Genomic DNA, 64608 nt, shown 5'->3' on the forward strand with positions numbered 1-64608 from the left:
TGCTTGGCCACTTATCTTAGGATAAAGATAGGATAAAGGTTTATCTTTTGCACCTACCTGCCCCCCAGGGAAGGCCAATGCTTTCTAAATTGATGGTTCCCTACAGTATACTGTACCTTATCTTCAAAGGTAATGTATATTGACCGAAATCAGTTTTGGAATCCAATCTACTGACGAGATGGAGCACATCCTTTTTTCAGGATTTTAGCATCATACGTTTAGTATATTTAGTCCCTAATGCCAAGGACTCCAGCAGTCTTGCAACCACTGCCCTGTTTGCCTCGCCAGACACGATCTCTATTCTGTTGTAATCCACGATGTTCTTCAGGTGATTTATCATGTCCTTCCTCGCCTGTTGAGAGGCCATCCTGATCTCTTCTGCCGTGGCGTGCTTCATACACGCCCTCTTCAAGTGAGCAGGAAGCTGATCAAAAGTATTCAGGCACATCTTGCACACCAGGGGAATCCTCGTGGGTTTCCTTTGAAAATAAATAATACCATCTGTGTATAGAAACAAGCTAAGACTGATTTCTTAAATTATCCTTAATTTTCTCTCTAATTTTCTCTCTCATAGTTTGAGCATAATGATTTTATTGTATTTATATAAGAATTGCTCATTGCTCCAAAATAAATAATGGTTTCATAAAAAAGTGAACACTTACTTGGTCTCAGTCACAGACTTTCCAATAGAAGCCATTGTGGAGTTCAGCAACTGCAGGTCCTAGAAGTGGGGAAGGAATTTTAAAAGAGAAATTGAATTACAATACAGAAGGAATGGCTGAGGGATCACTGAAATATATATATATACAAATTCCAAAGACTGAGTCCATATCTCCTTTAGGTGAGGACAGACTGGATCAAACAAAAACAACATTTGAAGTGAATTGCAAATGTATTGAGTTGTGATGCAACTGTAACTTGAACCTAACATGACTGGGGCGTGCATTTTTTAAATTGCATTTTCAGAGCTGAAATACAAAATGAAGCTGATCGCAGTCCAAACTCAAGGTATTATTGTAAAACTAAATATTCAACATGTTTCTACCTGTCCCTTTTCAGCTCACGCAGAAGTCCATAGCCTACAGCCTGGTGCCTCTCTGTCTCTCTCCCTCCACACTGCTGGTCCAGTGGAGGTGCTGTTTGATCCTGCAGGATCTGTCCAGTCTCGTATAGTCTTACTGAGCAGAGCAGGGCTCCCTGGCCCCAGGTACGAACAGTGAGTGTCAGTGCAGAACAGCTCTCTGACACTCCGCTCCCTCACTCCAGCTGATCAGGGCAACTACACAGTGAGGGACCTAAGGGAAGCAGTATCAGCACTGTGATCGTCACTGTGAGCGGTGAGCAGGTCTACAGTAGGGTCACTAGAGGGCTCTATATTCTTGACAGAGTGTGTTCTTCTATCATCCTCTGTCCTGATTGTCTTTCAGCTCACAGAGACACTGTCACCCTGCAGCCTGAAGCCTCTCTGTCTGTCCCTCTGTTCACTGGAGAGCCAGTGGGGGTGCTGTTTGATCCTGCAGGAGGTGGAAACTGGACCTCAGTGTGTTCTGTCCAGAACAGCACAGCCAGCTGTGTCCCCCAGTACAGTTTTTTTATTTTTGATGATTAGCCATATGTTGATTATAATATTGTACATAATGTATAATTTGAACTCGATATTTTTCAGGAGTGAATGATTGTATATTTTCAGAATAAATTTCGAAACCAAATTATTGTCCCTCGATCTGTCTCTCTCTCGTCCTGCTGTCTGTCTGTCCCTGCCTCTCTGTCTCTCTCTTTCAGCCCTGTCTGTCAGTCTGTCTGTCCCTAGATCTCTGTCTCTCTCTCTCCTTCCTCTCTCTCTCTCGGTTTGTTTGTCCCTCAATCTCAATCTTTCTCTTTGCCTGCTGTCTTTCTGTGCCTTCATCTTTGTCTCTCTCTCTCCTTCCTTTCTGTCTGTCTCTCTGTCTGTCCTGCGTTGTCCCAGCTGGGCCTGTCTCCCCGGCTCTCTGCCTTCAGCTCTGTTCGCCGATGTCCCACCAGCCCGTCTCTCTCTCAGCCTGTCTCTTGACTTGCAGGAGGAAGAGGAGGTGGAGACAGCTCCTTCGGCAGGAGAGAGGAAGGAGGTCAGTGCTGGTCCCACCCTGCCTCCTGTCCTGTCTGTGGTGGAGTTTCGCCGTCTTGTCTGTCCCTGGGTCTCAGTGTTTCTCTCTCTTTCAGCCCTGTCTGTCAGTGTCTCTCTCCTCGTCCTCTCTGTCCTCAGTGTGTCTCTCTCCTCCTCCTCTCTGTCCTGTGGTGTCCAGGCAGTGTGTCTCTCTCCTCCTCCTCTCTGTCCTGTGGTGTCCAGTGGGTCAGTATTAGTGGGCTACACCCAGGCTCACTCACTGCGAGTGTGATCTCAGCAGAGTCTCTGTGCTCTTGGGACACTTGACTCACCTGTCTCTCTCTTTCTCTCCCTGTGCTGTCCCTCTCCTGCCCCCTCTCTCCCTCCAAGGACTCCAGCTGGAGGAGGTCCAATCACCACCTCCTGTGAGACAGAAGAAAAAGAAGGTGGGTAATGCTCTGATCCTCTCTTTACTCCTGTCCAGTGTCCAGTCAGTGTGTCTATATGAACCCCTCTCTCTCTCAGTGCAGTGTTCATGTACTGGAGTGTCCAGTCAGTGTGCCTGTATGAACCCCTCTCTCTCTCAGTGCAGTGTTCATGTACTGGAGTGTCCAGTCATGTGTCTGTATGAACCCCTCTCTCTCTCAGTGCAGTGTTCATGTCCTGGAGTGTCCAGTCCGACTCTTAACGTGACTCTCCTGTCTCTGCTTCAGAAGCGCTGGTGCATCTTTTTGAAGTCCCTGAGCTGCATGTCGGTGGAGACAGAAGATCAGGACGAGCCAATGGAAGTGGCGGAGACCGTATCTCAGGAGAGGAAGAGCGAGGGAGAGGAGGAGGAGGCTGCCGGGAAGGACAAGAAGAAGAAGAGGAGGTGCAGGTGAGCAGACAGGGGGGCGCCGCCCGGTCGTGTCTGTGATTCAAGGAGGAGTCTCCTCTTGCTGTTTGATGTCATGGTGACATCTGTGTCTGTGTCCCTCACACCTGCAATAACAATATTCTTTCCAGGTTCCTTTCCTGGTTCTGTGCCTGCTAAGATCTGGACTGGACTGTGCTGGACCGGAGCTGAGGGGCCCCAGACTGTGCTGGACCGAAGCTGAGGGGCCCTAGACTGGACTGGACCTAAGCTGAGGGTCCCCAGACTGGACTTAATCTGTATTGTAATTTTTGTTCTTTTGTTAAGCATCATTAAAATGGTTTTAAAAAAAATCTGTTTAGCTTTTGGTTTTTTCCCTCCCCCCCCACCGAAACGAACGAACAGAGTCTGTCCTTCTCTTTCATCCCGGAGAGTTTGTGGTTGACGGATTGAGGCCGAGAGCCCTCGTCGTCGACGTGCCACCAGTTGGCGGGGATATAGCAGGGGGGGGCACCGTGTCCAATACTCCTTGAAACGAGACAGATTTCAAGCCACCTCCTTCTGAAGAGCAGGAAGTCGACCACGAAGTCCAGGGTGTCCTAGGAAGCTCTTTAGCCCTCGTTTGCCCAGCAGCCATCTCACCCTGCAGCTCCCAGCTGGCAGCCCCCTCCCCACTGGAGCCCAGCAGGTGGGAGCCTGGTCAGTACCTGGAGGGGAGACTCCTGGGAAAAACTGAGGTTGCTGCTGGGAGAGGTGTTAGTAGGGTCAGCAGGGGGCGCTCACCCTGCGGTCTGTGTGGGTCCTGATGCCCCAGTATAGTGACGGGGGACACTGGACTGTAAACAGGCGCCGTCCTTCGGATGAGACGTCAAACCGAGGTCCTGACTCTCTGTGCTCGTTAACAATCCCGGGGTGTTTCTGGAGAAGAGTAGGGGTGTTACCCCAGTGTCCTGGCCTGATTCCCCCCCTGGTCTTGACCCATCATGGCCTCCTAATCACCCCTGTCTCTGAACTGGCTCCATCCCTCTGCTCTCCTCCCCACTGAGAGCTGCTGTGTGCTGAGCGGACTGGAGCATCATCCAGGTGGGGGCTGCACACTGGGGGGACTGGAGGGGATCCCCCTGACCTGGGAAGAGCTCTGAGGGGAGGGTCCAGACTTATTAATTATTATTATTATTCGTGCTGCACTGGGCTTCAGTCCTGGCAGTGAGAGGGGGACTCTGTGATCAGGACAGATACTTATGACTGTATAATAATACACGATAGAAATGGAAACAGGGTAGCGCTGTAGTCTCTTCGAAACGTATTGAACTGCCAGAAGAAGTTTTCACAACCCGGACTCATGAAGGTACAGGTCTTCTCCCTTCGGCCGGAGCAAGGTGTATCGTGTCCTGGTGATTGCTCCCGTTTTGAACGGAGTTTAATGTTGCGTTTCTACTTTATTAGAGAGAGGCACTGAACATCCTGTGATGGACTGGTGTCCTGTCCAGGGTGTGTGAGTGTGTGTGTGTCCTGTGATGGACTGCTGTCCTGTCCAGGGTGTATGAGTCTGTGTGTGTCCTGTGATGGGCTGGTGTCCTGTCCAGGGTGTGTGTGTGTACTGTAATGGACTGGTATCCTGTGAAGGACTGGTGTCCTGTCCAGGGTGTGTGTGTGTCCTGTGATGGACTGGTGGATCACAATATTAATTCTCCTCCTTGATTCCCTCCTTCATCGCCAGAGTGAAAGCGGGACACGGCAGTAAAAGCTCAGCCCTGCGGGTGGTGGTCCTCTCGGCCACACGGGGGCGCTGTGGCTCCACGGGGGGGGTTATGTTCAAGTCCCGCTGGGAATCGCACCGACGCGGCGGAGTTCGTGAACGTCCCCGACAACAAAAAAACGAGAGAGAGAAAAAAGGTCGTTTTCGGGGTTCAAGAAGCAACCCCGAGATTCAGGGAGTTTCCCCGCTGAGCTTACTCTGCCGAAAACACGCAGGTTTTATTTTTTTCCCGTGCCCCCCCCCCCCACACACACAGGCCGTTTCTGTAGCGTGAAGTTGTGTTTTTTTGCGCGGCGGTCGGTGAGGGGCGACATTTTATTTATTTTTATTTTTTCCCACGGTCTGAAACAGAAACAGCCGGGTGGTGTTGTAGAGAGGTCGACGTGCCTGGGTTTCCTCGTCTGCGAAGCCCGTTTTTTTTGGGGGGGGGGGGTCGTGAGGTCCCACGCAGCGCTCGGAAAAGAAAATGGCGTCTCTTTTCCCCGCAGGACGGGGGGGACCCGTGTTTTTTGGACGTGGCGTGGCCCGAAATGTCCGCCCTTGGGCGCTAAAGAGGGGTGGAGGTTGGTCTTTCTTTGACTTGGGGGTCGGGGGGGGTGCTACTTTCACTGAACCCCACCCCACGGAAACCCGTGTTGGACGTGGGGGTGCTGAATGCGCCCTCGACGTGATTTTGTCTTTAAATTCAAGTGCAGCTTTTGTCACCCTTGGGCCGGAAACAGCTGGACCCGTTTCCCCTGCCTGTCCGAGGTGGCGACTACCGGGGTCGTACAGGGACACCCGGCTGGCCGCTGAGAGTTGGAAAAATAAAATGTCCGCCCCCCCAAAAAAAACAACCGCGAAAAATGGCGGCCATTTTTGTTTCGCGGCCGAGCCGTGAGCGCGTCGGGGGCGACGTCACGGGGGCGTCACAATGAGCCGCCTGACGTCACAGAGCGGCGGATTCTAGCGGGGGGCGGCGCCGGAGCCCCGTGAGCTCAGAGGAGTGAAGAGAGAGGAGGAGGAAAGACCTATATAGCGCTTAATAAACAGAATCGCTCTTCAGTATCCCCGTGAAATCGGTAAGTCAGTCAAAAGCGCCGCTGGCAAGAAATAACAAAATAAGTGGAGAAATAAGTTGTTTTTTTTTTACCGTTACTCCACTCTTATGGGTGTGATCGTGCTGTAAAAAGATATTGAGAGGAGCTGCACCTCTACACAGAGGGTGGTGGGGGTGGGGAACAGGCCGCCCAGTCCGTGTGGTTGAAGCCGATACCCTGGCTTCTCTCCAGACACAGCTGGGTGAGCTCCTCCAGTCAGGACAGGGGGCTCTTCTGTACACAGAGGGGGGCGGGGGTGGGGAACAAGCCGCCCAGCGGTGTGGCTCCGCCCCCTCCCCTCCCCTCTGTGACTCTGCTTGTCTCGGCAGGACGATGGACCGACAGAGATGCCGCACGGCCGTGCGCGGTCGCAGCAGGACCCGGGCCCGGCGAGGCGTCGTAAGTCCTCCCCTCCAGCGTCCAGCGTCCAGCGTCCAGCCCTCCTCCGACTGGCCTCTCCGCCCCCAGCAGCGCTCGCTGTATTATAATAATAATAATAATAATAAACTTCACTGATAGAGCACCTTTCACACACATAGCAGCGCAAAGCGCTTGACAGACCAGGTCTCACGGTAGCACCTCCAGACGAGGAGAGACACTTCCAGTGGTGATCTTGACTGAGGACACGCCTCGGCTCAAGAGACAGGGTCGCGGGTCCGAGGAACACCAAGCTGCAGGTCCATTATGGCCTTCTGAGAGCACAGATTGCCTCTGGACGTCCCAGACTCTTCCTGGACACACTGGACACACTCACCTGTCCAGACTCTTCCTGGACACACTGTAGAGACTCACCTGTCCAGACTTTCACTGGACACACTGTACACACTCACCTGTCATGACTCTCACTGGACACACTGTACACACTCACCTGTCCAGACTCTCACTGGACACACTGGACACACTCGCCTGTCCAGACTCTTACTGGACACACTGTACACACTCACCTGTCCAGACTCTCACTGGACACACTGGACACACTCACCTGTCCAGACTCTCACTGGACACACTGGACACACTCGCCTGTCCAGACTCTTACTGGACACACTGTACACACTCACCTGTCCAGACTCTCACTGGACACACTGTAGAGACTCACCTGTCCAGACTCTTACTGGACACACTGGACACACTCGCCTGTCCAGACTTTTACTGGACACACTGGACACACTCGCCTGTCCAGACTCTCACTGGACACACTGGACACACTCACCTGTCCAGACTCTCACTGGACACACTGTAGAGACTCACCTGTCCAGACTCTCACTGGACACACTGTACACACTCACCTGTCCAGACTCTTACTGGACACACTGTAGAGACACACTCATCTGTCCAGACTCTCACTGGACACACTGTACACACTCACCTGTCCACACTCTCACTGGACACACTGTACACACTCACCTGTCCACACTCTCACTGGACACACTGTAGAGACTGCCCAAGGCCCCTAGTCTCGACACGACTGGGCTGGGCTGTGTGGTTAGAGCTGTCTCAGAGATGGGCTGTCTGGCGTCTTCACAGGTCACACCGGTCAGGCCGAACCCGGACTGGCAGCGGGAGAGGTCCCGGCCCAAGTCCCGGTGCTTTTCCGTAAGTCTGACCCGGTCGCCTTCCGCGAGACTGGACCGGCCGCCCTGTGGTGGGCCCGGTGCCCCACATCTACCCTACAGCTCCCCACACTGACCCCTAAACTCCCGATACCCCACAGCTCCCCACACTGACCCCTAAACTCCCAATACCCTACAGCTCCCCACACTGACCCCTAAACTCCCGATACCCTACAGCTCCCCACACTGACCCCTAAACTCCCGATACCCTACAGCTCCCCACTCTGACCCCTAAACTCCCGATACCCTACAGCTCCCCACACTGACCCCTAAACTCCCGATACCCTACAGCTCCCCACTCTGACCCCTAAACTCCCGATACCCTACAGCTCCCCACACTGACCCCTAAACTCCCGATACCCTACAGCTCCACACTGACCCCTAAACTCCCGATACCCTACAGCTCCCCACACTGACCCCCACAGTCCTGATGGCCGAGAGGTCTCTGCTTGCTGTAGTGATTGAGTGAGCTCTGTGGACCTGACCTCTGTCTTGTGTCCTCGTTTCCAGCGTCTCCTAGTGGTCCGGCATTTCAGCAGGCCTGAAGGTGAGATCTGGGGAGGAGACAGAGCACCCCCTAACACCCCTGAGCTGGGTTACAGGGTAAGACAGCTTCTTACTGTTGGACACACCTGTCCACACTCTTACTGGACACACTGGACACACTCGCCTGTCCAGACTCTTAATGGACACACTGTAGAGACACACCCACCTGTCCAGACTCTTACTGGACACACTGTACACACTCACCTGTCCAGACTCTCACTGGACACACTGGACACACTCACCTGTCCAGACTCTCACTGGACACACTGTCCACACTCACCTGTCCACACTCTCACTGTCCACACTCACCTGTCCAGGCGTAGTCTCATCCCCCCTGCGTTGTGTCTCCCCCTCTCCCCGCTGGACAGAATCCCGAGGTGTCTTCGTGTCTCCCTGAGCTCGTCCAGAAGCTGGAGAGGGCGGCCGAGCTGCATCTGGAGCTCCCAGAGTCGCCCGGCTCGTCCCGCTCGGGCTCGCCCGGCTCGTTCCGCTCGGTGTCCCCCCCGTCCTCGCCCGAGAGCCCCCTCCGCCCCCCGCCCCCGGCCCCCCCCTCCGGCCCCCTCCGGCCCCTGACCGCCCCGCCCCGCCGCCACCCCTTCCTCGCCGCCATGCCCCTCGAGCCCCCCCTGCTGCCCGGGGCGGTGCCCCTGCCCCTGCCCCCACCCGTCCTGCCCCCCATCGCCCGCCCGGCCCCGCCAGGCCCCGCCTGGGGCTCCCCGGTGCGGAGGGCAAGGAGAGAGGCGGAGATGTCTGACGAGGCAAGTGGGGCAGAGTCTGTCCGTCTGTCCGTCTGTCTGTCCGTCCATCTGTCCGTCCATCTGTCTGTCTGTCCATCCGTCTGTCTGTCTGTCTGTCTGTCCTTCTGTCCATCTGTCCTGCTGTCCTTTTCTCTGTCCATCTTTCCTTCTGTCCATCTGTCCCTTTCACTGTCCTTCTGTCTTTCTGTTCTTTTCTCTGTCCATCTGTCCTTCTGACTTTCTGTTCTTTTCTCTGTCCATCTGTCCGTCTGTCTTTCTGTCTGTCTGTCCTTCTATCCTTCTATCTTTCTATCCATCTGTCCTTCTGTCCTTTTCTCTGTCCATCTTTCCTTCTGTCCATCTGTCCCTTTCACTGTCCTTCTGTCTTTCTGTTCTTTTCTCTTTCCATCTGTCCTTCTGACTTTCTGTTCTTTTCTCTGTCCATCTGTCTGTCCGTCCATCTGTCTGTCTGTCCATCTGTCCCTCTGTCCTTCTGTCCTTTTCTCTGTCCATCTTTCCTTCTGTCCATCTGTCCCTTTCACTGTCCTTCTGTCTTTCTGTTCTTTTCTCTGTCCATCTGTCCTTCTGACTTTCTGTTCTTTTCTCTGTCCATCTGTCCTTCAGTCCATCTGTCTTTCTGTCCTTTTCTCTCTTTCTGTCCATCAGTCCATCTGTCCTTTTCTCTGTCTTTTTGTCCGTCTGTACTTCTCTCTTTCTGTCTTTCTGTCCTTCTATCTGAGTCTCTGTGTTTGTCCCTCTCTCCCTGTCTCTCTCCCTGTGTCTCTCCGTGTGTCTCCCTGCTCTCTGTCTGTCCTGCGTTGTCCCAGCTGGGTCTCCCTCCCTGTGTCTCCCTGCTCTCTGTCTGTCCTGCGTTGTCCCAGCTGGGCCTGTCTCCACGGCTCTCTGCCTTCAGCTCTGTTCGCCGATGTCCCGCCAGCCCGTCTCTCTCTCAGCCTGTCTCTTGACTTGCAGGAGGAAGAGGAGGTGGAGACAGCTCCTCCGGCAGGAGAGAGGAAGGAGGTCAGTGCTGGTCCCACCCTGCCCCCTGTCCTGTCTGTGGTGGAGTTTCGCCGTCTTGTCTGTCCCTGGGTCTCAGTGTCTCTCTCTCTTTCAGCCCTGTCTGTCAGTGTCTCTCTCTCGGCCTGCTGTCTGTCTGTCCCTGCCTCTCTGTCTCTCTCTCTTTCAGCCCTGTCTGTCAGTGTCTCTCTCGGCCTGCTGTCTGCCTGTCCCTGCCTCTCTGTCTCTCTCTCTTTCAGCCCTGTCTGTCAGTGTCTCTCTCGGCCTGCTGTCTGCCTGTCCCTGCCTCTCTGTCTCTCTCTCTTTCAGCCCTGTCTGTCAGTGTCTCTCTCCTCCTCCTCTCTGTCCTCAGTGTGTCTCTCTCCTCCTCCTCTCTGTCCTGTGGTGTCCAGGCAGTGTGTCTCTCTCCTCCTCCTCCTCTCTGTCCTGTGGTGTCCAGGCAGTGTGTCTCTCTCCTCCTCCTCCTTTCTGTCCTGTGGTGTCCAGTGGGTCGGTATTAGTGGGCTACACCCAGGCTCACTCCCTGCGAGTGTGATCTCAGCAGAGTCTCTGTACTCTTGGGACACTTGACTCACCCGTCTCTGTCTTTCTCTCCCTGTGCTGTCCCTCTCCTGCCCCCTCTCTCCCTCCTCGGACTCCAGCTGGAGGAGGTCCAATCACCACCTCCTGTGAGACAGAAGAAAAAGAAGGTGGGTGATGCTCTGATCCTCTCTTTACTCCTGTCCAGTGTCCAGTGTCTGTATGAACCCTTCTCTCTCTCTCAGTGCAGTGTTCATGTCCTGGAGTGTCCAGTCGGTGTGTCTGTATGAACCCCTCTCTCTCTCAGTGCAGTGTTCATGTCCTGGAGTGTCCAGTCAGTGTGTCTGTATGAACCCCTCTCTCTCTCAGTGCAGTGTTCATGTCCTGGAGTGTCCAGTCAGTGTGTCTGTATGAACCCCTCTCTCTCTCTCTCAGTGCAGTGTTCATGTACTGGAGTGTCCAGTCAGTGTGTCTGTATGAACCCCTCTCTCTCTCTCAGTGCAGTGTTCATGTCCTGGAGTGTCCAGTCAGTGTGTGTGTATGAACCCCTCTTTCTCTCAGTGCAGTGTTCATGTACTGGAGTGTCCAGTCAGTGTGTCTGTGTGAACCCCTCTCTCTCTCTCTCAGTGCAGTGTTCATGTACTGGAGTGTCCAGTCAGTGTGTCTGTGTGAACCCCTCTCTCTCTCAGTGCAGTGTTCATGTCCTGGAGTGTCCAGTCAGTGTGTCTGTGTGAACCCCTCTCTCTCTCTCTCTCTCAGTGCAGTGTTCATGTACTGGAGTGTCCAGTCAGTGTGTGTGTATGAACCCCTCTCTCTCTCAGTGCAGTGTTCATGTACTGGAGTGTCCAGTCAGTGTGTCTGTATGAACCCCTCTCTCTCAGTGCACTGTTCATGTACTGGAGTGTCCAGTCAGTCAGTGTGTCTGTGTGAACCCCTCTCTCTCAGTGCAGTGTTCATGTACTGGAGTGTCCAGTCAGTGTGTCTGTATGAACCCCTCTCTCTCTCAGTGCAGTGTTCATGTACTGGAGTGTCCAGTCAGTGTGTCTGTATGAACCCCTCTCTCTCTCTCTCAGTGCAGTGTTCATGTCCTGGAGTGTCCAGTCAGTGTGTCTGTATGAACCCCTCTCTCTCTCTCAGTGCAGTGTTCATGTCCTGGAGTGTCCAGTCAGTGTGTCTGTATGAACCCCTCTCTCTCTCTCAGTGCAGTGTTCATGTACTGGAGTGTCCAGTCAGTGTGTCTGTATGAACCCCTCTCTCTCTCAGTGCAGTGTTCATGTACTGGAGTGTCCAGTCAGTGTGTCTGTGTGAACCCCTCTCTCTCTCTCTGTGCAGTGTTAATGTACTGGAGTGTCCAGTCAGTGTGTCTGTATGAACCCCTCTCTCTCTCAGTGCAGTGTTCATGTCCTGGAGTGTCCAGTTAGTGTGTCTGTATGAACCCCTCTCTCTCTCAGTGCAGTGTTCATGTACTGGAGTGTCCAGTCCGACTCTTAACGTGACTCTCCTGTCTCTGCTTCAGAAGCGCTGGTGCGCCCTTCTTAACTCCCTGAGCTGCGTGTCGGTGGAGACAGAAGACCAGGACGAGCCGATGGAGGTGGCGACCGTAGCTCAGGAGAGGAAGAGCGAGGGAGAGGAGGAGCTGGCTGCCGGGAAGGACAAGAGGAGGAAGAGGAGGTGCAGGTGAGCAGACAGGGGGGCGCCGCCTGGTCGTGTCTGTGATTCAAGGAGGAGTCTCCTCTTGCTGTTTGATGTCATGGTGACGTCTGTGTCTGTGTCCCTCACACCTGCAATAACAATATTCTTTCCAGGTTCCTTTCCTGGTTCTGTGCCGGCTAAGATCTGGACTGGACTGGACTGGACTGGACTGGACTGGAGCTGAGGGACACCAGACGGGACTGGACAGGAGCCTAGGGACACCAGACTGGACTGGACCGGAGCTGAGAGACACCAGACTGGACTGGACTGGAGCTGAGGGACCCCAGACTGTGCTGGACCGAAGCTGAGGGACCCCAGTCTGGACTGAAGCTGAGGGACACCAGACTGTGCTGGACCGAAGCTGAGGGACCCCAGTCTGTGCTGGACCGAAGCTGAGGGACCCCAGACTGTGCTGGACCGAAGCTGAGGGACCCCAGTCTGGACCGAAGCTGAGGGACACCAGACTGCACTGGACTGGAGCTGAGGGACCCCAGACTGTGCTGGACCGAAGCTGAGGGACCCCAGTCTGGACTGAAGCTGAGGGACACCAGACTGTGCTGGACCGAAGCTGAGGGACCCCAGTCTGTGCTGGACCGAAGCTGAGGGACCCCAGACTGTGCTGGACCGAAGCTGAGGGACCCCAGTCTGGACCGGAGCTGAGAGACACCAGACTGTGCTGGACCGAAGCTGAGGGACCCCAGTCTGTGCTGGACCGAAGCTGAGGGACCCCAGACTGGACTGGACTGAAGCTAAGGGACACCAGACTGGACTGGACTGGAGCTGAGGGGCCCCAGACTGGACTGGACTGGAGCTGAGGGACCCCAGACTGTGCTGGACCGAAGCTGAGGGACCCCAGTCTGGACTGGAGCTGAGAGACACCAGACTGGACTGGACTGAAGCTTGTAATTTTTATTCTTTTGTTAAGGATCAATAAAAAAAAAATTAAAAAAAATCTGTTTAGCTTTTGGTTTTTTCCCTCCCCCCTCCCCCAAGGCTGCTGCTGGGAGAGGTGTGAGTGGGGCCAGCAGGGGGCGCTCTCACCCTGCGGTCTGTGGGGGTCCTGATGCCCCAGTATAGTGACGGGGGACACTGGACTGTAAACAGGCGCCGTCCTTCGGATGAGACGTCAAACCGAGGTCCTGACTCTCTGTGCTCGTTAACAATCCCGGGGTGTCTCTGGAGAAGAGTAGGGGTGTTACCCCAGTGTCCTGGCCTGATTCCCCCCCTGGTCTTGACCCATCATGACCTCCTAATCACCCCCCCCTCTCTGAACTGGCTCCATCCCTCTGCTCTCCTCCCCACTGAGAGCTGCTGTGTGCTGAGCGGACTGGAGCATCATCCAGGTGGGGGCTGCACACTGGGGGGCTGGAGGGGATCCCCCTGACCTGGGAAGAGCTCTGAGTGGAGGGTCCAGACTTATTAATTATTATCATTATTCGTGCTGCACTGGGCTCCTGTCCTGGCAGTGAGAGGGGGACTCTGTGATCAGTACAGATACTTATGACTGTATAATAATACACGATAGAAATGGAACACAGGGTAGCGCTGTAGTCTCTTCGAAACGTTTTGAACTGCCAGAAGAAGTTTTCACAACCCGGACTCGTGAAGGTACAGGTCTTCTCCCATCGTCCGGAGCAAGGTGTATCGTGTCCTGGTGATTTCTCCCGTTTCGAACGGAGTTTAATGTCGCATTTCTACTTTATTAGAGAGAGGCACTGAACTTTGGGGAACATGACATCCACCCAGTATTACTAGTAGGTTGATAAATATAAATGTTCTTTTTCCCCCCGTATTATACCTCGCGAAATATAACGATGGCCAACTCCTTAAGTCGAAATTTAAACCCTTCTCACGCTACAAGACAGTCCGTCAACATCGCCGCGGCCCGAAGCGCGACCTTCGGTATGACGTTGGCCGAAGGGGGTAGGGTAAGTACGTCACAGCCGGGGGAAGCCCCTATCACGTGAGAGGGGTGCGGCGGGCGACGACCCCCCGGGGGCGAAGAGAAGCTGATTTGCGTGGGGTGTGGAAACACTACACGACCAGGCAAGCGAGCCGTTTTTTTTTTGTTTTGTTTTTTCCAAAACATCAGAACAACCGCAGAGATGACCATCGATCCACCTCCGGACGTTTCCTTTTTTGTCCTCTTTGGCCTCCAAAACATAAAAAAAACTGGGATCCATCGTGGCGTTGCCAAATTAAAACGTCAACCACTTTTCGGGCTTTCGTGCTGTCCATGATGAAACCGTCATGGTTGTGTTAGGATACGTTACGTCACAGACCGGCGGCGCTCGGACGTGAGGAGTGTCGTTACGTTTTTGAAACGGGCACGTCAGACAAGATCTCTGACAAGATCTCCGAAAAACCCAAACCTGTAAGATTCAATTTCAATTTAGTTTTTTTATATAGCGCCTTTCACAACAAGAATGCCCCAAGGCACCGAACAAAGGAGTTGTTCCACACCCCTGCCACCCTCTGTGTACAGTAGAGCCCCCTGTCCTGACTGGAGGAGCTCACCCAGCTGTGTCTGGAGAGAAGCCGGGGTATCGGCTTCAACCACAGGGCTGGGCAGCTTGTTCCCCACCCCCACCCCCTTCTGTGTACAGAAGAGCCTCCTGTCCTGACTGGAGTGCCAGTAGAGACGGGGTTCAGGGGTTATCTGGGTCGGGCCGCAGGCCTCACCTGGAGGCAACACACCGGCTTCTTTTAACAGATCACCTCGGGAATCGGGAACAACGGAGCTGTGTGCGGCCGTCTGTACGGAGGGGTTCAGCGCGGGGGGGCTCCGGGCTCGGGTCTGGACCCGGGGGGGGGGGGACGGGACTGTCTGTGTGGAGTCTGCATGGTCTCCCTGTGTTCTCCGGGTCCAAAGACAGGCTTTTGGGCTAATTGGCTTCTGGGAAAACTGGACCTGGTGTGTGTGTCCTGTGATGGACTGCTGTCCTGTCCAGGGTGTGTGAGTGAGTGTGTGTGTGTCCTGTGATGGACTGCTGTCCTGTCCAGGGTGTGTGAGTGAGTGTTTGTGTGTCATGTGATGGACTGGTGTCCTGTCCAGGGTGTGTGAGTGTGTGTGTCTGTGTGTCCTGTGATGGACTGGTGTCCTGTCCAGGGTGTGTGAGTGTGTGTGTCTGTGTGTCCTGTGATGGACTGGTGTCCTATCCAGGGTGTGTGTGTGTCCTGTGATGGACTGGTGTCCTGTCCAGGGTGTGTGAGTGAGTGTGTGTGTGTCCTGTGATGGACAGATGGTACCCAGCCTGGACACCCATGAGACACTGGCTTCCTCAGAAGACTCTCACGGAGGGCACACTGTCCCTAACCCGGGTCCAGAAGAAACTACAGTGATCTATAATTCCTGCGCCTCGGAAGGGGTTATGACGTCTATGTCCGGCGCCCGCGCCCGCGGACCGGCGGTTCGGCGTCGCGCTCCGCAGCTCGAGCTTCGGTGCGAGGCAGGGCGGGAGGGAGTCGATGTGGCCTCGGCGCCATCTTTGCTGGTGAGTCAATTGTGACCGTTGCGGTACAATAAACCATCAATAAACCTTTTCCCACCCCGACCAGTATTTCTGTCGCGGCCCACGTCCCTTACAATTGACAAACTATAAAAAAACAGTAGCCCTTCGCAACATTACACGCCATTTTTTTTTATTTTAAACGTCCGTTAGATACGCAGGTGGCTCGATACCTGTCTTAACCTCGCCGGCGTCTTTATACCGGCAAGTGAATTTTATTTGGGGTCCCTCAGAATTGTGACAGAAATGTCAGTGAACCAAAATAAAAAACGAAACTTTTTTTTTAAAAGGCGGTGAATGGATTTTATGAGTAAGCGTGTAGCAACTAACGTAAGGAAAAAAAAGTTGTCTTTCCCTACGAAGACGTTTTGGTACAGGACTTTCTTTAAATATCAGTTGGGCATAGCGTTTTACAAAAAGTTGAGGATGATCTTGGAGATAATTGCAAAGGAAAATTGAGATAACTACCAAAACATTACGTGTGAAACGACAGGACAGAACTTTGAACCCACAAAGAAACAAAGGTATGAAATATTGCCTCGTCATGGGGGGTTGATAATTGTAATAAGTGTTCCTAATTTTCGGAAAGAAATGTATATTATGGGAGTCACACGTGAGATTTAGTGTATATACGTTTCATATTGTGCATATATACGGGGTTAAAAAGTGGAATGAGTATGATTATAAACTCGTGTGTCCTATGATCAGATAATTTTTGAACAAGCTTTGATTAGACAGGTGAAAAACAACACCAGATCCTTTTTTTAAATATATTCTCACGTCTGAATATCAGCTTCTCCCCTCTGACCAACATTTCAGGGCTCCCAGATGTAGATCCCAAATTGAAACAAATATTCATTTGTTACCCTTATTAAAACAGTTAATAGAAATGTGTGACCAGGGTAAATAAAGGTGGGTCAGTGTAAACTGTTTATTCTGGACCAGACTTTGTCATGTGTGATATGTCATGACTTCATATATTAAGTTTTATCTTTATATTTAGTCATACATGTGTAATAGATGCGATGTGTGTCCATAAAAAGGTTTCTCCAGGGGAAAATCAAGTTGGTTTTAAAACCGTGTTTCCTTTTTAGGGTACGTTTGCATTCCAAGTGTGGGGATTTTGCCTTTATGTCATATTTCGGATGTGAATCCGTGGTATTTTTGCCGAGACAAGTTGCCTTTCTTATACGCGGAGGGATCTGCTCGTGAGATAATAATAATAATAATAATAATAATAATAATAATAATAATAATAAACTTTATTTTATATAGCGCCTTTAAAGGTGGCTTCTCAAAGCGCTTTACAGGATGACAATAACAATAAATAAGAAGACTACAACAATAGATAAGAAAATTTCACAAGACAGGACACATTTATAATTACAACAATACAACAATAACAATAGAGGAGACCGTGGAAGATGGTATTAAGAAGAGCAGAGGTGTGAAGAATGGAACCAGTTAAGTAAAGGCTTTTCTGAAAAGGAGGGTTTTGAGTCTGGATTTGAAGGAGTTTAGAGAAGGTGACTCTCTAATATCCTTGGGCAAGGAGTTCCAGAGCTTGGGGGCATAGCAGGAGAAGGCCCTGTCGCCCATACAATGTAGACGGGCTTGGGGGACAGTAAGGAGGGCAGAATTTGAAGAGCGGAGGTTGCGAGGTGGGGAGTAGGGCGATAAAAGTTCAGATAGGTATTGAGGTGCCAAGCCATGTAAAGCCTTGTAGGTGAGCATGAGGATTTTAAAGTCTACGCGGAATTTGACCAGAAGCCAGTGCAAGGACTCCAGGATAGGAGTAATGTGAACACTTGCACTAGATCTGGTCAGGATTCTGGCTGCTGAATTTTGGACATACTGCAGCTTGTTCAGAGTAGATTTAGATACCCCAGGGAGCAGAGCATTGCAGTAGTCAATTCGAGAGAATACAAATATGTTGATCAGCTTTTCAGCCACAGTTAATGATAGCATAGGGCGTAGTCTTGCGATATTTCTAAGGTGAAAAAAAGATGTTTTGACAGTATGCTGTACATGTGGGTCGAATGTTAAGCCAGAATCGAATATAACCCCAAGGTTTTTCAATTTTGATTGGAGCTCAAGTACAGAGCCATCTACAGACAGGGTTACAGGACTGGCTTTACGGAGTTGATGGGGGGTACCAATAAGCATGACTTCAGTCTTGTCACAGTTAAGATGAAGGAAGTTTTGAGTCATCCAAATTTTTATGTCAGAGATGCAATTAGATAGAATAGAGACAGCCACATCAGTGTCGGGTTTGGTATGGATGTATATTTGAGTATCGTCAGCGTAAAAATGAAAGCTGAGGCCATGTGATCTTAAAAGCTGACCAAGTGGGAACATGTAAATGCTGAAGAGCAAGGGGCCCAGTATTGAGCCCTGAGGGACACCAGACTTGACAAGACCAATTTCAGACCTGTACCCACTGAGAGAGACAAAGTGACAGCGATCAGTGAGGTAAGACTTAAACCATTTGAGGGCAGTGTCAGAGACTCCAAACACAGTCTCGAGACGAGAAAGCAAGATGTTATGGTCAACAGTGTCAAAGGCAGCACTGAGATCAAGAAGGATGAGTATGGAAAGAGAACCAGAATCAGAAGCTATTAGGAGGTCGTTGGTGACTTTGACTAGGGCGGTTTCTGTGCTGTGAAGTTGACGGAAGCCAGATTGGAGGCGTTCGAAAAGGTTGTTTGTCATGAGGTGGTTATGTAACTGAAGTGTGACAGCACGTTCTAGAATTTTAGACAGAAAGGGTAAGTTCGAGATGGGGCGAAAGTTGTTAAGATTGTCGAGAGCCATGTTAGGCTTCTTTGGCACTGGGGTAATAGCAGCAGTTTTGAGGACCGTTGGTACAATGCCGGTGCTCAAGGATTCATGTATTATATTGAGGACAATGGGACAGAGAGAAGAGAAACAGTACTGGAATAAAGTGGTGGGAATGGAATCTAAAATAGATGTGGTGGGTAGATGTGAGATCTAACCACCACATCTATCAATAGATGTGAGATGTCCGCTCGGTCCATTTCTGAGCTCAGTATAAGGTGTAGAAAGCATGACTGTCATCATAACCCGCCTCTCACCCTGGCCCGAGCCTGAAGCACGCCCCTTAGTGCAGGGTTAGAGGTGTGGAATAATGTTGTGACTATTGCTTCATCAATAACATGCTGATTGCATGTTTCTAGATGGGTATAACAGAGATCTCAACTACTGAGGGGCCTTATTAATAATTGCTTACACTTATATAGCGCTTTTCTGGACACTCCACTCAAAGCGCTGCACTTTATTACAGAGAGGCACTGAACTTTGGGGAACGTGACATCCACCCAGTATTACTAGTAGGTTGATACATATAAATGTTCTTTTTCCCCCCGTATTATACCTCGCGAAATATAACGATGGCCAACTCCTTAAGTCGAAATTTAAACCCTTATCAGCTACAAGACAGTCCGTCAACATCGCCGCGGCCCGAAGCGCGACCTTCGGTATGACGAATCCCACTACCACCACCAATGTACAGCCCCCACCTGGTTGATGTGACGGCAGCCATAGTGTGCCAGAACGCTCCCCACACACCAGCTCTCAGTGGGGAGGAGAGCAGAGGGATGAAGCCAGTTCAGAGAGGGGGGTTATTAGGAGGCCATGATTGGTAAGGGCCAATGGGAAATTTGTCCAGGACGCCTGGGTTACACCCCTACTCTTTTCGAGAAACACCCTGGGATTGTTAATGACCACAGAGAGTTAGGACCTCGGTTTTACGTCTCATCCGAAGGACGGCGCCTGTTTACAGTATAGTGTCCCCCGTCACTATACTGGGGTATCAGACCACAGGGTGAGCGCCCCCCTTCTGTCCCACTAACACCTCTTCCACCTCTTATTAGCCAATGAAAAATGGTAGCTTCCTCAGAGACACCGCAGGAAGACAGGAGTTTGTGATGAAAGTTCGAGAGGGATGGCCACACCCTAGTTCGGTCAGACTCGGCTCTCGATATTTTAGCAATCACTCCTGACTCCTCTCCTGAAACACTGTCAATACTGCACGTGATCCCCCTCTCTCCCTCGCGTCCCTCTCCCACCCCGTCTCCACCTGTGTAGCTGCCCCCCCTGGTCACTCCTCCTCGCTGTGCAGGGGGGGACCCAGCCTCCTCGTCCTCTGGCCAGGAGCCCTCAGCCAAGCGGGTTCAGCCAGATCATCACTCCATGATCCTTTCAGTATGCTAAATTCCTGGTGTTGTTTTTTTTCTCCCCAGAAAACTGACTGTCCGCCCCACCTCTGCGCTAAGTGGACGATGAAGTCAGGTTCCAGTGTGCCTGGTGTTTACAGGTAATACTTCAGACTGGTCGGCCTCACCTCAGGGTGTCTGGGCGTTTGATATTATACAGTTGCAATGCTGAGGCCTGTGACTGTGATGCTGTAAGGCTACAGGAGTCTCTCTGGAGATCCTGAGTGATTTCCGGCGTTCGTGTGGAAACACAGCCCCACCCTCCCGCAGTGTCCAGTCCGCAGAATTTCCTGGAGACGTGGCCTAGCCGATGGGCGACCCCGCCAGCGAGAGACTAGCTGAGGCAGGACGTTCTGTACGGTTCAGTTAATTAGACGCGCACAGATGTTGAGCTCATCGTCCTTTTAATTGTGCCATCTATGCTAACTGTAGCAGAGATCGAACTATCAAGGTGACAGATCAATAATTTTAAATTAAATAGATGCATGATATTGCTAGCGCTGATGCAAGAGGCAAGTCAGAGGAACTGAACACAGAATGGATAGGAGTCGCAGTGAGTGAGAGAGGAATGAGCTAAATTATTTAAGAGGATTAAAACACTGAAGAACAGGAGACACAGTGAGAGAGAGGAAATCACAGGAAATACCTCAGTAACAAACATACTTACACACAGGACAGGAGACACAGCGAGAGAGAGGAGATCACAGAGAATCCCTCAGTAACAAACACACAGGACAGGAGACACAGCGAGAGAGAGGAGATCACAGGAAATACCTCAGTTTTAAGTGCAGACAACCGGACAGGAGACAGAGTGAGGAAGAGTAAATGAAACACAGTAGGATTGATAGGAGAGGGGTTATGAAGAGATGGGACACACAGAGATGGAGAGAAGGGAGGCAACAGTTGAACTCGCTGGCTGAGTTAATTGACGCTGCTGTTTCTTTGGCAGATGAAGTCGGGGTCCAGAGTTTCGCTGACGTGGCAGAACCGTCCCAGCTCGGTCTCCTCCCATTCCTGCAGGTCAGTGCCCCTTCAGTCAGACCCTGTGTTCGGGGAGACACACAGGGAAGTCGCACACTGTGACAAGAGGCTCCAGAGACATCGCTGAACCACAGAATAGCTCCGGAGCATTTGTGCACCTTTTGGAATTCTTCACGTATAGTGAAAGGTGAAAATAAAACCAAGAATGGGTGACGCGTCTTTACACAGAGGCGGGTGGGGAACAAGCTGCCCAGCCTTGTTGTTGATGCCGATACCCTGGCTTCCCTCCAGATACAGGTGGATTAAATCATGGGTCCAATTAATCACTAACTACCAGACAGGCTTGAAAAACCGAATGGCGTTCTCTCGTTTTTAACCTCTCTTCAGTTCTTAGAAAACCTGCATGCAGAAAAAAAAAAATTGCATTTTTTTACAACTTCCAACGGTCAGGTCTGTGGGTATTTAAATCTGACTAGAATGTGTATTGTTCAAAATCTCTTGTTCACTATCAGTGTTGTTGTTTTTAGTGTCCTTCTCATTACTCCTGTGGGTTTTATACTGTGGTAAAGAGTTAAAAAAGTCCTCACTTTGTGCTGCTCTCAGTTTGTTGACGGTGGCGTACTCCACATCCCTGTTGGGTAGTGTGATGTCTGTAGAGAACAGGATACAGGTCAATACTTATGTTTACTTATACTATACAGGATAAGACTTACATTAACACCATACTAAACAACAGGGCTCACTGTTCACACTCGTATTGACACTGTACAGACAACAGGACTCACTGTTCACACGCGTATTGACACTGTACTGAACAACAGGACTCACTGTTCACACACGTATTGACACTGTACAGACGACAGGACTCACTGTTCACGCTTGTATTCACGCTGTACACAACAGCAGGACTCACTATTATTACAAATGTTCACACTTGTGTTAAAACTGGACAGAGCAGCAAGAAGTTATCATGATGTTTTATTTCTGCTAGTTTAATAGATAGAAGTAAAAGATCCTCACTTTGTGCGGCTCGGGGTTTGTTGACTGTGGAGTATTCAACAGCAGTATCTGTCTGTGTTAATTCTGCAAAGAATAAAACACGTGTTCTCACCCGTTAACACTGTGCAGAGCAAGAAGGAATTCAATGAGTTAACACTGTACAGAACCGGACTCACTGTTCACACTCGCATTGACACTGTACTGACCAACAGGACTCGTGTCGACACCGTTCACACTCGAATCGACGCTGCTCACACTCGTGTTGACACTTGACACTCGTATCCAGTAATGATTGCCCAACCCACCACTTAGCAGAGCTCCCGGTGGTGGGGCTGTGGTCCAGGGGCTCTGCCCCGACTTCACCTCGCACTGACCTAGCAAGCCCACGCACCACAGGCGTCTCGCCCCCCCCCCGCCGCTGCCGTTTGAGCCCTGCGAGCCCTTACACGCGAGAAGGCAAAACCTACTTCCGCCCGCGGGCCCGGGATCCTGGATCACGGAGTAGTGGAATTCCTGCGTTGCCGCGGTTCCTGAAAGAGAGATAACGGTCAGGGAAGCGTCGCTGAAGACGCGCGGCAGGTAGGGATAACGGTCAGGGAGGGGGCCGTGTCGGCCACCCGCAGGCCGCAGAGGCAGCAGGTTCGGGATCGTTCCACGCGGCCGAGAGAGAGGGGAAAGAGACGCGACATTTCGACTGTGGTCTTTTCCGGCTTCACGCGCCCGAAGGAGGCTCCGCGGCCGAAACGCCGCGTCTCTTTTCCTGTCCTTCCAGCGCAGGGATAAACCTTGACCTGCTCCGCTGCGGGTGAAGACAAAGTCGGTGTCGCTGGGTTTTTAAAAAAAACCCGCAGAGCCACTTCATACTTCTGACGACGATGGAAGGGGAATATTTACAAGTCCTGTTCTAAAAGGTCTTCGGATCTCACCGTTACCAGCTGGGAGTGGGGTTTGCGCCAGACAGTTGTCGGAGTCCGTTTTCTCCAGCCGTTCTGAAACAACCCAAAACACAGGGTGTGAGACCGCAGTTGTGAAATGAGTTGAAAGCCGATCGTGGGCCGCCCGTTTGCTAACTGAACCAGGCTTGCTCAGGCCGGATCCATTAAAACCCACAAACTTCATGAATTGATACTTGAGCTTGCGTTGTCCTGTTCTGGGAGCGACCAGCTTTGACTTTGCTGGACCTTTTATTGACCATCATATCGGACTGCTCCAGTGAGAACTTAGCATTACAGATCTCTCAAGGTCAAACTCACAGAAGAGCCACAGAGACAGAGACAGGATCAGAGACACAGCGGAGAGTCAGGACAGTGAAGGAGTCCTCATGGAGGAGATCAGATACACTGAGAGAAGAGCCACAGACAGAGACAGGATCAGAGACACAGGAGAGAGTCAGGACAGTGAAGGCTTCCTCATCGAGGAGATCAGATACACAGAGAGAAGAGCCACAGACAGAGATAGGATCAGAGACACAGTGGAGAGTCAGGACAGTGAAGGAGTCCTCATGGAGGAGATCAGATACACTGAGAGAAGAGCCACAGACAGAGACAGGATCAGAGACACAGTGGAGAGTCAGGACAGTGAAGGCGTCCTCATGGAGGAGATCAGATACACTGAGAGAAGAGCCACAGACAGAGACAGGATCAGAGACACAGGGGAGAGTCAGGACAGTGAAGGAGTCCTCATGGAGGAGATCAGATACACAGAGAGAAGAGCCACAGACAGAGACAGGATCAGAGACACAGCGGAGAGTCAGGACAGTGAAGGTGTCCTCTACTTAAATTATTACATTTTACACAATTTGAGTTCATTTTAAAAAGTAAAAGGTAATGAAAGGAATGCATTTTCATAAGAAAGATAATACCGATATGCATGTGATAATCTTCCTTATATCATGTAGTGTGTCATTTGGACACTTTGTGGGCTTGAAATACAAAGAAAATCATGTTCTATGGTACAAGATAAATACAAAACTTAAGCTTTTATTTTAATTAGATTTGTTTATTAAGCATAAGCAATGATTTATTACATTAATATATGTGAAAATAATATTTAAGCATCATACGTTTAGTATATTTAGTCCCTAATGCTGAAAGAAATGATCATTTGTTTAACATGCACGGGTCTGTCTCAAAGGATGCAGTGCTCCTGAAAGGGCTCTCAAACCCTGCATTTCAGATGCCTAGCTGTATCCCTCACATGTGGCACCTCAGAATGACTTCTAACCTTACCTGTGGTGTCTTCAGTCCCTATTGCTCAATGCATGGTGTACGTACTACATACATGTGTCTTGAGAATGAGGAATGGGCCCCTGAGACAGTCATTTGCCTGTTTCACAAATGATCGTATTTTACTAGAGATTCTGTTTGCGATTCAGATGTGCATTCGGATTTATTGGTACATGCCCAGGGCAGTAAGCAGTCTGAGGATTTATTTCCAGACAGCATAGAGCAGTGAAGCAGTGAAGTAGTGCATAAAGCATAAGCAATCATTTATTACATTAATATATGTGAAAATAACATTTTAGCATCATGCGTTTGGTATATTTAGTCCCTAATGCCAAGGACTCCAGCAGTCTTACAACCACTGCCCTTTTTGCCTCGCCAGACACGATCTCTATTCTGTTGTAATCCACGATGTTCTTCAGGTGATTTATCATGTCCTTCCTCGCCTGTTGAGAGGCCATCCTGATCTCTTCTGCCGTGGCGTGCTTCATACATGCCCTCTTCAAGTGAGCAGGAAGCTGATCAAAAGTATTCAGGCACGTCTTGCACACCAGGGGAATCCTCGTGGGTTTCCTTTGAAAATAAATAATACCATCTGTGTATAGAAACAAGCTAAGACTGATTTCTTAAATTATCCTTAATTTTCTCTCTCATAGTTTGAGCATAATGATTTTATTGTATTTATATAAGAATTGCTCATTGCTCCAAAATAAATAATGGTTTCATAAAAAAGTGAACACTTACTTGGTCTCAGTCACAGACTTTCCAATAGAAGCCATTGTGGAGTTCAGCAACTGCAGGTCCTAGAAGTGGGGAAGGAATTTTAAAAGAGAAATTGAATTACAAAACAGAAGGAATGGCTGAGGGATCACTGAAATATATATATATACAAATTCCAAAGACTGAGTCCATATCTCCTTTAGGTGAGGACAGACTGGATCAAACAAAAACAACATTTGAAGTGAATTGCAAATGTATTGAGTTGTGATGCAACTGTAACTTGAACCTAACATGACTGGGGCGTGCATTTTTGAAATTGCATTTTCACAGCTGAAATACAAAATGAAGCTGATCACAGTCCAAACTCAAGGTATTGTTGTAAAACTAAATATTCAACATGTTTCTACCTGTCCCTTTTCAGCTCACTCAGAAGTCCACAGCCTGCAGCCTGGTGCCTCTCTGTCTCCCCCCTCCACACTGCTGGTCCAGTGGAGGTGCTGTTTGATCCTGCAGGATCTGTCCAGTATCGTATAGTCTTACTGAGCAGCGCAGGGCTCCCTGGCCCCAGGTACGAACAGTGAGTGTCAGTGCAGAACAGCTCTCTGACACTTCGCTCCCTCACTCCAGCTGATCAGGGCAACGATACAGTGAGGGACCTTAAGGGAAGCAGTATCAGCACTGTGATCGTCACTGTGGGTGGTAAGCAGGTCTACAGTAGGGTCACTAGAGGGCTCTATATTCTTGACAGAGTGTGTTCTTCTATCATCCTCTGTCCTGATTGTCTTTCAGCTCACAGAGACACTGTCACCCTGCAGCCTGAAGCCTCTCTGTCTGTCCCTCTGTTCACTGGAGAGCCAGTGGAGGTGCTGTTTGATCCTGCAGGAGGTGGAAACTGGACCTCAGTGTGTTCTGTCCAGAACAGCACAGCCAGCTGTGTCCCCCAGTACAGTTTTTATTTTTATTTTTGATGATTAGCCATATGTTGATTACAATATTGTACATAATGTATAATTTGAACTCAATATTTTTCAGGAGTGAATGATTGTATATTTTCAGAATAAATTTCGAAACCAAAATATTGTCCCTCGATCTCTGTCTCTCTCTCCTCCTGCTGTCTGTCTGTCCCTGCCTCTCTGTCTCTCTCTCTCTCGGTTTGTTTGTCCCTCAATCTCAATCTTTCTCTTTGCCCGCTGTCTTTCTGTGCCTTCATCTCTGTCTCTCTCTCCTTCCTTTCTGTCTGTCTCTCTGTCTGTCCTGCGTTGTCCCAGCTGGGTCTGTCTCCCCGACTCTCTGCCTTCAGCTCTGTTCGCCGATGTCCCACCAGCCCGTCTCTCTCACAGCCTGTCTCTTGACTTGCAGGAGGAAGAGGAGGTGGAGACAGCTCCTCCGGCAGGAGAGAGGAAGAAGGTCAGTGCTGGTCCCACCCTGCCTCCTGTCCTGTCTGTGGTGGAGTTTCGCCGTCTTGTCTGTCCCTGGGTCTCAGTGTCTCTCTCTCGTTCAGCCCTGTCTGTCAGTGTCTCTCTCCTCTTCCTCTCTGTCCTGTGGTGTCCAGGCAGTGTGTCTCTCTCCTCCTCCTCCTCTCTGTCCTGTGGTGTCCAGTGGGTCAGTATTAGTGGGCTACACCCAGGCTCACTCACTGTGAGTGTGATCTCAGCAGTCTCTGCTCTTGGGACACTTGACTCACCTGTCTCTCTCTTTCTCTCCCTGTGCTGTCCCTCTCCTGCCCCCTCTCTCCCTCCTCGGACTCCAGCTGGAGGAGGTCCAATCACCACTTCCTGTGGGACAGAAGAAAAAGAAGGTGGGTAATGCTCTGATCCTCTCTTTACTCCTGTCTAGTGTCCAGTCAGTGTGTCTGTATGAACCCCTCTCTCTCTCAGTGCAGTGTTCATGTACTGGAGTGTCCAGTCAGTGTGTCTGTATGAACCCCTCTCTCTCTCAGTGCAGTGTTCATGTACTGGAGTGTCCAGTCAGTGTGTCTGTATGAACCCCTCTCTCTCTCAGTGCAGTGTTCATGTCCTGGAGTGTCCAGTCAGTGTGTGTGTATGAACCCCTCTCTCTCTTAGTGCAGTGTTCATGTCCTGGAGTGTCCAGTCAGTGTGTCTATATGAACCCCTCTCTCTCTCAGTGCAGTGTTCATGTCCTGGAGTGTCCAGTCAGTGTGTCTGTATGAACCCCTCTCTCTCTCTCTCAGTGCAGTGTTCATGTACTGGAGTGTCCAGTCCGACTCTTAACGTGACTCTCCTGTCTCTGCTTCAGAAGCGCCGATGAGCCTTTTTAAAGTCCCTGAGCTGCGTGTCGGTGGAGACAGATGATCAGGACGAGCCGATGGAGGCGGCGGAGACCGTCAGTCAGGAGAGGTTGAGCGAGTGAGAGGAGGAGCAGGCTGCCGGGAAGGACAAGAAGAAGAAGAGGAGATGCAGGTGAGCAGACGGGGGGGCGCCGCCCGGTCATGTCTGTGACTCAAGGAGGAGTCTCCTCTTGCTGTTTGATGTCATGGTGACGTCTGTGTCTGTGTCCCTCACACCTGCAATAACAATATTCTTTCCAGGTTCCTTTCCTGGTTCTGTGCCTGCTAAGATCTAGACTGGACTGGACCGGACCGGACCGGAGCCGAGGGACCCCAGACTGGGCTTGACCGAAGCAGAGGGACCCCAGACTGGGCTGTACTGGAGCTGAGGGACCCCAGACTGGGCTGTACTGGAGCTGAGGGACACCAGACTGGACTGGACTGGAGCTAAGGGGCCCCAGTCTGTGCTGGACCGAAGCTGAGGGACCCCAGACTGTGCTGGACCGAAGCTGAGGGACCCCAGACTGTGCTGGACCGAAGCTGAGGGGCCCCAGACTGCGCTGGACTGAGGCTGAAGGGCCCCAGACTGGACTGAAGCTGTAGGGCCCCAGACTCATCTGGACTGAAGCTGAAGGACCCCAGACTGGACTGGACTGGAGCTGAGGGGCCCCAGTCTGGACTGGACCGAACCTGAGGGACCCCAGACTGTGCTGGACCGAAGCTGAGGGGCCCCAGCCTGGACTGGACCGAAGCTGAGGGGCCCCAGCCTGGACTGGACTGGAGCTGAGGGGCCCCAGCCTGGACTGGACCAAAGCTGAGGGACACCAGACTGGACTGGACCGAAGCTGAGGGCCCCAGTCTGGACTGGACCGAACCTGAGGGACCCCAGACTGTGCTGGACCGAACCTGCGGGACCCCAGCCTGGACTAAACTGGAGCTGAGGGGCCCCAGCCTGGACTGGACTGGAGCTGAGGGGCCCCAAACTGGACTGGACTGGAGCTGAGGGGCCCCAGACTGGACTGGACTTTTGTTAAGCATCAATAAAAATTTTTTTTTAAAAATCTGTTTAGCTTTTGGTTTTTTCCCTCCCCCCCCCCCAAGGTTTCTGCTGGGAGAGGTGTGAGTGGGGCCAGCAGGGGGCGCTCTCACCCTGCGGTCTGTGTGAGTCCTGATGCCCCAGTATAGTGACGGGGACACTGGACTGTAAACAGGCGCCGTCCTTCAGATGAGACGTCAAACCGAGGTCCTGACTCTCTGTGCTCATTAACAATCCCGGGGTGTCTCTGGAGAAGAGTAGGGGTGTTACCCCAGTGTCCTGGCCTGATTCCCCCCCTGGTCTTGACCCATCATGGCCTCCTAATCACCCCCCCTCTCTGAACTGGCTCCATCCCTCTGCTCTCCTCCCAACTGGGAGCTGCTGTGTGCTGAGCGGACTGGAGCATCATCCAGGTGGGGGCTGCACACTGGGGGGACTGGAGGGGATCACCCTGACCTGGGAAGAGCTCTGAGGGGAGAGTCCAGACTTATTAATTATTATTATTATTCGTGCTGCACTGGGCTTCAGTCCTGGCAGTGAGAGGGGGACTCTGTGATCAGTACAGATACTTATGACTGTCTAATAATACACGATAGAAATGGAAAACAGGGTAGCGCTGTAGTCTCTTCTAAACGCTTTGAACTGCCAGAAGAAGTTTTCACAACCCGGACTCATGAAGGTACAGGTCTTCTCCCATCGTCCGGAGCAAGGTGTATCGTGTCCTGGTGATTTCTCCCGTTTCGAATGGAGTTTAATGTCGCGTTTCTACTTTATTAGAGAGAGGCACTGAACTTTGGGGAACGTGACATCCACCCAGTATTACTAGTAGGTTGATAAATATAAATGTTCTTTTTCCCCCCGTATTATACCTCGCGAAATATAATATGTGTGTGTGTCCTGTGATGGACTGGTGTCCTGTCCAGGGTGTGTGTGTCTTTGTGTCCTGTGATGGACAGATGGTGCCCAGCCTGGACACCCATGAGACACTGGCTGTGATGGACTGGTATCCTGTGAAGGACTGGTGTCCTGTCCAGGGTGTGTGTGTGTCCTGTGATGGACTGGTGGATCACAATATTAATTCTCCTCCTTGATTCCCTCCTTCATCGCCAGAGTGAAAGCGGGACACGGCAGTAAAAGCTCAGCCCTGCGGGTGGTGGTCCTCTCGGCCACACGGGGGCGCTGTGGCCCCACGGGGGGGGGTTATGTTCAAGTCCCGCTGGGAATCGCACCGACGCGGCGGAGCTCGTGAACGTCCCAGACACCAAGAAAACGAGAGAGAGAAAAAAGGTCGTTTTCGGGGTTCAAGAAGCAACCCCGAGATTCAGGGAGTTTCCCCGCTGAGCTTACTCTGCCGAAAACACGCAGGTTTTATTTTTTTCCCGTGCCCCCCCCCCCACACACACAGGCCGTTTCTGTAGCGTGAAGTTGTGTTTTTTTGCGCGGCGGTCGGTGAAGGGCGAAATTTAATTTATTTTTTTCCCACGGTTTGAAACAGAAACAGCCGGGTGGTGTTGTAGAGAGGTCGACGTGCCTGGTCTTCCTCGTCTGCGAAGCCCGTTTTTTTGGGGGGGGTCGTGAGGTCCCACGCAGGGCTCGGAAAAGAAAATGGCGTCTCTTTTCCCCGCAGGACGGGGGGGACCCGTGTTTTTTGGACGTGGCGTGGCCCGAAATTTCCGCCCTTGGCCGCTAGAGGGGGGTGGAGGTTGGTCTTTCTTTGACTTGGGGGTCGGCGGGGGGGGTCTAATTTCACTGAACCAAACCCCACGGAAACCCGTGTTGGACGTGGGGGTGCTGAATGCGCCCTCGACGTGATTTTGTCTTTAAATTCAAGTGCAGCTTTTGTAACCCTTGGGCCGGAAACAGCTGGACCCGTTTCCCCTGCCTGTCCGAGGTGGCGACTACCGGGGTCGTACAGGGACACCCGGCTGGCCGCTGAGAGTTGGAAAAATAAAATGTCCACCCAAAAAAAACAACCGTGAAAAATGTCGGCCATTTTTGTTTCGCGGCCGAGCCGTGATCGCGTCGGGGGCGACGTCACGGGGGCGTCACAATGAGCCGCCTGACGTCACAGAACGGCGGATTCTAGCGGGGGGGCGGCACCGGAGCCCCGTGAGCTCAGAGGAGTGAAGAGAGAGGAGGAGGAAAGGACTATATAGCGCTTTCTAAACACGTGGTTCTTCCAAAAAAGATTCAAGGGTTACTTCGACTTCAATCAAATAATAGTTTCAGCTTCAGATTCACTCTGAAGTATCCCCGTGAAATCGGTAAGTCAGTTAAAAATGCCGCTGTCAAGAAATAACAAAATAAGTTGAGAAATAAGTTGTTTTTTTTTTTCCGTTACTCCACTCTTATGGGTGTGATCGTGCTGTAAAAAGATATTGAGAGGAGGTGCACCTCTACACAGAGAGTGGTGGGGGTGGGAAACAAGCTGCCCAGCCCTGTGGTTGAAGCCGATACCCTGGCTTCTCTCCAGACAGAGCTGGGTGAGCTCCTCCAGTCAGGACAGGAGGCTCTTCTGTACACAGAGGGGGGTGGGGGTGGGGAACAAGCCGCCCAGCTGTTTGGCTCCGCCCCCTCCCCTCCCCTCTGTGACTCTGCTTGTCTCGGCAGGACGATGGACCGACAGAGATGCCGCACGGCCGTGCGCGGTCGCAGCAGGACCCGGGCCCGGCGAGGCGTCGTAAGTCCACCCCTCCCGCCCGCCGTCCAGTGTCCAGTGTCCAGCCCTCCTCCGACTGGCCTCTCCGCCCCCAGCAGCGCTCGCTGTATTATAATAATAATAATAAACTTCACTGATAGAGCACCTTTCACACACATAGCAGCGCAAAGCGCTTGACAGACCAGGTCTCAAGGTAACACCTCCAGACGAGGAGAGACACTTCCAGTGGTGATCTTGACTGAGGACACGCCTCGGCTCAAGAGACAGGGTCGCGGGTCTGAGGAAAACCAAGCTGCAGGTCCATTATGGCCTTCAGAGAGCACAGATTTCCTCTGAACGTCCCACACTCTTCCTGGACACACTGTAGAGACTCACCTGTCCAGACTCTTACTGGACACACTGTACACACTCACCTGTCCAGACTCTTACTGGACACACTGGTCAGACTCACCTGTCCAGACTCTCACTGGGCACATTGTAGAGACTCACCTGTCCAGACTCTTACTGGACACACTGGTCAGACTCACCTGTCCAGACTCTCACTGGACACACTGTACACACTCACCTGTCCAGACTCTCACTGGACACACTGGTCAGACTCACCTGTCCAGACTCTCACTGGACACACTGGTCAGACTCACCTGTCCAGACTCTTACTGGACACACTGTACACACTCACCTGTCCAGACTTTCACTGGACACACTGTCCACACTCTCACTGGACACACTGTACACACTCACCTGTCCACACTCTCACTGGACACACTGTACACACTCACCTGTCCACACTCTCACTGGACACACTGTAGAGACTGCCCAAGGCCCCTAGTCTCGACACGACTGGGCTGGGCTGTGTGGTCAGAGCTGTCTCGGAGATGAGCAGTTTGGCGTCTTCACAGGTCACACCGGTCAGGCCGAACCCGGACTGGCAGCGGGAGAGGTCCCGGCCCAAGTCCCGGTGCTTTTCCGTAAGTCTGACCCGGTCGCCTTCCGCGAGACTGGACTGGCCGCCCTGTGGTGGGCCCGGTGCCCCACATCTACCCTACAGCTCCCCCCACTGACCCCTAAACTCCCGATACCCTACAGCTCCCCACTCTGACCCCTAAACTCCCGATACCCTACAGCTCCCCACACTGACCCCTAAACTCCCGATAACCTACAGCTCCCCCCACTGACCCCAAAACTCCCGATACCCTACAGCTCCCCACACTGACCCCTAAACTCCCGATACCCTACAGCTCCACACTCTGACCCCTAAACTCCCGATACCCTATAGCTCCCCACACTGACCCCTAAACTCCCGATACCCTACAGCTCCCCACACTGACCCCTAAACTCCCGATACCCTACAGCTCCCCACTCTGTCCCCCACAGTCCTGATGGCCGAGAGGTCTCTGCTTGCTGTAGTGATTGAGTGAGCTCTGTGGACCTGACCTCTGTCTTGTGTCCTCGTTTCCAGCGTCTCCTAGTGGTCCGGCATTTCACCAGAGCTGAAGGTGAGATCTGGGGAGGAGACAGAGCACCCCCTAACACCCCTGAGCTGGGTTACAGGGTAAGACAGCTTCTTACTGTTGGACATAGCTGTCCACACTCTTACTGGACACACTGGACGCACTCGCCTGTCCAGACTCTTACTGGCAACTGGACACACTCACCTGTCCAGACTCTTACTGTCCACACTCGCCTGTCCAGACTCTTACTGGACGCACTGGACACACTCACCTGTCCAGACTCGTACTGTCCACACTCACCTGTCCAGACTCTCACTGGACACACTGTCCACACTCACCTGTCCACACTCACTGGACACACTGTCCACTCTCACCTGTCCACACTCTTACTGGACACACTGTACACACTCACCTGTCCACACTCACTGGACACACTGTCCACTCTCACCTGTCCACACTCTTAGTGGACACACTGTACACACTCACCTGTCCAGACTCTTACTGGACACACTGTACACACTCACCTGTCCGGACTCTTACTGGACACACTGTACACACTCAGCTGTCCACACTCTCTGTGGACACACTGGACATACTCACTTGTCCACACTCACTGGACACACTGTCCACTCTCACCTGTCCACACTCTCAGTGGACACACTGTACACACTCACCTGTCCAGACTCTTACTGGACACACTGTACACACTCACCTGTCCGGACTCTTACTGGACACACTGTACACACTCACCTGTCCAGACTCTCACTGGACACACTGTCCACACTCACCTGTCCAGACGTAGTCTCTGCTCCTCATCCCCCCTGCGTTGTGTCTCCCCCTCTCCCCGCTGGACAGAATCCTGTGGTGTCTTCGTGTCTCCCCGAGCTCGTCCAGAAGCTGGAGAGGGCGGCCGAGCTGCAGCTGGAGCTCCCGGGGTCACCCGGCTCGTCCCGCTCGAGCTCGCCCAACTCGTTCCGCTCGGTGTCCCCTCCCTCCTCGCCCGAGAGCCCCCTCCGCTCACCGCCCCCGGCCCCCCCCCTCCGGTCCCCTCAGGCCCCTGCCCGCCCCGCCCCGCCGCCCCCCCTTCCTCGCCGCCATGCCCCTCGAGCCCCCCCTGCTGCCCGGGGCGGTGCCCCTGCCCCTGCCCCCGCCCGTCCTGCCCCCCATCGCCCGCCCGGCCCCGCCAGGCCCCTCCTGGGGCTCCCCGGTGGGGAGGGCAAGGAGAGAGGCTGAGATGTCTGACGAGGCAAGTGGGGCAGAGTCTGTCCGTCTATCCGTCCATCTGTCTGTGTGTCCTTCTGTCCTTCTGTCCGTCTATCCTTCAGTCCATCTGTCCATCTGTCCTTCTGTCCATCTGTCTTTCTGTCCTTTTCTGTCTTTCTGTCCATCAGTCCATATGTCCTTTTCTCTGTCTCTGTCATCTGTCCATCTGCACTTCTCTCTTTCTGTCTTTCTGTCCTTCTGTCTGAGTCTCTGTGTCTGTCCCTCTCTCCCTGTCTCTCTCCCTCTCTCTTTCCATGTCTCCCTGCTCTCTGTCTGTCCTGCATTGTCCCAGCTGGGCCTGTCTCCCTGTGTCTCTCCGTGTGTCTCCCTGCTCTCTGTCTGTCCTGCATTGTCCCAGCTGGGCCTGTCTCCCTGTGTCTCTCCGTGTGTCTCCCTGCTCTCTGTCTGTCCTGCGTTGTCCCAGCTGGGCCTGTCTCCCTGTGTCTCTCCGTGTGTCTCCCTGCTCTCTGTCTGTCCTGCGTTGTCCCAGCTGGGTCTCCCTCCCTGTGTCTCTCCGTGTGTCTCCCTGCCTGTCTCTCTGTCTGTCCTGCGTTGTCCCAGCTGGGCCTGTCTCCCTGTGTCTCTCCGTGTGTCTCCCTGCTCTCTGTCTGTCCTGCGTTGTCACAGCTGGGTCTCTCTCCCTGTGTCTCTCCGTGTGTCTCCCTGCTCTCTGTCTGTCCTGCGTTGTCCCAGCTGGGCCTGTCTCCCTGTGTCTCTCCGTGTGTCTCCCTGCTCTCTGTCTGTCCTGCATTGTCCCAGCTGGGTCTCTCTCCCTGTGTCTCCCTGTCTGTCCTCTCTGTCTTTCCTGCGTTGTCCCAGCTGGGCCTGTCTCCCCGGCTCTCTGCCTTCAGCTCTGTTCGCCGATTTCCCGCCAGCCCTTCTCTCTCTCAGCCTGTCTCTTGACTTGCAGGAGGAAGAGGAGGTGGAGACAGCTCCTTCGGCAGGAGAGAGGAAGGAGGTCAGTGCTGGTCCCACCCTGCCTCCTGTCCTGTCTGTGGTGGAGTTTCGCCGTCTTGTCTGTCCCTGGGTCTCAGTGTCTCTCTCTCTTTCAGCCCTGTCTGTCAGTGTCTCTCTCGGCCTGCTGTCTGTCTGTCCCTGCCTCTCTGTCTCTCTCTCTTTCAGCCCTGTCTGTCAGTGTCTCTCTCCTCCTCCTCTCTGTCCTCAGTGTGTCTCTCTCCTCCTCCACTCTGTCCTGTGGTGTCCAGGCAGTTTGTCTCTCTCCTCCTCCTCCTCTCTGTCCTATGGTGTCCAGTGGGTCAGTATTAGTGGGCTACACCCAGGCTCACTCACTGCGAGTGTGATCTCAGCAGAGTCTCTGTACTCTTGGGACACGTGACTCACCTGTCTCTCTCTTTCTCTCCCTGTGCTGTCCCTCTCCTGCCCCCTCTCTCCCTCCTCGGACTCCAGCTGGAGGAGGTCCAATCACCACCTCCTGTGAGACAGAAGAAAAATAAGGTGGGTAATGCTCTGATCCTCTCTTTACTCCTGTCCAGTGTCCAGTCAGTGTCCAGTCAGTGTCCAGTCAGTGTCTCTGTATGAACCACTCTCTCTCTCTCAGTGCAGTGTTCATGTACTGGAGTGCCCAGTCAGTGTGTCTGTATGAACCCCTCTCTCTCTCAGTGCAGTGTTCATGTACTGGAGTGTCCAGTCAGTCAGGGTGTCTGTGTGAACCCCTCTCTCTCTCAGTGCAGTGTTCATGTACTGGAGTGTCCATTCAGTGTATCTGTATGAACCCGTCTCTCTCTCAGTGCAGTGTTCATGTCCTGGAGTGTCTAGTCAGTGTGTCTGTATGAACCCCAGTGTCCAGTCCGACTCTTAACGTGACTCTCCTGTCTCTGCTTCAGAAGCGCCGATGCGCCTTTTTAAAGTCCCTGAGCTGCGTGTCGGTGGAGACAGAAGATCAGGACGAGCCGATGGAGGCGGCGGAGACCGTAGCTCAGGAGAGGAGGAGCGAGGGAGAGGAGGAGCAGGCTGCTGGGAAGGACAAGCAGAGGAAGAGGAGGTGCAGGTGAGCAGACAGGGGGGCGCCGCCTGGTCGTGTCTGTGATTCAAGGAGGAGTCTCCTCTTGCTGTTTGATGTCATGGTGACGTCTGTGTCTGTGTCCCTCACACCTGCAATAACAATATTCTTTCCAGGTTCCTTTCCTGGTTCTGTGCCTGCTAAGATCTGGACTGGACTGGACTGGACTGGACTGGAGCTGAGGGACACCAGACGACTGGACTGGAGCCTAGGGACACCAGACTGGACTGGACCGGAGCTGAGAGGCACTAGACTGGACTGGACTGGAGCTGAGGGACCCCAGACTGTGCTGGACCGAAGCTGAGGGACCCCAGTCTGTGCTGGACCGAAGCTGAGGGACCCCAGTCTGTGCTGGGCCGAAGCTGAGGGACACCAGACTGTGCTGGACCGAAGCTGAGGGACCCCAGTCTGTGCTGGACCGAAGCTGAGGGACCCCAGACTGTGCTGGACTGAAGCTGAGGGGCCCCAGACTGGACTGGACTGGAGCTGAGGGGCCCCAGACTGGACTGGACTGGAGCTGAGGGACACCAGACTGGATTGGACTGGAGCTGAGGGACACCAGACTGGACTGGACTTTTGTAAAGCATCAATAAAATGTTTTTAAAAAAAATCTGTTTAGCTTTTGGTTTTTTCCCTCCCCCCCCCCCCCAAGGTTGCTGCTGGGAGTGGTGTGAGTGGGGCCAGCAGGGGGCGCTCTCACCCTGCGGTCTGTGTGGGTCCTGATGCCCCAGTATAGTGAAGGGGGACACTGGACTGTAAACAGGCGCCGTCCTTCGGATGAGACGTCAAACCGAGGTCCTGACTCTCTGTGCTCATTAACAATCCCGGGGTGTCTCTGGAGAAGAGTAGGGGTGTTACCCCAGTGTCCTGGCCTGATTCCCCCCCTGGTCTTGACCCATCATGGCCTCCTTATCACCCCCCTCTCTGAACTGGCTCCATCCCTCTGCTCTCCTCCCCACTGAGAGCTGCTGTGTGCTGAGCGGACTGGAGCATCATCCAGGTGGGGGCTGAACACTGGGGGGACTGGAGGGGATCCCCCTGACCTGGGAAGAGCTCTGAGGGGAGAGTCCAGACTTATTAATTATTATTATTATTCGTGCTGCACTGGGCTCCTGTCCTGGCAGTGAGAGGGGGACTCTGTGATCAGTACAGATACTCATGACTGTATAATAATACACGATACAAATGGAAAACAGGGTAGCGCTGTAGTCTCTTCGAAACGTTTTGAACTGCCAGAAGAAGTTTTCACAACCCAGACTCGTGAAGGTACAGGTCTTCTCCCTTCGTCCGGAGCAAGGTGAGAGGCCACCCCCTCGTGGCGCAGTATCCCCGATGCACCCCCCCACCACCACCCAAAACGACACACACTTCTGTGACGATTGGGAGACCCCGGTTCGACCAGCCCCTGTGGTGGAGGAAACGACCCGCTGGAGAGAACACGCAGACTCCACACAGAAGGGTCACCTCGGCATTTATTCTAACAGCAAAACAACACCAGAGAGAAACGGTCTCCGAAAGAGAAGCGTACACCGGGAAAAACACGACGGGGTCATTACAAATGGGAATAGGAGTTCTTTGTTTCCGGACGTCAGTTATATCGTGTCCTGGTGATTTCTCCCGTTTCGAACGGAGTTTAATGTCGCGTTTCTACTTTATTAGAGAGAGGCACTGAACTTTGGGGAACGTGACATCCACCCAGTATTACTAGTAGGTTGATACATATAAATGTTCTTTTTCCCCCCGTATTATACCTCGTGAAATATAACGATGGCCAACTCCTTAAGTCGAAATTTAAACCCTTCTCACGCTACAAGACAGTCCGTCAACATCGCCGCGGCCCGAAGCGCGACCTTCGGTATGACGTTGGCCGAAGGGGGTAGGGTAAGTACGTCACAGCTGGGGGAAGCCCCTATCACGTGAGAGGGGTGCGGCGGGCGACGAGCCCCCGGGGGCGAAGAGAAGCTGATTTGCGTGGGGTGTGGAAACACTACACGACCGGGCAAGCGAGACGTTTTTTTTTGTTTTGTTTTTTCCAGAACATCAGAACAACCGCAGAGATGACCATCGATCCACCTCCGGACGTTTCCTTTTTTGTCCTCTTTGGCCTCCAAAATAAAAAAAAACTGGAATCCATCGTGGCGTTGCCAAATTAAAACGTCAACCACTTTTCGGGCTTTCGTGCTGTCCATGATGAAACCGTCATGGTTGTGTAAGGATACGTTACGTCACAGACCGGCGGCGCTCGGGCGTGAGGAGTGTCGTTACTTTTTTGAAACGGGCACGTCAGACAAGATCTCTGACAAGATCTCCGAAAAACCCAAACCTGTAAGATTCAATTTCAATTCAGTTTTTTTTATATAGCACCTTTCACAACAAGAATGCCCCAAGGCCCCGAACAAAGGAGTTGTTCCACACCCCCGCCACCCTCTGTGTACAGTAGAGCCCCCTGTCCTGACTGGAGGAGCTCACCCAGCTGTGTCTGGAGAGAAGCCGGGGTATCGGCTTCAACCACAGGGCTGGGCGGCTTGGGCTTGTTCCCCACCTCCACCACCCTCTGTGTACAGTAGAGCCTCCTGTCCTGACTGGAGGAGCTCAGCCAGCTGTGTCTGGAGAGAAGCCAGGGTATCGGCTTCAACCACAGGGCTGGGCAGCTTGTTCCCCACCCCCACCCCCTTCTGTGTACAGAAGAGCCTCCTGTCCTGACTGGAGTGACAGTAGAGACGGGGTTCATGGGTTATCTGGAGGGGGACTTCGCTCCAACAAAACGCCCAGCCCTGCTGCTCCTACCTCGGACGGAAGACACTTTCCCCAGCTGCTTCATCGTCTTCTCCCTGCGGGAGACCGGCCGCCTGCCGGATCGGGGGGCGCTGTCGCCGGGGCAGGCCGCGGCCCCCGACGTCGAGGTGCTTTCGGGGGGGGGGAGGCGCCCCGCTCGTCGTCGGCACCGGCGCCGCGTTCTCTGCCACCGCCACCACCGCCACCACCGGCGTCGGGCCGCGGGCCTCACCTGGAGACAACACACCGGCTTCTTTTAACAGATCACCTCGGGAATCGGGAACAACGGAGCTGTGTGCGGCCGTCTGTACGGAGGGGTTCAGCGCGGGGGGGCTCCGGGCTCGGGTCTGGACCCGGGGGGGGACTGTCTGTGTGGAGTCTGCATGGTCTCCCTGTGTTCTCCGGGTCCAAAGACAGGCTTTTGGGCTAATTGGCTTCTGGGAAAACTGGACCTGGTGTGTGTGTGTCCTGTGATGGACTGCTGTCCTGTCCAGGGTGTGTGAGTGAGTGTGTGTGTGTCCTGTGATGGACTGCTGTCCTGTCTAGGGTGTGTGAGTGAGTGTGTGTGTGTCCTGTGATGGACTGCTGTCCTGTCCAGGGTGTGTGAGTGAGTGTGTGTGTGTCATGTGATGGACTGCTGTCCTGTCCAGGGTGTGTGAGTGTGTGTGTCTGTGTGTCCTGTGATGGCCTGGTGTCCTATACAGGGTGTGTGTGTGTCCTGTGATGGACTGGTGTCCTGTCCAGGGTGTGTGAGTGAGTGTGGGTGTGTCCTGTGATGGACTGGTGTCCTGTCCAGGGTGTGTGAGTGTGTGTGTCTGTGTGTCCTGTGATGGACAGATGGTACCCAGCCTGGACACCCATGAGACACTGTCTTCCTCAGAAGACTCTCACGGAGGGCACACTGTCCCTAACCCAGGTCCAGAAGAAACTACAGTGATCTATAATTCCTGCGCCTCGGAAGGGGTTATGACGTCTATGTCCGGCGCCCGCGCCCGCGCCCGCGGACTTGCGGTTCGTCGTCGCGCTCCGCAGCTCGAGCTTCGGTGCGAGGCAGGGCGGGAGGGAGTCGATGTGGCCTCGGCGCCATCTTTGCTGGTGAGTCAATTGTGACCGTTGCGGTACAATAAACCATCAATAAACCTTTTCCCACCCCGACCAGTATTTCTGTCGCGGCCCACGTCCCTTACAATCGACAAACTATAAAAAAACAGTAGCCCTTCGCAACATTACACGCCATTTTTTTATTTTAAACGTCCGTTAGATACGCAGGTGGCTCGATACCTGTCTTAACCTCGCCGGCGTCTTTATACCGGGAAGTGAAATTTTATTTGAGGTCCCTCAGAATTGTGACAGAAATGTCAGTGAACCACAATAAAAACCGAAACTTATTTTTTAAAGTCGATGAATGGATTTTAAGAGTAACCGTGTAGCGACTGACGTAAGGAAAAAAAAGGTTGTCTTTCCCTACGAAGACGTTTTGGTGCAGGACTTTCTTTAAATATCAGTTGTGCATAGCGTTTTACAAAAAGTTGATGATGATCTTGGAGATAATTGCAAAGGAAAATTGAGATAACTACCAAAACATTACGTGTGAAACGCCAGGACAGAACTTTGAACCCACAAAGAAACAAAGGTATGAAATATTGCCTCGTCATGGGGGGTTGATAATTGTAATAAGTGTTCCTAATTTTCGTAAAGAAATGTATATTATGGGAGTCACACGTGAGATTTAGTGTATATACGTTTCATATTGTGCATATATACGGGGTTAAAAAGTGGAATGAGTATGATTATAAACTCGTGTGTCCTATAATCAGATCATTTTTGAACAAGCTTTGATTAGACAGGTGAAAAACAACATCAGATCCTTTTTTAAAATATATTCCCACGTCTGAATATCAGCTTCTCCCCTCTGGCCAACATTTCAGGGCTCCCAGGTGTAGATCCCAAATTGAAACAAATATTCATTTGTTACCCAATTAAACAGTTAATAGAAGTGAGTGACCAGGGTAAATAAAGGTGGGTCAGTGTAAACTGTTTATTCTGGACCAGACTTCGTCATGTGTGATATGTCATGACTTCTTATATTAAGTTTTATCTTTCTATTTAGTTAAACATGTGTAATAGATGCGATGTGTGTCCATAAAAAGGTTTCTCCAGGGGAAAATCAAGTTGGTTTTAAAACCGTGTTTCCTTTATAGGGTACGTTTGCATTCCAAGTGTGGGGTTTTTGCCTTTTTGTCATATTTTGGATGTGAATCCGTGGTATTTTTGCTGAGACAAGTTGCCTTTCTTATACGCGGAGGGATCTGCTCGTGAGATGTCCGCCCGGTCCATTTCTGAGCTCAGTATAAGGTGTAGAAAGCATCACTGTCATCATAACCCGCCTCTCACCCAGGTGTGGAATAATGTTGTGACTATTGCTTCAGCAATAACATGCTGATTGCATGTTTCTAGATGGGTATAACAGAGATCTCAACTACTGAGGGGCTGAGCTATATAATTGCTAACACTTATATAGCGCTTTTCTGGACACCCCACTCAATTCGCTGCACAGGGAATGGGGTATCCCTCTACCGCCACCAATGTACAGCCCCCACCTGGATGATAATAATAATAATAATAATAATAATAATAATAATAATAAACTTTATTTTATATAGCGCCTTTAAAGGTGGCTTCTCAAAGCGCTTTACAGGATGACAATAACAATAAATAAGAAGACTACAACAATAAATAAGAACATTTCACAAGACAGGACACAATTATAATTACAACAATAACAGTAGAGGAGACTGTGGAAGATGGTATGAAGAAGAGCAGAGTGGTGAAGAATGGAACCAGTTAAGTAAAGGCTTTTCTGAAAAGGAGGGTTTTGAGTCTGGATTTGAAGGAGTTTAGAGAAGGTGACTCTCTAATATCCTTGGGCAAAGAGTTCCAGAGCTTGGGGGCATAGCAGGAGAAGGCCCTGTCGCCAATACAATGTAGACGGGCTTGGGGGACAGTAAGGAGGGCAGAATTTGAAGAGCGGAGGTTGCGAGGTGGGGAGTAGGGCGATAAAAGTTCAGACAGGTATTGAGATGCCAAGCCATGTAAAGCCTTGTAGGTGAGCATGAGGATTTTAAAGTCTACGCGGAATTTGACCGGAAGCCAGTGCAAGGACTCCAGGATAGGAGTAATGTGAACACTTGCACTAGACCTGGTCAGGATTCTGGCTGCTGAATTTTGGACATACTGCAGCTTGTTCAGAGTAGATTTAGATACCCCAGGGAGCAGAGCATTGCAGTAGTCAATTCGAGAGAATACAAATATGTTGATCAGCTTTTCAGCCACAGTTAATGATAGCATAGGGCGTAGTCTTGCGATATTTCTAAGGTGGAAAAAAGATGTTTTGACAGTATGCTGTACATGTGGGTCGAATGTTATGCCAGAATCGAATATAACCCCAAGGTTTTTCAATTTTGATTGGAGCTCAAGTACAGAGCCATCTACAGACAGGGTTACAGGACTGGCTTTACGAAGTTGATGGGGGGTACCAATAAGCATGACTTCAGTCTTGTCACAGTTAAGATGAAGGAAGTTTTGAGTCATCCAAATTTTTATGTCAGAGAAGCAATTAGATAGAATAGAGACAGCCACATCAGTGTCGGGTTTGGTATGGATGTATATTTGAGTATCGTCAGCGTAAAAATGAAAGCTGAGGCCATGTGATCTTAAAAGCTGACCAAGTGGGAACATGTAAATGCTGAAGAGCAAGGGGCCCAGTATTGAGCCCTGAGGGACACCAGACTTGACAAGACCAATTTCAGACCTGTACCCATTGAGAGAGACAAAGTGACAGCGATCAGTGAGGTAAGACTTAAACCATTTGAGGGCAGTGTCAGAGACTCCAAACACAGTCTCGAGACGAGAAAGCAAGATGTTATGGTCAACAGTGTCAAAGGCAGCACTGAGATCAAGAAGGATGAGTATGGAAAGAGAACCAGAATCAGAAGCTATTAGGAGATCGTTGGTGACTTTGACTAAGAGGTGGAAGGCATGCAACTATGATGCGACGGCAGCCATAGTGCGCCAGAACGCTCCCCACACACCAGCTCTCAGTGGGGAGGAGAGCAGAGGGATGAAGCCAGTTCAGAGAGGGGGGTTATTAGGAGGCCATGATTGGTAAGGGCCAATGGGAAATTTGGCCAGGACGCCTGGGTTACACCCCTACTCTTTTCGAGAGACGCCCTGGGATTTTTAATGACCACAGAGAGTCAGGACCTCGGTTTTACGTCTCATCCGAAGGACGGCGCCTGTTTAGAGTATAGTGTCCCCCGTCACTATACTGGGGTATCAGACCGCAGGGTGAGCGCCCCCCTGCTGTCCCACTAACACCTCTTCCACCTCTTATTAGCCAATGAAAAATGGTAGCTTCCTCAGAGACACCGCAGGAAGACAGGAGTTTGTGATGAAAGTTCGAGAGGGATGGCCACACCCTAGTTCGGTCAGACTCGGCTCTCGATATTTTAGCAATCACTCCTGACTCCTCTCCTGAAACACTGTCAATACTGCACGTGATCCCCCTCTCTCCCTCGCGTCCCTCTCCCACCCCGTCTCCACCTGTGTAGCTGCCCCCCCTGGTCACTCCTCCTCGCTGTGCAGGGGGGGTCCCAGCCTCCTCGTCCTCTGGCCAGGAGCCCTCAGCCAAGCGGGTTCAGCCAGATCATCACTCCATGATCCTTTCAGTATGCTAAATTCCTGGTGTTGTTTTTTTTCACCCCAGAAAACTGACTGTCCGCCTCACCTCTGTTTTAAGTGGACGATGAAGTCAGGTTCCAGTGTGCCTGGTGTTTACAGGTAATACTTCAGACTGGTCGGCCTCACCTCGGGGTGTCTGGGCGTTTGATATTATACAGTTGCAATGCTGAGGCCTGTGACTGTGATGCTGTAAGGCTACAGGAGTCTGGAGATCCTGAGTGATTTCCGGCGTTCATGCGGAAACACAGCCCCACCCTCCCGCGGCGTCCAGTCCGCAGAATTTCCTGGAGACGTGGCCTAGCCGATGGGCGACCCCGCCAGCAAGAGACTATCTGAGGCACGATGTTCTGTACGGTTCAGTTAATTAGACGCGCACAGATGTTGAGCTCATCGTCCTTTTAATTGTGCCATCTATGCTAACTGTAGCCGAGATCGAACTATCAAGGTGACAGATCAATAATTTTAAATTAAATAGATGCATGATATTGCTAGCGCTGATGCAAGAGGCAAGTCAGAGGAACTGAACACAGAATGGATAGGAGTCGCAGTGAGTGAGAGAGGAATGAGCTAAATTATTTAAGAGAATTAAACCACTGAAGAACAGGAGACACAGTGAGAGAGAGGAGATCACAGGAAATACCTCAGTAACAAACATACTAACGCACAGGACAGGAGACACAGTGAGAGAGAGAGGAGATCACAGAGAATCCCTCAGTAACAAACCCACAGGACAGGAGACACAGCGAGAGAGAGGAGATCGCAGGAAATTCCTCAGTTTTAAGTGCAGACAACCGGACAGGAGACAGAGTGAGGAAGAGTAAATGAAACACAGTAGGATTGATAGGAGACGGGTTATGAAGAGATGGGACACATCTCTTCATAAAGAGATGTGTCCCATCTCGCTGAACTCGCTGGCTGAGTTAATTGACGCTGCTGTTTCTTTGGCAGATGAAGTCGGGGTCCAGAGTTTCGCTGACGTGGCAGAACCGTCCCAGCTCGGTCTCCTCCCATTCCTGCAGGTCAGTGCCCCTTCAGTCAGACCCTGTGTTCGGGGAGACACACAGGGAAGTCGCACACTGTGAAAAAAGGCTCCAGAGACATCGCCGAACCACAGAATAGCTCCAGAGCATTTGTGCACCTTTTGGAATTCTTCACGTATAGTGAAAGGTGAAAATAAAACCAAGAATGGGTGACGCGTCTTTACACAGAGGCGGATGGGGAACAAGCTGCCCAGCCTTGTTGTTGATGCCGATACCCTGGCTTCTCCCCAGATACAGGTGGATTAAATCATGGGTCCAATTAATCACTAACTACCAGACAGGCTTGAAAAACCGAATGGCGTTCTCTCGTTTTTAACCTTTCTTCAATTCTTAGAAAACCTGCACGCAGAAAAAAAATAATTTGCATTTTTTTACTACTTCCAACGGTCAGGTCTGTGGGTATTTAAATCTGACTAGAATGTGTATTGTTCAAAATCTCTTGTTCACTATCAGTGTTGTTGTTTTCAGTGTCATTCTCATTACTCCTGTGGGTTTTATACTGTGGTAAAGAGTTAAAAAAGTCCTCACTTTGTGCTGCTCTCGGTTTGTTAACGGTGGCGTACTCCACATCACTGTTGGGTAGTGTGATGTCTGTAGAGAACAGGATACGGGTCAATACTTATGTTAACTTATACTATACAGGATAAGACTTACATTAACACCATACTGAACAACAGGGCTCACTGTTCACACGCGTATTGACACTGTTCAGACGACAGGACTCACTGTTCACGCTTGTATTCACGCTGTACACAACAGCAGGACTCACTATTATTACAAATGTTCACACTTGTGTTAAAACTGGACAGAGCAGCAAGAAGTTATCATGATGTTTTATTTCTGCTAGTTTAATAGATAGAAGTAAAAGATCCTCACTTTGTGCGGCTCGGGGTTTGTTGACTGTGGAGTATTCAACAGCAGTATCTGTGTTAATTCTGCAAAGAATAAAACACGTGTTCTCACCTGTAACACTGTGCAGAGCAAGAGGGAATTCAATGAGTTAACACTGTACAGAACCGGACTCACTGTTCACACTCGTATTGACACTGTACAGAACCGGACTCACTGTTCACACTCGTATTGACACTGTACTGAACAACAGGACTCACTGTTCACACTCATATTGACACTGTACTGAACAACAGGACTCGCTGTTCACACTCGTATTGACACTATACTGAACAACAGGACTCACCGTTCACACTTATATTGATACTTTTTTGATCAACGGGACTCACTGTTCACACTCGTGTCGACACTGTTCACACTCGTATTGACACTGTACTGACCAATAGGACTCACTGTTCACACTCGTATTGACACTGTACTGACCAACAGGACTCACTGTTCACACTCGTATTGACACTGTACTGAACAACAGGACTCGTGTTGACACCGTTCACACTCGAATCGACGCTGCTCACACTCGTGTCGACACTTGACACTCGTATCCAGTAAGCCTTTGCTACCATTATCAAACACAGAAATCGTTATAATTTAATTTTAAAAACATGGCTAAGCATGGGTTTAAAGTATATTCAACAGTGCAGGTGCATTCAAAGAAATAGAGTTTCCCAAGCCCTCGCAAAGAATTACCATTTCCAAAGATGTCTAGTCTCAAGCATTAACATCCAAAGTACCTGTCTTAGCTGGGGCAGGAAGTTTGCCAAGCCACCTGAAAGAATTACCATTTCAAAAGATGTCTGTTGTAAGCCAGGTTCAATCATTACCATCCAAAGTATCGGTCTTCCCTTGGGGCAAGAGGGTTTCCTGTGTGTCTAGGATGTGTACTTCCCTTAAATAAAGGATGAATATGGGTACCATAGGTATGAGCATCTCCCAAAGCTCAGAGTTAAACTAAAAAACCCTTGGTGAGTGTGTTATAACATGGATGGGTATTAATAGTCCAGTGCCTCCTATTTTACTAGAGATTCTGTTTGGGATTCAGAACTCGGGATCAAAATACTCCTAGGTACAGAGTAATTTTCACACCTTCCTGCTACCATGATCAGAGCAGTATTAGATTAAATTTGTCATTTATTGAAAGCCCAGTTTTTAACAATCATTTTCATTTGAACTTACTTTTTTCAAAGAAGGATCTGAGGTTCACTTCTTGAATTAAATCTTTTGACAAGAGGTAAGACTTCTATTTTACATTTAAACCCATGTTTAGCTGTGTTTTTTAGATTTAACTGAATCAATTTCTGTGTGTGATAATGTCCTTGAATTCTGACAACATCACACTAAATTACATGATATAAAACAGCTAATGTCTCTAGAGATAAAGTTTCTGGGATGCTTCTAATTACTTTGCATTACCAGGGACAGTTTAATTCACCTTGTACAGTACTGAAAGACCAAAATGCTTTTTTTAAAAGTTATTTAACATTTTATAGAACTTTGTCTACTATGGCAACATGATGAGCTTGGCCACTTATCTTAGGATAAAGATAGGATAAAGGTTTATCTTTTGCACCTACCTGCCCCCCAGGGAAGGCCAATGCTTTCTACGTTGATGGTTCCCTACAGTAGACTGTACCTTATCTTCAAAGGTAATGTATATTGACCCAAATCAGTTTTGGAATCCAATCTACTGACGAGATGGAGCACATCCTTTTTTCAGGATTTTAGCATCATACGTTTAGTATATTTAGTCCCTAATGCTGAAAGAAATGATCATTTGTTTAACACGCACGGGTCTGTCTCAAAGGATGCAGTGCTCCTGAAGGCTCTCAAACCCTGCATTTCAGATGCCTAGCTGTATCCCTCACATGTGGCACCTCAGAATGACTTCTAACCTTACCTGTGGTGTCTTCAGTCCCTATTGCTCAATGCATGGTGTACGTACTACATACATGTGTCTTGAGAATGAGGAATGGGCCCCTGAGACAGTCATTTGCCTGTTTCACAAATGATCGTATTTTACTAGAGATTCTGTTTGGGATTCAGATGTGCATTCGGATTTATTGGTACATGCCCAGGGCAGTAAGCAGTCTGAGGATTTATTTCCAGACAGCATAGAGCAGTGAAGCAGTGAAGTAGTGCATAAAGCATAAGCAATCATTTATTACATTAATATATGTGAAAATAACATTTTAGCATCATGCGTTTAGTATATTTAGTCCCTAATGCCAAGGACTCCAGCAGTCTTACAACCACTGCCCTGTTTGCCTCGCCAGACACGATCTCTATTCTGTTGTAATCCACGATGTTCTTCAGGTGATTTATCATGTCCTTCCTCGCCTGTTGAGAGGCCATCTTTATCTCTTCTGCCGTGGCGTGCTTCATACACGCCCTCTTCAAGTGAGCAGGAAGCTGATCAAAAGTATTCAGGCACATCTTGCACACCAGGGGAATCCTCGCGGGTTTCCTTTGAAAATAAATAATACCATTTGTGTATAGAAACAAGCTAAGACTGATTTCTTAAATTATCCTTAATTTTCTCTCTCATAGTTTGAGCATAATGATTTTATTGCATTTATATAAGAATTGTTCATTGCTCCAAAATAAATTATGGTTTCATAAAAAAAGTGAACACTTACTTGGTCTCAGTCACAGACGTTCCAATAGAAGCCATTGTGGAGTTCAGCAACTGCAGGTCCTAGAAGTGGGGAAGGAATTTTAAAAGAGAAATTGAATTACAATACAGAAGGAATGGCTGAGGGATCACTGAAATATATATATACAAATTCCAAAGACTGAGTCCATATCTCCTTTAGGTGAGGACAGACTGGATCAAACAAAAACAACATTTGAAGTGAATGACTCAAGAAGGATGAGTATGGAAAGAGAACCAGAATCAGAAGCTATTAGGAGATCGTTGGTGACTTTGACTAAGAGGTGGAAGGCATGCAACTATGATGCGACGGCAGCCATAGTGCGCCAGAACGCTCCCCACACACCAGCTCTCAGTGGGGAGGAGAGCAGAGGGATGAAGCCAGTTCAGAGAGGGGGGTTATTAGGAGGCCATGATTGGTAAGGGCCAATGGGAAATTTGGCCAGGACGCCTGGGTTACACCCCTACTCTTTTCGAGAGACGCCCTGGGATTTTTAATGACCACAGAGAGTCAGGACCTCGGTTTTACGTCTCATCCGAAGGACGGCGCCTGTTTAGAGTATAGTGTCCCCCGTCACTATACTGGGGTATCAGACCGCAGGGTGAGCGCCCCCCTGCTGTCCCACTAACACCTCTTCCACCTCTTATTAGCCAATGAAAAATGGTAGCTTCCTCAGAGACACCGCAGGAAGACAGGAGTTTGTGATGAAAGTTCGAGAGGGATGGCCACACCCTAGTTCGGTCAGACTCGGCTCTCGATATTTTAGCAATCACTCCTGACTCCTCTCCTGAAACACTGTCAATACTGCACGTGATCCCCCTCTCTCCCTCGCGTCCCTCTCCCACCCCGTCTCCACCTGTGTAGCTGCCCCCCCTGGTCACTCCTCCTCGCTGTGCAGGGGGGGTCCCAGCCTCCTCGTCCTCTGGCCAGGAGCCCTCAGCCAAGCGGGTTCAGCCAGATCATCACTCCATGATCCTTTCAGTATGCTAAATTCCTGGTGTTGTTTTTTTTCACCCCAGAAAACTGACTGTCCGCCTCACCTCTGTTTTAAGTGGACGATGAAGTCAGGTTCCAGTGTGCCTGGTGTTTACAGGTAATACTTCAGACTGGTCGGCCTCACCTCGGGGTGTCTGGGCGTTTGATATTATACAGTTGCAATGCTGAGGCCTGTGACTGTGATGCTGTAAGGCTACAGGAGTCTGGAGATCCTGAGTGATTTCCGGCGTTCATGCGGAAACACAGCCCCACCCTCCCGCGGCGTCCAGTCCGCAGAATTTCCTGGAGACGTGGTCTCGCCGATGGGGGACCCCGCCAGCGAGAGACTATCTGAGGCACGATGTTCTGTACGGTTCAGTTAATTAGACGCGCACAGATGTTGAGCTCATCGTCCTTTTAATTGTGCCATCTATGCTAACTGTAGCCGAGATCGAACTATCAAGGTGACAGATCAATAATTTTAAATTAAATAGATGCATGATATTGCTAGCGCTGATGCAAGAGGCAAGTCAGTGGAACTGAACACAGAATGGATAGGAGTCGCAGTGAGTGAGAGAGGAATGAGCTAAATTATTTAAGAGAATTAAACCACTGAAGAACAGGAGACACAGTGAGAGAGAGGAGATCACAGGAAATACCTCAGTAACAAACATACTAACACACAGGACAGGAGACACAGTGAGAGAGAGAGGAGATCACAGAGAATCCCTCAGTAACAAACCCACAGGACAGGAGACACAGCGAGAGAGAGGAGATCGCAGGAAATTCCTCAGTTTTAAGTGCAGACAACCGGACAGGAGACAGAGTGAGGAAGAGTAAATGAAACACAGTAGGATTGATAGGAGACGGGTTATGAAGAGATGGGACACATCTCTTCATAAAGAGATGTGTCCCATCTCGCTGAACTCGCTGGCTGAGTTAATTGACGCTGCTGTTTCTTTGGCAGATGAAGTCGGGGTCCAGAGTTTCGCTGACGTGGCAGAACCGTCCCAGCTCGGTCTCCTCCCATTCCTGCAGGTCAGTGCCCCTTCAGTCAGACCCTGTGTTCGGGGAGACACACAGGGAAGTCGCACACTGTGAAAAAAGGCTCCAGAGACATCGCCGAACCACAGAATAGCTCCTGAGCATTTGTGCACCTTTTGGAATTCTTCACGTATAGTGAAAGGTGAAAATAAAACCAAGAATGGGTGACGCGTCTTTACACAGAGGCGGATGGGGAACAAGCTGCCCAGCCTTGTTGTTGATGCCGATACCCTGGCTTCTCCCCAGATACAGGTGGATTAAATCATGGGTCCAATTAATCACTAACTACCAGACAGGCTTGAAAAACCGAATGGCGTTCTCTCGTTTTTAACCTTTCTTCAATTCTTAGAAAACCTGCACGCAGAAAAAAAATAATTTGCATTTTTTTACTACTTCCAACGGTCAGGTCTGTGGGTATTTAAATCTGACTAGAATGTGTATTGTTCAAAATCTCTTGTTCACTATCAGTGTTGTTGTTTTCAGTGTCATTCTCATTACTCCTGTGGGTTTTATACTGTGGTAAAGAGTTAAAAAAGTCCTCACTTTGTGCTGCTCTCGGTTTGTTAACGGTGGCGTACTCCACATCACTGTTGGGTAGTGTGATGTCTGTAGAGAACAGGATACGGGTCAATACTTATGTTAACTTATACTATACAGGATAAGACTTACATTAACACCATACTGAACAACAGGGCTCACTGTTCACACGCGTATTGACACTGTTCAGACGACAGGACTCACTGTTCACGCTTGTATTCACGCTGTACACAACAGCAGGACTCACTATTATTACAAATGTTCACACTTGTGTTAAAACTGGACAGAGCAGCAAGAAGTTATCATGATGTTTTATTTCTGCTAGTTTAATAGATAGAAGTAAAAGATCCTCACTTTGTGCGGCTCGGGGTTTGTTGACTGTGGAGTATTCAACAGCAGTATCTGTGTTAATTCTGCAAAGAATAAAACACGTGTTCTCACCTGTAACACTGTGCAGAGCAAGAGGGAATTCAATGAGTTAACACTGTACAGAACCGGACTCACTGTTCACACTCGTATTGACACTGTACAGAACCGGACTCACTGTTCACACTCGTATTGACACTGTACTGAACAACAGGACTCACTGTTCACACTCATATTGACACTGTACTGAACAACAGGACTCGCTGTTCACACTCGTATTGACACTATACTGAACAACAGGACTCACCGTTCACACTTATATTGATACTTTTTTGATCAACGGGACTCACTGTTCACACTCGTGTCGACACTGTTCACACTCGTATTGACACTGTACTGACCAATAGGACTCACTGTTCACACTCGTATTGACACTGTACTGACCAACAGGACTCACTGTTCACACTCGTATTGACACTGTACTGAACAACAGGACTCGTGTTGACACCGTTCACACTCGAATCGACGCTGCTCACACTCGTGTCGACACTTGACACTCGTATCCAGTAAGCCTTTGCTACCATTATCAAACACAGAAATCGTTATAATTTAATTTTAAAAACATGGCTAAGCATGGGTTTAAAGTATATTCAACAGTGCAGGTGCATTCAAAGAAATAGAGTTTCCCAAGCCCTCGCAAAGAATTACCATTTCCAAAGATGTCTAGTCTCAAGCATTAACATCCAAAGTACCTGTCTTAGCTGGGGCAGGAAGTTTGCCAAGCCACCTGAAAGAATTACCATTTCAAAAGATGTCTGTTGTAAGCCAGGTTCAATCATTACCATCCAAAGTATCGGTCTTCCCTTGGGGCAAGAGGGTTTCCTGTGTGTCTAGGATGTGTACTTCCCTTAAATAAAGGATGAATATGGGTACCATAGGTATGAGCATCTCCCAAAGCTCAGAGTTAAACTAAAAAACCCTTGGTGAGTGTGTTATAACATGGATGGGTATTTATAGTCCAGTGCCTCCTATTTTACTAGAGATTCTGTTTGGGATTCAGAACTCGGGATCAAAATACTCCTAGGTACAGAGTAATTTTCACACCTTCCTGCTACCATGATCAGAGCAGTATTAGATTAAATTTGTCATTTATTGAAAGCCCAGTTTTTAACAATCATTTTCATTTGAACTTACTTTTTTCAAAGAAGGATCTGAGGTTCACTTCTTGAATTAAATCTTTTGACAAGAGGTAAGACTTCTATTTTACATTTAAACCCATGTTTAGCTGTGTTTTTTAGATTTAACTGAATCAATTTCTGTGTGTGATAATGTCCTTGAATTCTGACAACATCACACTAAATTACATGATATAAAACAGCTAATGTCTCTAGAGATAAAGTTTCTGGGATGCTTCTAATTACTTTGCATTACCAGGGACAGTTTAATTCACCTTGTACAGTACTGAAAGACCAAAATGCTTTTTTTAAAAGTTATTTAACATTTTATAGAACTTTGTCTACTATGGCAACATGATGAGCTTGGCCACTTATCTTAGGATAAAGATAGGATAAAGGTTTATCTTTTGCACCTACCTGCCCCCCAGGGAAGGCCAATGCTTTCTACGTTGATGGTTCCCTACAGTAGACTGTACCTTATCTTCAAAGGTAATGTATATTGACCCAAATCAGTTTTGGAATCCAATCTACTGACGAGATGGAGCACATCCTTTTTTCAGGATTTTAGCATCATACGTTTAGTATATTTAGTCCCTAATGCTGAAAGAAATGATCATTTGTTTAACACGCACGGGTCTGTCTCAAAGGATGCAGTGCTCCTGAAGGCTCTCAAACCCTGCATTTCAGATGCCTAGCTGTATCCCTCACATGTGGCACCTCAGAATGACTTCTAACCTTACCTGTGGTGTCTTCAGTCCCTATTGCTCAATGCATGGTGTACGTACTACATACATGTGTCTTGAGAATGAGGAATGGGCCCCTGAGACAGTCATTTGCCTGTTTCACAAATGATCGTATTTTACTAGAGATTCTGTTTGGGATTCAGATGTGCATTCGGATTTATTGGTACATGCCCAGGGCAGTAAGCAGTCTGAGGATTTATTTCCAGACAGCATAGAGCAGTGAAGCAGTGAAGTAGTGCATAAAGCATAAGCAATCATTTATTACATTAATATATGTGAAAATAACATTTTAGCATCATGCGTTTAGTATATTTAGTCCCTAATGCCAAGGACTCCAGCAGTCTTACAACCACTGCCCTGTTTGCCTCGCCAGACACGATCTCTATTCTGTTGTAATCCACGATGTTCTTCAGGTGATTTATCATGTCCTTCCTCGCCTGTTGAGAGGCCATCTTTATCTCTTCTGCCGTGGCGTGCTTCATACACGCCCTCTTCAAGTGAGCAGGAAGCTGATCAAAAGTATTCAGGCACATCTTGCACACCAGGGGAATCCTCGCGGGTTTCCTTTGAAAATAAATAATACCATTTGTGTATAGAAACAAGCTAAGACTGATTTCTTAAATTATCCTTAATTTTCTCTCTCATAGTTTGAGCATAATGATTTTATTGCATTTATATAAGAATTGTTCATTGCTCCAAAATAAATTATGGTTTCATAAAAAAAGTGAACACTTACTTGGTCTCAGTCACAGACGTTCCAATAGAAGCCATTGTGGAGTTCAGCAACTGCAGGTCCTAGAAGTGGGGAAGGAATTTTAAAAGAGAAATTGAATTACAATACAGAAGGAATGGCTGAGGGATCACTGAAATATATATATACAAATTCCAAAGACTGAGTCCATATCTCCTTTAGGTGAGGACAGACTGGATCAAACAAAAACAACATTTGAAGTGAATGACTCAAGAAGGATGAGTATGGAAAGAGAACCAGAATCAGAAGCTATTAGGAGATCGTTGGTGACTTTGACTAAGAGGTGGAAGGCATGCAACTATGATGCGACGGCAGCCATAGTGCGCCAGAACGCTCCCCACACACCAGCTCTCAGTGGGGAGGAGAGCAGAGGGATGAAGCCAGTTCAGAGAGGGGGGTTATTAGGAGGCCATGATTGGTAAGGGCCAATGGGAAATTTGGCCAGGACGCCTGGGTTACACCCCTACTCTTTTCGAGAGACGCCCTGGGATTTTTAATGACCACAGAGAGTCAGGACCTCGGTTTTACGTCTCATCCGAAGGACGGCGCCTGTTTAGAGTATAGTGTCCCCCGTCACTATACTGGGGTATCAGACCGCAGGGTGAGCGCCCCCCTGCTGTCCCACTAACACCTCTTCCACCTCTTATTAGCCAATGAAAAATGGTAGCTTCCTCAGAGACACCGCAGGAAGACAGGAGTTTGTGATGAAAGTTCGAGAGGGATGGCCACACCCTAGTTCGGTCAGACTCGGCTCTCGATATTTTAGCAATCACTCCTGACTCCTCTCCTGAAACACTGTCAATACTGCACGTGATCCCCCTCTCTCCCTCGCGTCCCTCTCCCACCCCGTCTCCACCTGTGTAGCTGCCCCCCCTGGTCACTCCTCCTCGCTGTGCAGGGGGGGTCCCAGCCTCCTCGTCCTCTGGCCAGGAGCCCTCAGCCAAGCGGGTTCAGCCAGATCATCACTCCATGATCCTTTCAGTATGCTAAATTCCTGGTGTTGTTTTTTTTCACCCCAGAAAACTGACTGTCCGCCTCACCTCTGTTTTAAGTGGACGATGAAGTCAGGTTCCAGTGTGCCTGGTGTTTACAGGTAATACTTCAGACTGGTCGGCCTCACCTCGGGGTGTCTGGGCGTTTGATATTATACAGTTGCAATGCTGAGGCCTGTGACTGTGATGCTGTAAGGCTACAGGAGTCTGGAGATCCTGAGTGATTTCCGGCGTTCATGCGGAAACACAGCCCCACCCTCCCGCGGCGTCCAGTCCGCAGAATTTCCTGGAGACGTGGTCTCGCCGATGGGGGACCCCGCCAGCGAGAGACTATCTGAGGCACGATGTTCTGTACGGTTCAGTTAATTAGACGCGCACAGATGTTGAGCTCATCGTCCTTTTAATTGTGCCATCTATGCTAACTGTAGCCGAGATCGAACTATCAAGGTGACAGATCAATAATTTTAAATTAAATAGATGCATGATATTGCTAGCGCTGATGCAAGAGGCAAGTCAGTGGAACTGAACACAGAATGGATAGGAGTCGCAGTGAGTGAGAGAGGAATGAGCTAAATTATTTAAGAGAATTAAACCACTGAAGAACAGGAGACACAGTGAGAGAGAGGAGATCACAGGAAATACCTCAGTAACAAACATACTAACACACAGGACAGGAGACACAGTGAGAGAGAGAGGAGATCACAGAGAATCCCTCAGTAACAAACCCACAGGACAGGAGACACAGCGAGAGAGAGGAGATCGCAGGAAATTCCTCAGTTTTAAGTGCAGACAACCGGACAGGAGACAGAGTGAGGAAGAGTAAATGAAACACAGTAGGATTGATAGGAGACGGGTTATGAAGAGATGGGACACATCTCTTCATAAAGAGATGTGTCCCATCTCGCTGAACTCGCTGGCTGAGTTAATTGACGCTGCTGTTTCTTTGGCAGATGAAGTCGGGGTCCAGAGTTTCGCTGACGTGGCAGAACCGTCCCAGCTCGGTCTCCTCCCATTCCTGCAGGTCAGTGCCCCTTCAGTCAGACCCTGTGTTCGGGGAGACACACAGGGAAGTCGCACACTGTGAAAAAAGGCTCCAGAGACATCGCCGAACCACAGAATAGCTCCTGAGCATTTGTGCACCTTTTGGAATTCTTCACGTATAGTGAAAGGTGAAAATAAAACCAAGAATGGGTGACGCGTCTTTACACAGAGGCGGATGGGGAACAAGCTGCCCAGCCTTGTTGTTGATGCCGATACCCTGGCTTCTCCCCAGATACAGGTGGATTAAATCATGGGTCCAATTAATCACTAACTACCAGACAGGCTTGAAAAACCGAATGGCGTTCTCTCGTTTTTAACCTTTCTTCAATTCTTAGAAAACCTGCACGCAGAAAAAAAATAATTTGCATTTTTTTACTACTTCCAACGGTCAGGTCTGTGGGTATTTAAATCTGACTAGAATGTGTATTGTTCAAAATCTCTTGTTCACTATCAGTGTTGTTGTTTTCAGTGTCATTCTCATTACTCCTGTGGGTTTTATACTGTGGTAAAGAGTTAAAAAAGTCCTCACTTTGTGCTGCTCTCGGTTTGTTAACGGTGGCGTACTCCACATCACTGTTGGGTAGTGTGATGTCTGTAGAGAACAGGATACGGGTCAATACTTATGTTAACTTATACTATACAGGATAAGACTTACATTAACACCATACTGAACAACAGGGCTCACTGTTCACACGCGTATTGACACTGTTCAGACGACAGGACTCACTGTTCACGCTTGTATTCACGCTGTACACAACAGCAGGACTCACTATTATTACAAATGTTCACACTTGTGTTAAAACTGGACAGAGCAGCAAGAAGTTATCATGATGTTTTATTTCTGCTAGTTTAATAGATAGAAGTAAAAGATCCTCACTTTGTGCGGCTCGGGGTTTGTTGACTGTGGAGTATTCAACAGCAGTATCTGTGTTAATTCTGCAAAGAATAAAACACGTGTTCTCACCTGTAACACTGTGCAGAGCAAGAGGGAATTCAATGAGTTAACACTGTACAGAACCGGACTCACTGTTCACACTCGTATTGACACTGTACAGAACCGGACTCACTGTTCACACTCGTATTGACACTGTACTGAACAACAGGACTCACTGTTCACACTCATATTGACACTGTACTGAACAACAGGACTCGCTGTTCACACTCGTATTGACACTATACTGAACAACAGGACTCACCGTTCACACTTATATTGATACTTTTTTGATCAACGGGACTCACTGTTCACACTCGTGTCGACACTGTTCACACTCGTATTGACACTGTACTGACCAATAGGACTCACTGTTCACACTCGTATTGACACTGTACTGACCAACAGGACTCACTGTTCACACTCGTATTGACACTGTACTGAACAACAGGACTCGTGTTGACACCGTTCACACTCGAATCGACGCTGCTCACACTCGTGTCGACACTTGACACTCGTATCCAGTAAGCCTTTGCTACCATTATCAAACACAGAAATCGTTATAATTTAATTTTAAAAACATGGCTAAGCATGGGTTTAAAGTATATTCAACAGTGCAGGTGCATTCAAAGAAATAGAGTTTCCCAAGCCCTCGCAAAGAATTACCATTTCCAAAGATGTCTAGTCTCAAGCATTAACATCCAAAGTACCTGTCTTAGCTGGGGCAGGAAGTTTGCCAAGCCACCTGAAAGAATTACCATTTCAAAAGATGTCTGTTGTAAGCCAGGTTCAATCATTACCATCCAAAGTATCGGTCTTCCCTTGGGGCAAGAGGGTTTCCTGTGTGTCTAGGATGTGTACTTCCCTTAAATAAAGGATGAATATGGGTACCATAGGTATGAGCATCTCCCAAAGCTCAGAGTTAAACTAAAAAACCCTTGGTGAGTGTGTTATAACATGGATGGGTATTTATAGTCCAGTGCCTCCTATTTTACTAGAGATTCTGTTTGGGATTCAGAACTCGGGATCAAAATACTCCTAGGTACAGAGTAATTTTCACACCTTCCTGCTACCATGATCAGAGCAGTATTAGATTAAATTTGTCATTTATTGAAAGCCCAGTTTTTAACAATCATTTTCATTTGAACTTACTTTTTTCAAAGAAGGATCTGAGGTTCACTTCTTGAATTAAATCTTTTGACAAGAGGTAAGACTTCTATTTTACATTTAAACCCATGTTTAGCTGTGTTTTTTAGATTTAACTGAATCAATTTCTGTGTGTGATAATGTCCTTGAATTCTGACAACATCACACTAAATTACATGATATAAAACAGCTAATGTCTCTAGAGATAAAGTTTCTGGGATGCTTCTAATTACTTTGCATTACCAGGGACAGTTTAATTCACCTTGTACAGTACTGAAAGACCAAAATGCTTTTTTTAAAAGTTATTTAACATTTTATAGAACTTTGTCTACTATGGCAACATGATGAGCTTGGCCACTTATCTTAGGATAAAGATAGGATAAAGGTTTATCTTTTGCACCTACCTGCCCCCCAGGGAAGGCCAATGCTTTCTACGTTGATGGTTCCCTACAGTAGACTGTACCTTATCTTCAAAGGTAATGTATATTGACCCAAATCAGTTTTGGAATCCAATCTACTGACGAGATGGAGCACATCCTTTTTTCAGGATTTTAGCATCATACGTTTAGTATATTTAGTCCCTAATGCTGAAAGAAATGATCATTTGTTTAACACGCACGGGTCTGTCTCAAAGGATGCAGTGCTCCTGAAGGCTCTCAAACCCTGCATTTCAGATGCCTAGCTGTATCCCTCACATGTGGCACCTCAGAATGACTTCTAACCTTACCTGTGGTGTCTTCAGTCCCTATTGCTCAATGCATGGTGTACGTACTACATACATGTGTCTTGAGAATGAGGAATGGGCCCCTGAGACAGTCATTTGCCTGTTTCACAAATGATCGTATTTTACTAGAGATTCTGTTTGGGATTCAGATGTGCATTCGGATTTATTGGTACATGCCCAGGGCAGTAAGCAGTCTGAGGATTTATTTCCAGACAGCATAGAGCAGTGAAGCAGTGAAGTAGTGCATAAAGCATAAGCAATCATTTATTACATTAATATATGTGAAAATAACATTTTAGCATCATGCGTTTAGTATATTTAGTCCCTAATGCCAAGGACTCCAGCAGTCTTACAACCACTGCCCTGTTTGCCTCGCCAGACACGATCTCTATTCTGTTGTAATCCACGATGTTCTTCAGGTGATTTATCATGTCCTTCCTCGCCTGTTGAGAGGCCATCTTTATCTCTTCTGCCGTGGCGTGCTTCATACACGCCCTCTTCAAGTGAGCAGGAAGCTGATCAAAAGTATTCAGGCACATCTTGCACACCAGGGGAATCCTCGCGGGTTTCCTTTGAAAATAAATAATACCATTTGTGTATAGAAACAAGCTAAGACTGATTTCTTAAATTATCCTTAATTTTCTCTCTCATAGTTTGAGCATAATGATTTTATTGCATTTATATAAGAATTGTTCATTGCTCCAAAATAAATTATGGTTTCATAAAAAAAGTGAACACTTACTTGGTCTCAGTCACAGACGTTCCAATAGAAGCCATTGTGGAGTTCAGCAACTGCAGGTCCTAGAAGTGGGGAAGGAATTTTAAAAGAGAAATTGAATTACAATACAGAAGGAATGGCTGAGGGATCACTGAAATATATATATACAAATTCCAAAGACTGAGTCCATATCTCCTTTAGGTGAGGACAGACTGGATCAAACAAAAACAACATTTGAAGTGAATTGCAAATGTATTGAGTTGTGATGCAACTGTAACTTGAACCTAACATGACTGGGGCGTGCATTTTTGAAATTGCATTTTCACAGCTGAAATATAAAATGAAGCTGATCGCAGTCCAAACTCAAGGTATTGTTGTAAAACTAAATATTCAACATGTTTCTACCTGTCCCTTTTCAGCTCACTCAGAAGTCCACAGCCTGCAGCCTGGTGCCTCTCTGTCTCTCCCCCTCCACACTGCTGGTCCAGTGGAGGTGCTGTTTGATCCTGCAGGATCTGTCCAGTCTCGTATAGTCTTACTGAGCAGCGCAGGGCTCCCTGGCCCCAGGTACAAACAGTAAGTGACAGTGCAGAACAGCTCTCTGACACTCCGCTCCCTCACTCCAGCTGATCAGGGCAACTACACAGTGAGGGACCTTAAGGGAAGCAGTATCAGCACTGTGATCGTCACTGTGGGCGGTGAGCAGGTCTACAGTAGGGTCACTAGAGGGCTCTATATTCTTGACAGAGTGTGTTCTTCTATCATCCTCTGTCCTGATTGTCTTTCAGCTCACAGAGACACTGTCACCCTGCAGCCTGAAGCCTCTCTGTCTGTCCTTCTGTTCACTGGAGAGCCAGTGGGGGTGCTGTTTGATCCTGCAGGAGGTGGAAACTGGACCTCAGTGTGTTCTGTCCAGAACAGCACAGCCAGCTGTTTCCCCCAGTACAGTTTTTTTTATTTTTGATGATTAGCCATATGTTGATTATAATATTGGACATAATGTATAATTTGAACTCGATATTTTTCAGGAGTGAATGATTGTATATTTTCAGAATAAATTTCGAAACCAAATTATTGTCCCTCGATCTCTGTCTCTCTCTCACCCTGCTGTCTGTCTGTCCCTGCCTCTCTGTCTCTCTCTTTCAGCCCCATCTGTCAGTCTGTCTGTCCCTCGATCTCTGTCTCTCTCTCTCTCTCGGTTTGTTTGTCCCTCAATCTCAATCTTTCTCTTTGCCCGTTGTCTTTCTGTGCCTTCATCTTTGTCTCTCTCTCCTTCCTTTCTGTCTGTCACTCTGTCTGTCCTGCGTTGTCCCAGCTGGGCCTGTCTCCCCGGCTCTCTGCCTTCAGCTCTGTTCGCCGATGTCCCACCAGCCCGTCTCTCTCTCAGCCTGTCTCTTGACTTGCAGGAGGAAGAGGAGGTGGAGACAGCTCCTCCGGCAGGAGAGAGGAAGGAGGTCAGTGCTGGTCCCACCCTGCCTCCTGTCCTGTCTGTGGTGGAGTTTTGCCGTCTTGTCTGTCCCTGGGTCTCAGTGTCTCTCTCTCTTTCAGCCCTGTCTGTCAGTGTCTCTCTCCTCCTCCTCTCTGTCCTCAGTGTGTCTCTCTCCTCCTCCTCCTCCTCCTCTCTGTCCTGTGGTGTCCTGTGGGTCAGTATTAGTGGGCTACACCCAGGCTCACTCACTGCGAGTGTGATCTCAGCAGAGTCTCTGTGCTCTTGGGACACTTGACTCACCTGTCTCTCTCTTTCTCTCCCTGTGCTGTCCCTCTCCTGCCCCCTCTCTCCCTCCAAGGACTCCAGCTGGAGGAGGTCCAATCACCACCTCCTGTGAGACAGAAGAAAAAGAAGGTGGGTAATGCTCTGATCCTCTCTTTACTCCTGTCCAGTGTCCAGTCAGTGTGTCTGTCTGAACCCCTCTCTCTCTCAGTGCAGTGTTCATGTACTGGAGTGTCCAGTCAGTGTGTCTGTATGAACCCCTCTCTCTCTCAGTGCAGTGTTCATGTCCTGGAGTGTCCAGTCCGACTCTTAACGTGACTCTCCTGTCTCTGCTTCAGAAGCGCTGGTGCATCTTTTTGAAGTCCCTGAGCTGCATGTCGGTGGAGACAGAAGATCAGGACGAGCCAATGGAAGTGGCGGAGACCGTATCTCAGGAGAGGAAGAGCGAGGGAGAGGAGGAGCAGGCTGCTGGGAAGGACAAGAAGAGGAAGAGGAGGTGCAGGTGAGCAGACGGGGGCGCCGCCCGGTCGTGTCTGTGATTCAAGGAGGAGTCTCCTCTTGCTGTTTGATGTCATGGTGACGTCTGTGTCTGTGTCCCTCACACCTGCAATAACAATATTCTTTCCAGGTTCCTTTCCTGGTTCTGTGCCTGCTAAGATCTGGACTGGACTGTGCTGGACCGGAGCTGAGGGGCCCCAGACTGTGCTGGACCGAAGCTGAGGGGCCCTAGACTGGACTGGACCTAACCTGAGGGTCCCCAGACTGGACTTAATCTGTATTGTAATTTTTGTTCTTTTGTTAAGCATCATTAAAATGGTTTTAAAAAAAATCTGTTTAGCTTTTGTTTTTTTCCCTCCCCCTCCCTGAAACGAACGAACCAAGTCTGTCCTTCTCTTTCATCCCGGAGAGTTTGTGGTTGACGGATTGAGGCTGAGAGCCCTCGTCGTCAGCGTGCCACCAGTTGGCGGGGATATAGCAGGGGGGGCATCGTGTCCAATACTCCTTGAAACGAGACAGATTTCAAGCCACCTCCGTCTGAAGAGAAGGAAGTCGACCACGAAGTCCAGGGTGTCCTAGGAAGATCTTTAGCCATCGTTTGCCCAGCAGCCATCTCACCCTGCAGCTCCCAGCTGGCAGCCCCCTCCCCACTGGAGCCCAACAGGTGGGAGCCTGGTCAGTACCTGGAGGGGAGACTCCTGGGAAAAACTAAGGTTGCTGCTGGGAGAGGTGTTAGTAGGGCCAGCAGGGGGCGCTCACCCTGCGGTCTGTGTGGGTCCTGATGCCCCAGTATAGTGACGGGGACACTGGACTGTAAACAGGCGCCATCCTTCGGATGAGACGTCAAACCGAGGTCCTGACTCTCTGTGGTCATTAACAATCCCGGGCTGTTTCTGGAGAAGAGTAGGGGTGTTACCCCAGTGTCCTGGCCTGATTCCCCCCCTGGTCTTGACCCATCATGGCCTCCTAATCACCCCCGTCTCTGAACTGGCTCCATCCCTCTGCTCTCCTCCCCACTGAGAGCTGCTGTGTGCTGAGCGGACTGGAGCATCATCCAGGTGGGGGTTGCACACTGGGGGGACTGGAGGGGATCCCCCTGACCTGGGAAGAGCTCTGAGGGGAGGGTCCAGACTTATTAATTATTATTATTGTTCGTGCTGCACTGGGCTTCAGTCCTGGCAGTGAGAGGGGGACTCTGTGATCAGGACAGATACTTATGACTGTATAATAATACACGATAGAAATGGAAACAGGGTAGCGCTGTAGTCTCTTCGAAACGTTTTGAACTGCCAGAAGAAGTTTTCACAACCCGGACTCATGAAGGTACAGGTCTTCTCCCTTCGGCCGGAGCAAGGTGTATGGTGTCCTGGTGATTGCTCCCGTTTTGAACGGAGTTTAATGTTGCGTTTCTACTTTATTAGAGAGAGGCACTGAACATCCTGTGATGGACTGGTGTCCTGTCCAGGGTGTGTGAGTGTGTGTGTCCTGTGATGGACTGCTGTCCTGTCCAGGGTGTATGAGTCTGTGTGTGTCCTGTGATGGGCTGGTGTCCTGTCCAGGGTGTGTGAGTGTACTGTAATGGACTTATATCCTGTGAAGGACTGCTGTCCTGTCCAGGGTGTGTGTGTGGCCTGTGATGGACTGGTGGATCACAATATTAATTCTCCTCCTTGATTCCCTCATTCATCGCCAGAGTGAAAGCGGGACACGGCAGTAAAAGCTCAGCCCTGCGGGTGGTGGTCCTCTCGGTATTTTTTTCCCCACGGTTTGAAACAGAAACAGCCGGGTGGTGTTGTAGAGAGGTCGACGTGCCTGGTTTTCCTCGTCTGCGAAGCCCGTTTTTTTTTGGGGGGGGGGGGGGGGGGGGTCGTGAGGTCCCACTCAGCGCTCGGAAAAGAAAATGGCGTTTCTTTTCCCCGCAGGACGTGGCGTGGCCCGAAATTTCCGCCCTTGGGCGCTAGAGGGGAGTGGAGGTTGGTCTTTCTTTGATTTGGGGTTCGGGGGGGATGCTAATTTCACTGAACCAAACCCCACGGAAACCCGTGTTGGACGTGGGGGTGCTGAATGCGCCCTTGACGTGATTTTGTCTTTAAATTCAAGTGCAGCTTTTGTAACCCTTGGGCCGGAAACAGCTGGACCCGTTTCCCCTGCCTGTCCGAGGTGGCGACTACCGGGGTCGTACAGGGACACCCGGCTGGGTGCGACGTCACGGAGGCGTCACAATGAGCCGCCTGACGTCACAGAGCGGCGGATTCTAGCGGGGGGCGGCGCCGGAGCCCCATGAGCTCAGAGGAGTGAAGAGAGAAGAGGAGGAAAGCACTATATAGTCCTTTCTAAACACGTGTTTCTTCCAATAAAGTTACTTCGACTTCAATCGTTAGTTTCAGCTTCAGAATCGCTCTTCAATATCCCCGTGAAATCGGTAAGTCAGTCAAAAGCGCCGCTGGCGAGAAATAACAAAATAAGTGGAGAAGTTGTTTTTCTTACCGTTAATCCACTCTTATGGGTGTGATTGTGCTGTAAAAAGATATTGAGAGGAGGTGCACCTCTACACAGAGAGTGGTGGGGGTGGGGAACAAAGCCAATACCCTGGCTTCTCTCCAGACACAGCTGGGTGAGCTCCTCCAGTCAGGACAGGAGGCTCTACTGTACACAGAGAGTGGCGGGGGTGTGGAACAAAGCTGATACCCTGGTTCCTCTCCAGACACAACTGGGTGAGCTCCTCCAGTCAGGACAGGAGGCTCTACTGTACACAGAGGGTGGCGGGGGTGTGGAACAAAGCTGATACCCTGGCTTCTCTCAGGACACAGCTGGGTGAGGTCCTCCAGTCAGGACAGGAGGCTCTTCTGTATACAGAGGAGGGTGGGGGTGGGGAACAAGCCGCCCAGCTGTGTGGCTCCGCCCCCTCCCCTCCGCTCTGTGACTCTGCTTGTCTCGGCAGGACGATGGACCGACAGAGATGCCGCACGGCCGTGCGCGGTCGCAGCAGGACCCGGGCCCGGCGAGGCGTCGTAAGTCCACCCCTCCCGCCCGCCGTCCAGCGTCCAGCGTCCAGCCCTCCTCCGACTGGCCTCTCCGCCCCCAGCAGCGCTCGCTGTATTATAATAATAATAATAATAAACTTCACTGATAGAGCACCTTTCACACACATAGCAGCGCAAAGCGCTTGACAGACCAGGTCTCACGGTAACACCTCTAGACGAGGAGAGACACTTCCAGTGGTGATCCTGACTGAGGACACGCCTCGGCTCAAGAGACAGGGTCGCGGGTCCGAGGAAAACCAAGCTGCAGGTCCATTATGGCCTTCTGAGAGCACAGATTGCCTCTGGATGTCCCACACTCTTCCTGGACCCACTGTAGAGACTCACCTGTCCAGACTCTTACTGGACAGACTGTACACACTCACCTGTCCAGACTCTTACTGGACACACTGTACACACTCACCTGTCCAGACTCTTCCTGGACCCACTGGATACACTCACCTGTCCGGACTCTTACTGGAAACACTGTACACACTCACCTGTCCAGACTCTTACTGGACACACTGTACACACTCACCTGTCCAGACTCTTACTGGACACACTGTACACACTCACCTATCCAGACTCTTCCTGGACACACTGGACACACTCACCAGTCCAGACATTCACTGGACACACTGGATACACTCACCTGTCCGGACTCTTACTGGACACACTGTACACACTCACCTGTCCAGACTCTTACTGGACCCACTGTAGAGACTCACCTGTCCAGACTCTTCCTGGACACACTCACCTTCCAGACTTTCACTGGACACACTAGATACATTCACCTGTCCGGACTCTCACTGGACACACTGTACACACTCAACTTTCCAGACTCTCA

General features: G+C 50.0%; 5 long non-coding RNA genes across 5 annotated transcripts; 1 reads left to right on the forward strand and 4 right to left on the reverse strand.

The window, feature by feature from the left end:
* The first annotated feature begins 15302 nt into the window (after window positions 1–15302).
* LOC148665058 (uncharacterized) lies at window positions 15303–25637 on the forward strand. Its single transcript, XR_015936532.1, has 4 exons — window positions 15303–15389; window positions 19667–19740; window positions 20589–20659; window positions 24983–25637. It is a non-coding gene; the product is annotated as an uncharacterized LOC148665058 (long non-coding RNA).
* On the reverse strand, window positions 24084–25006 carry LOC148665059 (uncharacterized). The gene is made up of 2 exons (XR_015936533.1): window positions 24586–25006; window positions 24084–24414 (listed from the first exon to the last, which is right to left on the reverse strand). It is a non-coding gene; the product is annotated as an uncharacterized LOC148665059 (long non-coding RNA).
* Window positions 25638–46871: 21234 nt separating the features above from the next.
* On the reverse strand, window positions 46872–47555 carry LOC148665060 (uncharacterized). The gene is made up of 2 exons (XR_015937156.1): window positions 47375–47555; window positions 46872–47202 (listed from the first exon to the last, which is right to left on the reverse strand). It is a non-coding gene; the product is annotated as an uncharacterized LOC148665060 (long non-coding RNA).
* Window positions 47556–52462: 4907 nt separating this feature from the next.
* LOC148665061 (uncharacterized) lies at window positions 52463–53146 on the reverse strand. Its single transcript, XR_015936534.1, has 2 exons — window positions 52966–53146; window positions 52463–52793 (listed from the first exon to the last, which is right to left on the reverse strand). It is a non-coding gene; the product is annotated as an uncharacterized LOC148665061 (long non-coding RNA).
* Window positions 53147–58053: 4907 nt separating this feature from the next.
* Window positions 58054–59097, reverse strand: LOC148665062 (uncharacterized). The gene is made up of 2 exons (XR_015936535.1): window positions 58557–59097; window positions 58054–58384 (listed from the first exon to the last, which is right to left on the reverse strand). It is a non-coding gene; the product is annotated as an uncharacterized LOC148665062 (long non-coding RNA).
* Between the last annotated feature and the right edge of the window lie 5511 nt (window positions 59098–64608).

Source organism: Lepisosteus platostomus, chromosome 5, assembly GCF_059453375.1.
Source record: "Lepisosteus platostomus isolate fLepPlt1 chromosome 5, fLepPlt1.hap1, whole genome shotgun sequence".
Lineage (NCBI taxonomy): Eukaryota > Metazoa > Chordata > Actinopteri > Semionotiformes > Lepisosteidae > Lepisosteus > Lepisosteus platostomus.